Source organism: Ambystoma mexicanum, chromosome 7p (genome assembly GCF_040938575.1).
Source record: "Ambystoma mexicanum isolate Mex_15411 chromosome 7p, UKY_AmexF1_1, whole genome shotgun sequence".
NCBI lineage: Eukaryota > Metazoa > Chordata > Amphibia > Caudata > Ambystomatidae > Ambystoma > Ambystoma mexicanum.
The window spans coordinates 824,071,998-824,144,086 of NC_090939.1; positions in this window are offsets into that span (position 1 = coordinate 824,071,998).

The following is a 72,089-nucleotide window of genomic DNA, read 5'->3' on the forward strand; positions in this document are numbered from 1 at the left end:
ACCTGTGAAAATGAAAGATGCAAACTGTATTAAAATGACAAAACGTTCTTATCACTGTCGATTCAGGTAAAAAATGTCATTCTGCTTTGAAAAAAATTCTATCTAGAAAATGCACAATATGGAACCAATTCACATGCATTCGAATGATATGTAGATGTAATTTTATATGTGGGAGACGACCATGACATAGTAGTGGCATCACTGACATCACAACCAGAGTATACTTACTCGTTACTCGGATTACGCGGACGAACAGTGCCGCGAAGTTCGTGCATAAGCACCATCATCATCCTCAACACGGTCCGTGAGAGGCAGGCTTCCCTGAACTCTGGCAGCTCGGTGATGCATTGCGGACTTGGCTCGCCTTCCGAAATGTAGGCCAAGCACCCGGAATTTTCACGGCAGCAGCAGTTCTCCGCCTCATTTGGCATTAGCTTGCACCGATTGCACGTGCACCAGGTGGAGACGCCGTCCATGCGACATGGTCCAGGCTCTTCATCCGTTGACTGGTCCTCCCAACTGCCGTCCGAATCCCCATCGTTTTCGCGTGCTTGCCTTTCCAGTAGTTCCTCCTCGGTGTACTCGGGCTCGTACATATACGGCATTATTGTAGCCATTGTGTGGTAAAGAAAGTAAAATAATTTACAGAGATGGTACAGGTGTTCACAAGGCCTAGAAGCGGCGAAGGTAGCTGACCAGAGCACAGAAACGTGTCACAGAATACTCAAAGTAACACAGAGAGAGGAATGGAATCGAAAATCTGCTGCTGTGTGTTGTGAAACGGTGTGTTTATACTTATAGAGGAAAGAGGCGTCCTGCCATTTCCATGGCGACACTTCATTAGCTGAGGCGCAGCGATTGTTGACACGAGACGTGCTTTGGCGTTGGGAAATGGGCGGTACGCCTCTGCTGATGACAGGCTCAGAGGCGGGGGATATGATTTAGTGCCGCAAAAGCAGGTGAGCCAGGGCGATGGGGGGAAAGGATAGGATTATCAGAAAATGGCGGCTGATTTCGAGTGCGTTAATGGACGAAAAGTCGGGTAAGGTCCATAGGAAAGTTTTCTACGATCTACCGATTTATGCTTAAAAACACATGGCCGAACCATAGGAACAATAAAAAAAAAAGCCCGGAACTTTCCTTTAACTGCCGCCAATACAGGGCAACTTCACACATTTCTTCAACATACTAGGATCATTGTCCTTCCTCAATATCTCCATCTAATACAAACATGCCAGTCCTCTTTTGATGTTGATACTGAGGCAGACGACACATCTGAGAAACGCACAGTAGGTGTTTGTGCAAGACAGCTTACCATTTTTGGCATCCTCCGACACATGCCGCGGTTTCAGGACACACGTTTCCTGCAAGGTGGTCTGCACTGCAGCCTATACTTTCTACACGGTTTTTCATGGTGGACTAAGAGTCTAGTAAGTATACCCTTGAGATATTTTGTTTACCTCCACATACATATGGCTGGCTACTTATATAATATAAACACACTCATACCTCTCTTTTGTGTGCTTTTTTTAGACACAGAGACATGATTTACAACTTGCTCCTACGATTTATTGACCCATCATTTCTGTCTACAATTACACCAGATCTGATCCACCGAACGGGGTAAGTGCATTGGCACAGTATAGGCAGTGGGTTGTTACATCTCCACAAGCTCACTGACAATATAGCAATCTTCATGGTTTTCCATTTTTCTCTTTATCTTTTGTCTCCAACTGCTTCCATTCCCTGATAATGTTCTTCTCTACTTTTTCCCTCTTGCCCCTTTTTCCTCCCCATAGATTTTTCTCTTCTACACCAGTTATTTGACATGCTACAGAGGGAGACCACTGGTTCATTCAAATGGGGTAGCCATGTGGGGAAGTGTCCTCTATATTTTTTTGTGCACTCCGTCTCCCTAAAACGTGACACAATCGTCCTAGGCCGGAAACGCCCTGTACAATTTTTATTTCAGAACATTTAATTTTTTTAACGATTTACAAGAACGATTCTTCATAGTCAGACTTTTTCTTGACCTTAAGAAAGCTGGTCCAGTTACAAACCAGATAGGCCCATTTTGCTGAAATCCTTAAATACGTTTCAACAGACAGTCTCATTCTTTACCTTTTTGTTTATATCACACTATCTGTTTTCTTGACTCCCTTTGGATGATGTACATCTATTTACAGTAACTGTTGTGCACCGCATGTTACGCTTTTAATGATTTGACACATTTGTACAGATCATATATAAGGATTTGTTGTTTTTACTTGGTCACACTGTACATTTTATATTGTTTTCATATTGCTTTATCCTTTGTGCCAAACTTCGGCTCTGTCAGTTTGTTGTGAATTTTGTCTGTTTCCTCATATTACATTTGCAATTTTTATGATCAATTTTTTCTAAACTTTTGTTGTTGGATAAATTGACAACCCAGTCAAGCCTTTCACTCTAGGGAGTTCCTTTGGAATAGCATTACAAGATGTGTGCATCACAGAAGTAGTACTTCTTGAGAGTTCTCTATTCAATGGCAGTAATACCGACCGTCGGGCCTTGAAAGACAGGGTGTGTTGTCTGTGAGCATCTAATAGGTCTTCCAGTGACTTGATTCTGCGGCCCCCAAAGCTGCTAGGAGGCACTCATCTTGCTTGCTCGCTTTTGCAATTTGTTGAAGTTTGAGGGCTCGACACGATGCAGCTTCAGTGATCATTGTGTTCTTCAGTTCGCTCGGCTTTGGTCACTTCTTTAGCCATTGCATCTCGAGGGGGTACAAATAAAAAACCATCTGGATTGATGGCCCTGGATGGTATTCAAGTGAGAAATGGTAGCTCTGTAGGTGTAGGAGATACTTTTCGATAAGCAGCGTAGGCCTCTGAGATGAGCCTTTTATGTTTGACAGGCAGTGCTTGTGATCAGTGATCACATTGAACGTTTGTCCATATGTGTATTGGTGGAAATGTCTGATGCCTTATAGGACAGCAATGGCCTCCTTTTTCATTTACGAGTATCTCTGCTCTGGTCATAGCGTGACTGGCGTATGTTACAAGTCTTCGTTACTCATTTTTGTCAATTTGTTCTAGCAATGCTCTGAGTTGGCAGGGTCTAGTGTCCATTCTCTGTTGAGTGCTGTAATTAACTGGGACAATGTGTCCTTGGTATCCTGGAATGCTTGCTGATGGACTTCGGTCTAGTACCAGGAAGTATGGCACTTGATGAGGGCGTGTAGAGGTTTCATGATTGTGGCAAGCCTATGGATAAAACTCCTGACGTAGTTGGCCATCTCTGGGCATGGGGCCAATTTTATGTCCTTAAACATTTTGTGATATGGGCGCATTCCTTGCCTGTCAAACATTTACCCAAAAAACTAAAGGGTGGACTTAAAGTAATCACACTTCTTGTGATGCAGTGTTGCACCGGTTTCCTTGATTCTTCAAAGGTGATCCATGGGCTTTTCCCACATTTTGGAGTGTACAAGGATGTTGTTCCTGATGTTAACATACCTCTCACACTTTTAGCAGGTGTCACCCGCCACTTAGGAAGCTCTCTCACCCGCCAAGCTTCCCACATGCCCATAGTAATCAATGGTTTTCACCCGCCAAAAACAAAATCGGGTGTTTTCACCCGCCCAGGGCTAATGAAAGGTTGAGAGCTATGTGTTAAGGATGCTGCATGACCTGACAGCACGGTGCAAATTGCATTTTGAAATACCTCTGCAGCAGAAGATACTCCGAAGCTTAGACTTTTTAACATTGAGGGCCCACGTGTGGAGAAAGTGGTGATTTCTCTCTACTGCTTGTCAAGCTGCAGCTGGTGATATCCAGATTTAAGGTCAAGCTAGGAGAAGTATGAGCACTGCTGAGGTTGACAAACATGTAATTCATGGTGGGCATTATGTTCCTTTCCTTCCTGATTGGTTTGTTTGCCAAGGCATATGCATGTCTACACAGATCCAGAGATGCCCTAGCTCTTTGGCCTTAAATGCAATAACTATTAGCGAAACCCACAGCCGTATACTTTATCGACGATGCCAGCTTTCTGGTGTTTATCCAGCCCTTCCTCTACCTTGGAACTTAGATGGAACGGAACGTGGCAATGCCTCAGGCAGATCGGCTCCACTGCCTGGTTAATGTGCAGCCATACATGCTCTGTTTTAAGGCAGCGTACACCGTCAAACAGCAAGCTGTTTTCTTTTGAGAGATCTTCAGTGTCTAACTAATGGAGCTGGAAAGTGAGCTGTATTAAATCCAGTGCTCTGCGGAGTGTATTTCTTCCCAACTTTGCCACAAATACTCTTTTAATTATGCAGTTGGTCCCATGGGAAACTTCTGGTGTGAACATGGCTTTTGAAAGAATGGGAGTGTGATTGACATATGCAAATATTCTCTTGTGGTTGGACATAAGGGCGTGGCTGAAGAAGTGTGAACTTGGTGGCAGGTAGCACATAGATGGACGCTCCATTCTATATTACTGCAGACACTCCCACATTGTAAAACTTCACTTTCAGAGAGGCAGTTTGGTCCTTGTGTTTCGAGTGCTCGGATGGATTTTATAACCAAAGAAGACTTTGGGGGTCATAACGAGTTTGGAGGTAAGTAACTATCCTTACCTGCATGGAGAAAATACCGTGCCCGTGTAGGTAAGAGCCCGCTAATAGAGGGCTATTACGACTTCGCGGGCACAAGCTTTGCGCCATGCCGGTAAGGACATTACCGGCGTGCCGCTTAAGTCCCGAAAATGGCCCTTAACAGCATCATGTATAGCGCAGATTGCACTACCGTCATGAATCAAGCATTAGCGGTCACCGCTATTAGTGGTGACTGCTGATAACGGTCACCGTAAATAAGCGGAACCGGAAGTAGTGTCATCGCACAGAAACGGGAAAGGGCACAGTGGCCATCTTTAAAAACACAATCCATTGCCATACCCAGCAGCCAGGACCTGTAGTATATCGCTGTGTGCCAAATTCAATCCACAACAACAATACAATGCCCAAGGCTGCGAAAAAGGGTGCCTCAAGGAGCGCTTTAATGAAGATGAGCTAACCATACTTGCCGAGACACTGGCAGAGAATGCCGATGTCGTGTTTGCCCAGAGCCTCAAGAGGGAGGCTGTCATCAGAAAGAAGGAGATCTGGGCACTAGTGGCAGAAAAAGTCAGCGCGGTTGGCAGCACCCCCCGCACAATTAAGGACTGCAGGAAGAGGTGGGATGACTTGCGCCAGCAAGTCCGCAACACGCAACATCCTCTCGGCAAACAGGAGCCAAGCCATGGCAACTGGCGGAGGAGCAAGCTCTCCCATAAAGCTGTCCCGGTGGGAGGATATATGTGCAAGCCTGATCGGCATGGAGGCCATTGAAGGCGTTGGTGATATGGAGTGTGGCCAACATCATCGGTGAAAGGAGGTGAGTGTCCTAAGAAAACACTGTGATGCATAGTCTGATGATAGTCCACCAATGTGTGTGTCTGAAGAGGCAAGCCATGCCCTAATACACACACATTCCAAGCCTACTTGTTGTCCGCAGCACAGATACATGCAGATGCCTGCAGCAAGGCAATGCCATACCTTACACAAAACACACTAAGTTGTTAATGGCATAAGTCACACTGCATGCAGGCCACAACAAATATGCATGTCACATGGCATACGTCTGGCCCAACATGAGTGATCCCGGCGGATGCCTGCATTACCCACCCATATAGCAAGCAACGTGATCATCCAAACTCCACTGCCTATTACCCTCTATTTTGTAGATGAGCAATTATACAAATGTATGCATGATGCTTCTCAAACCATCACTCATGCCGTCCCTCTCTTCGACCCACACAGGCTCAGATCATGACAGTGAGGCCTGGGACTCACCCCCACAGCTGACCACACCCCAGAAGAGGGCCCGGGATGAGGGCAACAGGCCTTCCACCTCAAAAGCCCAACACAAGGCTCGGCATGCACCGCAGAGGAAACCACCTCCGGATGCCACAGCACCGGTGCCGCCAAGGGCCGTCGACACTGAATCAACAACTCCAGTCACACTGGCAAGGACACTGTTGAAGCTGCACTCTGAGCAGCGAACAGTTCTGTCGGGGAGGTGGCAGCTACAGCACCCCTGGCTGAGGACGAGGTGCAGGAACAGGTGTGGGTGCCTGTGGAGGACGACTCCTCTGAACTGCTTGGCACACCAAGTCCGGCACCATCTCCGCAGCTCACATCCATAGACTCCGACCTGCCACCATCCCGGAGCAGTATGGGGAGGGGAGTACACCCAAGGGGCCGTGAGTCCCTTAGGGGACCCAATGAAATTGTGCATGATCCACAAGCACCTTCCACCTCCACAGGTGTACCAGCGGGGGTGCAGCGGCAGGAGGAGCTGACTGCCCTGGTGCGACAATTCGTAATTGACAATGCCCAAGCAAGGCAGGAGTCGCGCGAAAACACTGCCTCTCTGGGCAAGATCATTGCCGATAGCACAACTAGACTGTGCGAGGAGGTATCAGCCCTGCGGCAGATCCTCAGCTGCATCGCTGATGCAATGGAGGCTGAGCGTCCGGCACCCCAAATGGAGCAGGCGGCCACCCCATCGTCCTCGAGCTCCACACAGACTAGCCCACTACGCAGGTCGGAGCACACCCTGCACCGCCCAGAGATGCCACCACCAGGTGCAGGGAGTGGCAGGAAGTAGACTGGCCAGCCTGATGAAGGCAATAGATACTTCTTTGGACATGTGTGGGGGAGTTGTGGAGGGAGGGAGAGGGGGGTGAGGGTGTGTGGGGGAGTTGTGGGGGGAGGGGGAAGGAGGGTGAGGGTGTGTGGGGAAGTTGCGGGGGGAGGGGGAAGGGGGTGAGGGTGTGTGGGGGAGATGTGGGGGTAGGGAGAGGGGTGAGGGTGTGTGGGGGAGTTGTGGGGGGCGGGGGAGGGGGGTGAGGGTGATGGGGGTTTAGTGCACTTTCATCTTCATTGTACATTTCAATGCACCCGTTGTGTGAAAAAAATATCTTGAGTGGACATTCATCATTGCGCATGTGTCATTTATTCATATACAGTGCATAGTGTACATGTACTCCCACTCCAGTGCCCTCTGTCCAACTATCATGTCACCCTCTGCAGCCATGTGTGTCAGAAATATTGTGCAATCACTGACTGACGCACAGCACGTCCCTCCTGTGCATCGGCACCGCGTTCATGTGCAGCCACATCTTCTTCATCCCTTTCATCATCACCAGGTGGTAGCAGTTCAATGTCAGGGGGCAGGGGAAGGGGCACGTTCCGTAGGATACACATATTGTGCAGCATGACACATGCCATGATGATCTTGGCCACCTTCTCATGCTGTAGAGGAGTGCCCCACCCGACTGGCTAAGGCAGCAAAACCGTGCCTTCAACAGGCCAAAGGTCTGCTCAATGACCACACATGTCCGCCTGACTTGTGATTTCCTCTCATTAGCGTGCACGCGCCCATGCCGCTATTAGAGGCACCGTTATTACCGGTGCCTCTAATAGCGGGGTCTTATGTCTTAAGTCGGAATAGCCCGGAGCGGTATGCGATGCCGGTTCCTTTACCGGCATCGTTTTTCCATTACCTCCAACCTTGTAATGACCCCTTCAATGGAGTCGTATGCTTCAACAGGGGGCCGGCTTCTAGTAGTGGTTATAATCTTCTCACTGTTGGCTTTCTGGGGGACTCTGTAGCTGTGGCTGTGGCCATTCTGGAGTGGTATACATTTGCAAACTGGTTACATGGTTTTCATTTTCGGCATTCAAAACCCTTTGCTGGACAATCTTGCAAGTCGTGTGGGTTGCCCCCACAGTGAGAGCTTGTGCCCTCTTTGCTTGTGGATCAGGGTATTTCTTTTCATGAATACTCTTCATTTGGCTGGTGCTTTGTTGGCTGTCTCCTGTGCTGTATGGTTTGCATCTGCTCAATGCTGTGCGCTCTGTTGTGTGTTGGTCAAATGATTTGTCCTTGGCTGTGGCCCTGGAATACACCAGGCCAAGATTCCGCGCCATGTCCAGTATTCTCTGGAAGGAAATGTGTGGTTCCTGTTGGATATTTGTTTTTGTCATTGGCATTCACCAATTCACATGAGCTGACCAGTTGTCGTAGTCTTACATGAAATGCACGTAATGACTGGCCCCCTTCTTGTCGAGCTTTGTTGTATATTAGTGTATGTATTTCATAATCTGCATTTATTTGAGGTTTGAAATATGCCGATAGTGGATCTGTGACAGAGACATTGGGCCTCATCACGAGTTGGGCGGTTTCCCAGCAGTATTACCGCCAGGATACCGCCAAGGCTTATAGAGTTACAGCCACCCGGTGCAGTGCTATTAGCGCCGGATCAAGGGTTGGGCGGTAATGGGTATTCCCTATTGGGTCCATTGGACCCAATGGGGCATTTCCGGTGCAATGGGCATTAAATCGGCAGGTTTACACCCAGCTTGGAGCTGGGGGTGAATGCTTCCAGACTCGTGATTGGGCAGACCCTTAAATGCGGCGGTAATAGCATTTAAGGGCTACCGCTCAACTCTTGATGAGGCCATATAGTCATTGTTGTCCCGGTGTTGGGGAGCGAATTGAATAGTTTGTGAACTTCATCCCCCCTAAGGTGCAGCATGGATCTTTTGACTTTGTCTGTTTCGCGGACAGCTTTAAAGTAATCTCTTAGTCACCCTAACCATAGCATTCACCTCGGGCCTCTGGATGATGGGTCCCTGGCCAGGTCAAAGTGATGAGGTGGGGTAGGCTCAAGCCAGGTGGCCTCACTTAGTTGGCTTGCACCACTGCCACTCTTTCCAGGGTGGACATGTCGATACTGAGTCACATAGATATCACCCAAGTCAGCCTTGTTCTGTGTTCTTAGTCCTCTCTCCCCATTTTTCTTTTTAAATGTAGGTGCTGGTTCTGTCTTGTTCTGGGCAGTGTAACATGCCTCAGCTTGGAATGCTCATGCTCAAGGAGTATTCCTGTTTTCCTAAATGTATGTCTTGTGGGTAAACTGGGCGGACCTTGGGGTGTTTCGAGGCGTTAATAACTCAATGTTTAGGCATTAATAACTCAACGTTTTCATACGTTTTGTGTAAATGCTCATCAGCGCTGTTTTCTTTCTCACACCACAGCCTGTTGCCTGTTTGACAAAGTGAGCGATGCACCGGTATGCCAAGGGTGGATGGTAGCCCCTCCTTGTCTGCTTGTTATGTTCTGCGACAGGCAAATTCTAGCATGGCAATCAGGGAGTTGTTTCCAGTTGGAAATCTGCAGACACAAGCACAGGGGTGCACTCTATTATTTTCGAGCTGTGACGCCTAGCTTCACCTGCTCGTGGTGGAATATGTGCGTGCTTTCGTGCGCCAGCTGATTCACGCAGGAGTCAGGACACCCATACCTCTGCCCGTATACATAGCACTTGAGTGAACGGCGGTTGGTGAGACAAGAAGGCTGGCCATGTCAGGGCGCCTTGAAATAAACCACTTTTGAATCCATCAAATGCATCTGTCCACTTAATTCTTTTTCCAAATCTATTTAATTTCGGATTTGTATTATTACACATAACAAAACATTGTGAGTCGAGATTCTATAATAAAGGCCAGAGGCTTCCTGGTATGCATTAATCTTCTTTATCTACTCGTCCAGCAGCAAAGAAATGTACACTTTAAGAAACATTTGTTTTTAAAAGAAACAGCTTTTTAAGAACATAAAAGACCTCCATAACAAGCTGGGTCCATTACCTTTGCATTAACCAATCACAGCCAACCACACTACATAAAAGGCTGTGGCCCTCATTACGACCCTGGCGGAGATCCATGGTGCAATTTGCACCATGGTCCATGGCGCTAAGCTAGTGGTTGGCGGACTTACCGCCCCATTCCGACCTTGGCGGGGCGGTAAGTCCCCAATCCCCATTTACCCTTCCCCATTCCCATTTTTGCCCCATAGGGTATAATGGGAGTGGGGAAGGCGTTAATTACGCCACCGTAAATTACGGTGGCGTAATTAACAACAAGTCCCGTAGCGCCATGGATTTTTCCGCCTGCAAAAAGCAGGCGTAAAAATCACCATGGCGCTACGGGAACTCGTAGTCAGGCGGAAAGGTACGCCATGCTTTACGCCGGCGTAAACCCCTTTCCGCCAGGGTCGTAATGAGGGCCTGTGTCATTAGTCCCTCTTTCTTCTAAGCTCTTGGAAAAGACCCCTCTCACCCGCCTCAGCAATTTTGCTTCTGAAAGGAATCTTCTCCTCAACAAACAATTTGGATTTCGTAAGGAGCATGCAACGAACCATCAGCTACTGAGAGTGGTGGACCGAATTACCCATGGATTCAACATCCACAAATTTACCGGGATTGCCTTCTTGGGTGTGGCCAAAGCCTTTGATCGAGTAGGGCACAAAGGTCTTCTGCACAAGATGATTCACCTCGGATTCCCAAAGTATTTGGTGAACCTGATTACAAGTTACCTGGATGATCGATCCTTCCACGTGACCATGCGGGCAGAGCTCTCAACAACACGCCCCATCCGAGTAGGCGTGCCACAGGGATCATTCCTTGGACCATTCCTGTTCCCCAACGACATCCCTACGGATCTACAGAAAACAGACCTGGCCTTGTATGCAGATGACGTTGCAGTCATCTCACAGTCTTTCAAGAAAAGGGAAGTGGCGAAAAATCTACAAATATCCATGAGCAAGAAGTCAACATGGTACAGCGGCTGGTAGATTGCACTGAACACTAGCAAGACAACTGCTACGATGTTCACGAAAAAGAACATCAGGGAGCACCCGCGTATTAGCCTCAACAGAGAGAACATCAGGCCTCATTACGAGGTGGGCGGTGAGGGGTTAACAGTGCCGGAAAACACGCCGGAGCTGTTAACCCCGTACTGCCCTATTACGAGGTCCCTTTGCAGGACCCGCTCTGGACGTCTGGTTTTACCAGACGTCCTTAGCGGGTCCCGCGAGGGGGCCAGCATGCTAACAACGGGCCCGTCATTAACAGGCCCATTGTTAGCATGCTCCCCATTCCCATTGAGCCCTATGGGGGCTCAAATGGGAATGGGGATGGTCTGGGTCCAGGTTCCCTGAATGGGGAAATACCGGGCCCTCCAAAGTCGGAATGGCCTGGTATTTCCCAATTCAGGGAACCCGGACCCGAGTTTGGAGGCAGCCATGCCCTTATTAAGGGCATGGCTGCCTCCAAACTCGTAATGAGGCCCATCAAGTGGGAGAGCAGCAGCCGTTACCTGGGAGTGACCCTGGACAGCAAGCTCAACTGGAGCAGCCACATTGAAAACACCCAACAGAAAGCTTCCCGCAAGTTTTCAGCACTGTACCTCTTGAAGTCAAGGTCCATGCCTATCCGGAGCAAAGGCAACATCTACAGGATGATTATTAGACCCACCCAGACTTATGGCTCTCTGGCATGGAGCACCTCAGCAGAAACCCACCAGAGGACTCTTCAAAAGGTGCAGAGCAAAGCCCTGAGGATAGCGGCTGGAGCACCACTTTTTGCAAGACCACTCAACATACACAGGGATGTAGGAATCGAGATGTTGGATGAACATCTGGCGAAGCTAAACAGAATTTTCTGCCAAGGACTGGATCAGATCGCAAACCCTTTGATCAAGAAATTTGCTTCAATTACTACAAATCCTTTTGACTGCTACCCGTCACAGTGCTGACTCTGTGAAACCATCTATACTGTGACAATACCACAGATCAAGAAGCATTTCAAACTGACTACACTCTCAACCAGAGAAATTGGAGTAATGAGGCACAGCCTGAGTATCGAACATCCCCCACTGACAGATCAAAACTGTCAGCAAGATAAAGTTCCCTTGGCCCTCTTTCTTCTTCTTTGCTGCTCATCACAGCAGATAAGTTCATTTTCATGACATCGTGACTGTCGCGCTCTGAAACACTCGTGTATTCCGCACGATATAAATAAAATATATCATATCGCAATATGAGTGTTGATTTACTGGACTGGGTGTAATTTAATAGCAGGACGTTTTTCAAGTTTACCAGCACATGTTTGATTTTCTTTGGCAATGTTGCATGTAAGAATGCTCTCACAGTTCAGCGAACGCTGTTCCTTTCAAGTGTAGAGACTTTAGTTTGCCAGTGAAGCTCCAGTTTTAAGGCAGCTTTGCTGCGAGTCCCACCCACAGCAGCAGCACAGAGCACTTGGATTTTTACAAACGGCGTTAGGAGACTCTCGCTCATGGGGGAAGCTCTACTTCTTTCCGGTGTTATATTATATCCAGGTACAACACCGACTGATGATATCTAAGACCCTTGCTCATGGGGTTCTCTGGTGTTCATGTAGCTTTTTCGTGTATCACACAGGTTCCAACTAGTGACACACCTCTTTCTTTAATCCTTTCACATTAGTAAAATGTTCCCAAGGGGAGGCCCACCTTGTTAATAAATACTTCACTGCCTTTACAGCATTCAGTAGTGTTCCAGTGACCAGTTTTCCGTGATATGGTATGGCTTTTATAAGGCGCCTATACACAAGTGTTTCAAGGCACGACGAGGCAAGGGAGGGGAAACAGAGGGAACAGACAACGATCCTACTAGGCCAGGTGACATTGAGATTGTGCAAGTGCAGGGGAGGGGCGAAGGGGAACAGTGCAAGGGGAAAGTGGAGGGGGCAGTGCAGTACATAGGATAACAGTAGAATAAATAAAGACAATAAAAAAAAAGCGCCAGCTGGTGGCAAGTCCAAGGGTAAGTGCAGACATCAGGTATCAAGTGCTAGTGGCGGCTGTAGTGATACAGAAACAGTCCCCGGGTGCAATGGTTGCCAGGGGGGCAGTGCAGGTGTGCAACTGGCGGGAGGGGACCTGGGCCCGAGATCACAGGGTAGCCAGGTAACCAGTGCAGTTTCAGATTCAGCCAGGAGGTCAGCAAGGGAGAGGTGGAGAGAGAGCAGAAGCAAAGAGGAAGTTCTTGAGGTGCTTCCGGAACCAGAGATGGTTCTCAAGTTTCAGAGAGGCAGGGAGGCTGTTACAGAGGGAGTCCCTAGCAGAAGAAAGATATCTACCACCAACTCGCTGCTTGGAGAAGTGTAACGCTCACCTGGTATCCACGGGGACGTCACTCAGCCTGTTCTGACCTCTTATGACCTCAAACCCTTCCCTGGAGGCTATTCGACTGGAGACTGGACCTGAAACACAGGATGGTAGAGTTTAACTCCCTATTGTCTCTGTGTGCTTGAACCCCTTTGATCCACAGCTCACCTTGTTTTCTTTGATAGTGTGCTCTCCATCCTGCTTTCAGCGCAGGGGCGCGTTGATTGATGCAGGCTTGTTGCTGCCTAGTTACTTCACTGGCAAGAGTCCGACAGGTAAGTATAATGAGTCTTTTGAACAGTTCTCTAACTTAGTTCCTTTCCTTCCTTAGATGATGGCCGGCGTCTGGGGATGGCGGCGTGCTGCTGAGATGAGTAGCGCTGAAGGTGAGTGAGAGCGCGATGCGCGATGCAACGCTTTTGTATTTGCATCGAACGGAGTTCTTTTTCTGTGTATTTTAGGTGCCACGACATTTTCAGCGTGGATGCCGGTTATGAAGAACAAATGCGGTGGGTAAGCGCGGTAAGCGGTGCCTCTAGATGTTTCCACGCTAACCTGGAGTGTCTTTTCCCTCTTGCAGATGGATGAGAAGTTCCGGAGACAGAGTTCCCCCAGAGCGGCTGGGATTCAGGTAAGCGTTTGAAGATCGTACAGTATTTAAAAATGAGCGAAGATTTGCAGAATGCTTACTAATGCCTTTTTTCTGTTCTTTTCCCTTTTCCTTAGGAAGCGGCGTGCCGGGATGGGAATGACACCGCTGAAGATGCCCGCAGAACAGAAGGAGCGATGAATGATGGGCAGAAGCGCCGCAAGGTAAGGCTTTTCCTAACAGTGTTCTTGTTCTTGCAGGAGCTGAGCGCAGAAGAAAGATGCAGGCCTACTGGAGACCGAACCCAACACAGTGTCACGCTGCAGGTGCAGAAAACGCAGAGCATGTTTCTCTGCCTGGGTGTGGCTTAAATAGTCTCTGGATATCCCAGGTGTCTCTGGGCTGAACCACACCCAAAAGACTAGACCACACATGCAGTTCTGCAAACCGAAATATGTGGGGGCATCCATCTCGTCCCCATCAATGCACGACAAGTCCAATCCCCAATGTTATCCTATGGGAGTGAGTGAGTCTGGTGCCACAAGCGCCAAGTCTGACGCCAAGTGGGTCTTTGGAGGGATGGAGAGGCCCATGAGGGCCATGTAGGTGGTCGTGGCCTGGCTCCACCCTGACATCTTGGAGGGCTGGGGGCATGAGGGGCAGGAATCATGACAACAAGTGACTAACTCTGAGCGAGTTGGAGGCGGATGAGCAAAGAGCTCGAGAAGGAAGATATTTAGGAAGAGAGATTTGGAGGTATTGAGGCCCCAGGCCCCAGAAGGCCTTGTGGACAAAGCAGAGGGTTTTGAACTTAATCATCGCCAACACTGGGAGCCAGTGCAGAGATTTCAGTACTGGAGAGATACGATCCCTGGACTTGAGGCCAAGGACAAGTCTTGCAGTCCTGTTTTGGATGAGTTGCAGAGGGCGGAGAGTAGAGGCAGGGAGGTTTAGAAAGAGGCTGTTGCAGTAGTCCAGCCTAGAGAGAACTAGAGCTCTGCAGATAGTGAGCTTCTTGGGGAAGGAGAGGAAAGGAAGAATACCTCTGAGGAGGTGCAGCTGGTAGTGCAACTTCTTAGAGATGCAAGAGATGTGAGGAGAGAAGGAAAGTGTGGAGTTGAAGATGACCCAAGGTATTTGGCCTCACAGGTGGGAGCAGGGAGAGGGCCAAGAGTGGCCAGCCAGAGAGTGACAGGAAAGGAGGGAGAAGGTGTGCCAATGAGGAGAATCTCGGTCTTACTGGCATTAAGGCATAGATCATTGGCGGCACACCACTCCTGGATGGCGGACCGACAGTCAGAGATGAGAGAAGGAGAAGAGGTGGCTGAAGGGAGCTTGAAAATGAGCTGAGTGTCATCTGCATAGCACTGAAAGTTCGGGCAGAGAGCGGCAATGTGGTGGGCAAGAAGTGCCAGGTATTGGTTGAACAGCCAGGGAGAGAGGTTAGACCCACGGGGAACACCACAGGTAGAGATAGAGATAGAGGAGAGGAAGGACCCAAGTTGGACCTCAGAGGGTCGATCGGAGAGGAAGGAGGTCAGCCAAGCCAAGTCCTGATCAGTGATACCCAGGTTATCACGAAGATGGTTGAGCACGATGGCATGGTTGACCATGTCAAAGGCAGAAGAGGGATCAAGTAAGATGAGGACACAGGGGGTGTTGGAATCGAGGTTGGAGAGCAGGTCTTCACAGATGTTCAGGAGAGCGGTTTCCGTACTTCTGGCAGCTCTAAAGCCAGACTGGTGGTCATGGAGACAACCATCAGATTCAGAGTGAAGATTAAGCTGGGAGATGGCCAGCTTTTCCAGGTGTTTGTCCAGCAAAGGAGTGATGGAGATTGGACGGTAGTTAGCCGGGCAGCTAAAGAGTAACTTTCCGGTGTTGTATGGGGTTGCAGGATATCATACAACACCGGCCTCATAAGAAAATGATTGTGTGCACTGTCAGTTCGAGCCTGGGTTCAGCAGGTGATTTAATTAACATAGCATATTTGTTTTATTTATTTTTTAATTGAAGGGAAAATAAAAAAGGGGATGTAGGTTTAGGAGAAAAATAGGGCTAAATTGCCAGTCATCTCCTTGCTGCTTACAAGTGTTACAACAAAGAAGTTGAGCGAATATGCACTCTGCTCGAGTGCATGTCTCTGCATAAATACATGTATTTGTACATGTCATTCTAAGATGCTATTACATCCTTCCTCGCCTAAGTAATCTTCCACTCAAATAATGGACTAAAAACGTTCCACGTGCACTGATCTGCTCAGGAGCCTGACATGCTTTAATAATGGGATAAGGCGACTCCTATTGGTGTGGACTGGTTACACCTTTTGCCTGCTTGCCAATTGCGGGCTATCAATAGAACAGTCAATGTTGTTCAGGTTATTAAACTGCATCTTTGGCAGATTCAATACTTGACGGTACTCCTGAAAAAGGAGTCCGTTGTAATTTTCTGAAATATATGCATGCGCTGCTCGCACTTAATATAAGCTGAAGGCTTCGCAATGTGTAATGTCGTCTGTAAGGAAGTCATGGTATCAATAGTAAGACAGACACAAGTATTACAGTTCAAGGGTGTTTATTGAACTTCAAAAAGGTTTTGAAAAACACCTATCTAATCCTAAATCTATAAATGGGAGCAAGCTATGACCATCGTATAATAATAACGCAGTCCTCGTAATGTCTTGACAAAATAAAAGGGCCTATACTAATCAGCCTATTGCCAATCCCTACGTCTAAATGCAAATAGTGTGGGAAATAATGTTACAAAAAAGAAAGACGTGTTCACAAAATGATATGTCAGGGTGTTCCCTTCCCCACATTTTCAGCAAAAGGCAAGGCAGTACACTCGAGCCTAGCACAGTCTCATGCTTATCTAGGACGAGGATACAGTTCAACCATTAGCATCAGGGCCTGTTACGCTCACCTGATTCCCACGGGGGCGTCGATCTGGACTGGCCCGCTGTTGCTTCCACCAGAGTAACTCGTAGAGCGGAGATGACAGACTGGACAGACCCACTTAGCTTCGTTTGTTGGGCTCGTACGAATATCTTTCTGCAATGGAGAAAGGGAATTAACCTCCCGTAATCTGAGCGTTAACCCGCCTTCCCACTCCCCTTGTCTGCCCACAGAACACTCCTGAAGTCCCCTCTTAATCTCACCTGAAGATTTGGAAAGATGAGTTCTCCATCCTGCGTCGAGCGCAGGGGCGCGTAGACGACCAGTTACTTCACTGGCGTGGAGGAATTGGTGAGTTCCAGTATTGACTCTAAAGTCCAATTGTTCGTAAGAGTTCAAAAGTCTGATCTTCACTCTGCCAGATTCCTTGCAGGTTGCAGATTTAAACCACTAGAAGAGTTCCAAGTGGCAATTGGTAAGATCCTGGTAAGGTTATTGTGGTTCTCCCCTATGGGGACCGGGGTACAGCGATGATGCAGAATTAACTGCGCTGACCCGAAGTGAGGTGAGTACCCCCCTGTGGTAAATCAGGTAAGTCTTTGGGGTTAGGTTGTATTGTCCTTGTTTTCCCCTTAGGGGCCGGGGTGCGGCGGTGATGCAGAATTGACTGCGCCGACCCGAGATGAGGTGAGTACCCCCCTGTGGTAATCAGGTAAGTCTTTGGGGGTAGGTTGTATTGTCCTTGTTTTCCCCTTAGGGACCGGGGTGCGGCGGTGATGCAGAATTGACTGCGCCGACCCGAGATGAGGTGAGTATCCCCCTGTGGTAATCAGGTAAGTTTTTGGGGGTGGTTTGTATTGCCCTTGCTCACCTATTTGTTCTTGTCTCCCCCAGGTGTTGAAGAATGGCCTGGAGATGCTGGGTTTGCGATGGAGTAAAGGAATGCAGCCCCGGATGGTGAGTTCAGCGCGGCGCTGCGAGGTGCGTGGCAACGCACCTGTGAAGGCTTCTCTCTTCCAGATCGATGATGTGCTGGATCAAGGATTCAGGTAAGGGTTTTGTTCTGACCTCTTCTCCTTCTCCTTTTCTTGTTCCAGGTGTTCCAGGGCTAAAGCGGGCGTGGCTGAAGACTGGAGCTGCTGAAGACACGGTGAGCGTTACGCTGCAGCAAGCAGAATAACGCGAAGCACGTGTGGCTGTCCGGGTGTGGCTTCAATAGCCTTGGAAGAAGTCCAAGGTAAGTATTCTTCCACAGCCCCACCCGAGAGGAAAGGAGTCCCTGAGGTAAAATAGTCCCTCTAAGCCTCATTTGGCTTGTGGCTCCGTGCAGCATGGTGTGCATCAGGTAAGTTTTCTGTAATGAGCCTGGCGCCCATGGCGCCAGGACTGACTTTATTCTTATGAGCCTGGCGCAATAGGCGCCAGGACTGTAGCCAAATAGCCCCTAACTGGGGTTTTTGGGCATGCTTCAAGTGGCATGATGTCTGCTTCTGGGGTTGCTGGGCCTGGTCTGGCTTTCCGGGGGCAGGCATCGTGACAGGGCCTTCCATGCCCAAGTCTCTTTTCCTTTCAAAGTCTCTTCATTCAGAGGGCCTGATGCAACAAACAAACAATGTTATTTTCCTTTTTCAGATTGTCACAAGTCCTCAAGTTCTTAGGCGATTCGCTATTCACCTCGGATCCCCATCAGCCGGACTCAGATCCTTTCAGCACAATGTTCGTACATTATTTATGCATCTAATTCCTTTTAGGGTATTCTTTCTCGGGTGACTCACGGGTCACCCCGGATCCCCCTCAGTCAGGCTCAGATCTTGAATTCCCCTTTGTCGGGCTCAGATCTCGGATCCCCCTCAGTCGGGCTCAGATTACTTTTAACACAATGTTCATAACTTTACACAAACTTGCTTTCACCAAAGGCTTTTTGCTGATCTCCCTCTGCTGGGCTCAGACCAACTTTCTATACGATTTCATCAACTATCGAAGACTTTGAAATGTGCACTGGGTATTTGCTTGACACGTTGCAGGACCACTTCGATTTCACAATTCTTTATCGCTCTTCACATTTGCCACCTTTCAGCTGGATACCTAACAGAGACTTTTGAATGAGCACACACGTGGTGCCAGACCACTCTGTTTACGGTATTGTATCTTGGCTTCAAAGTGCAATCACTCATCCACTGATTAATTGTGTTCATGTTGCTTGCCACATACACTTCATACACTGGTCACTTCAGTTTTAAATTTACAATGTTGGCGCTTGCAACCTTGGCTTAAACCAGACCTGCCTGGTTCCAATCTCCTCAATTCACCCATGTGCTGACTTCACTGGTGCTGCTTTGTTGTAGGAGCCAAGGACAGCACCACAACGGCACACAATTCTCTCCACCTTGACTATCAACGCAGTGATCCCCGGGTACCTCTGACACACAATTCAGCGTTCTTCAGCCTTGCCTTGCTCAGAGTGTGCTTTAGTGCTCCGCCTTTTATCCGTGTGGGGAAGAATGATGGAAGTCAGGTGTGTGTAATGGTCAGGGATTGCCTGACCATTGTATTGGGACATGTCGGCTATACGGCTCAGGTGTTAGTCTGTTTTCTCTCACAGGGGTGGAGGTGAGTTTCTAAGTATCCTACCTGGTAGGATGGGGAAGTTTAATGTAAGTCAGGTGTGATTAGTTACCAGTAATTGCCTGACCTTGCCTGACCATAGTAGTGGGACATACCAGGTGCCATTTTCGGGTGTGAGTCTGTTTTCTCCCAGAGCGGGCTGTCTCTGTGAAAGTGTTCATGAAGGGCAAGGGGGACGGGTAAACATCCCAAGTACCCTACTGGGTAGGATGGGCTAAAGGTGTTACTGGGAAGGGGAAACTGCGTCTCGCCATCCAGTGTCCCACTTCCATTCTCTGAGGACCCCTCACCCAAGTGATCCTCCCACACGGGTCCAATAATGTGACTCTCACCTCCTTTAAGTGACCAAAAACAGTTGTCTGGGCGATGCTGTCACATTTCTATTTATTTATATTCATTCAGTAGGGTTTCCCATTTGTGCCAACGCAGCTGGGTTATGGGAGTCAATGTTGCTAGAATTTGTTTACCGGTATGATTATAGTCTAATGTCACAGTGTTTGCAGAGGCATTTGGACTGCAGCTCATGGTTTACCCGCAAACTCATGAAGCAGGACTTTGCGAGATGGCTTTGAACTTGCATAATAAGAAGTCTCCGATCTTGATGGCTTTGAACTTGCATAATAAGAAGTCTCCGATCTTGACATAGAATGGCTAATCCCCCTCACTATAGTGAGTGGGGGTTTAGATTCTATTAAAGATACAGAGGCGAGTATTATCCCCCCCCTCCTTCCTGGGTTGCTAGCATCTTTTTAATTCTGCGGATATGTTGAGATAGAGGTTTGTAGTTGCAATGGTAAGGCTACCTTATAACCTGTCACAGGATATTTCCCTTCCAGGCTTGCATTTTCCCACTGACATGGTCTGTTGGTGTCACAATTGTTGTTTTTCCATTGCTTCAGAAGTTGATATCTCTCTCCCCATTTGCCTATGATTAATTGTACAGGTGTTTTCTCTGTTTCGGCACTCCCAATTGGTCATTCCCAATCCCTTTCATTGCATTAACTGCAATGGGTAGTAGCTTTCTCGGAGTTGTGTTCTCATGTCACTAGGTGGTCCCGTCTCTTGAGACTTTGGTGCAATAAGAGGTGTTAACTTGGTAGGTAAGGATTAACATGACCAGATAAGACCTGGGTGATCTTGAGAGCCACATAGCGGATGAGCAAGTTATTCCCCCTGCTTCCTCTGTCCCCACTTACTGTGACTCGTCTCCTGCTGAGGATCTCAGTGCATGCAGCAACTCCAGCCCCTGCTCGGCACATGCCGTGTAAGGTCTGACGAAGCAGCGTAACACTGTTTCGGATTACTATCATACATATCCACTGGCAAAGATTACATGATTCATCTGTCATGATATACTGTTGGCAGAGATTTAGTTACTGCCTGAGAGAGTGAACAGAGGATCAATCCATGCACAGTTGTTCGTTAATAGTGCGGTTCAGGAAAAATATTTGTTCCTTCTCGACAGGGTTAACTTTAGGATGGTAGGTACCCTTTTTTTTGTATTCATAGGGATATTCATTTTGAAAAGTTTACTCAATTACCTCTTTCTTCCATCCCAGATGATGCTTTGCCTAACGCAGATGATCCTCTGATCATGATCCTCTGATGTGAAATCATGTAATGCTTTGTTTCATTTCCATCCATAATATGGAAGATGTAGAGGGGATATTTAGGGCTTACTACTCTTTGGCGCCCCCCCCTTTCCTGTCCTTTAAAAAAAAAGTTTTTTTTATTGTGTATAGTTTTATTAAAACCTTTACAATATTTAATAAAAAGCATAACAATATCATACAAAGTAAACAGAACAATATTAAAACATATATTCTATACACAAACTACCTTTTTAAATCATAAACAAGTAATTCGATTTGATGTAAGAAAGAATCAAATGAAACAATTATAGATCCTCTCCATACAAAATACATTGGGCCTCATTACGACTTCGGCATGGCTGCTGCCGAAATCGGGTCCGGGTCTGGGTTCCCAGAATGGGGAATTACTGGGCCATTCTGAGTTTGGAGGGCCCGGTAATTCCTCCCTCCAGGAACCCGGGCCCGGACCTTCCCCATTCCCATCTGAGCCCCCATAGGGCTCAATGGGAATGGGAGAGGGTGCAAACAACAGGCCGATTACGAGCAGCCCGTTGTTTGCTCCCTCTTCCCCTCGTGGCACCCGGTAAGGGCGCCTGGTCTGACCAGGCGATACTTACTGGGTCCCGCGAGGGGAGCTTGTAATGAGGCGGCACGGGTTTAACGGGTCCGCCTCCTTTAGCGGAGCCCGTTAACCCGTTCCGCCTCGCTCGTAATGAAGCCCATTGTGTAAATATCTCTGTGCAAAGTACAACGTGCAAAAAATGCGTTCCTTTATACTTAGAGCGAATATCGAGATAGTCATAGTTCGCCATTGGCACAAAAAGCAAAGCGATGAAGGTATACGGTAGAAGGACTTCTTGCAAATAAAAAGATCGAACTAACCTTTTTATACAATTAATAAAAACCTGTGTTCCTCAAATTAACAGCTATAAATCTAAAATAACAATAAGACCTTATAACCTGTCACAGGATATTTCCCTTCCAGGCTTGCATTTTCCCACTGACATGGTCTGTTGGTGTCACAATTGTTGTTTTTCCATTGCTTCAGAAGTTGATATCTCTCTCCCCATTTGCCTATGATTAATTGTACAGGTGTTTTCTCTGTTTCGGCACTCCCAATTGGTCATTCCCAATCCCTTTCATTGCATTAACTGCAATGGGTAGTAGCTTTCTCGGAGTTGTGTTCTCATGTCACTAGGTGGTCCCGTCTCTTGAGACTTTGGTGCAATAAGAGGTGTTAACTTGGTAGGTAAGGATTAACATGACCAGATAAGACCTGGGTGATCTTGAGAGCCACATAGCGGATGAGCAAGTTATTCCCCCTGCTTCCTCTGTCCCCACTTACTGTGACTCGTCTCCTGCTGAGGATCTCAGTGCATGCAGCAACTCCAGCCCCTGCTCGGCACATGCCGTGTAAGGTCTGACGAAGCAGCGTAACACTGTTTCGGATTACTATCATACATATCCACTGGCAAAGATTACATGATTCATCTGTCATGATATACTGTTGGCAGAGATTTAGTTACTGCCTGAGAGAGTGAACAGAGGATCAATCCATGCACAGTTGTTCGTTAATAGTGCGGTTCAGGAAAAATATTTGTTCCTTCTCGACAGGGTTAACTTTAGGATGGTAGGTACCCTTTTTTTTGTATTCATAGGGATATTCATTTTGAAAAGTTTACTCAATTACCTCTTTCTTCCATCCCAGATGATGCTTTGCCTAACGCAGATGATCCTCTGATCATGATCCTCTGATGTGAAATCATGTAATGCTTTGTTTCAGTTCCATCCATAATATGGAAGATGTAGAGGGGATATTTAGGGCTTACTACTCTTTGGCGCCCCCCCCTTTCCTGTCCTTTAAAAAAAAAGTTTTTTTATTGTGTATAGTTTTATTAAAACCTTTACAATATTTAATAAAAAGCATAACAATATCATACAAAGTAAACAGAACAATATTAAAACATATATTCTATACACAAACTACCTTTTTAAATCATAAACAAGTAATTCGATTTGATGTAAGAAAGAATCAAATGAAACAATTATAGATCCTCTCCATACAAAATACATTGGGCCTCATTACGACTTCGGCATGGCTGCTGCCGAAATCGGGTCCGGGTCTGGGTTCCCAGAATGGGGAATTACTGGGCCATTCTGAGTTTGGAGGGCCCGGTAATTCCTCCCTCCAGCAACCCGGGCCCGGACCTTCCCCATTCCCATCTGAGCCCCCATAGGGCTCAATGGGAATGGGAGAGGGTGCAAACAACAGGCCGATTACGAGCAGCCCGTTGTTTGCTCCCTCTTCCCCTCGTGGCACCCGGTAAGGGCGCCTGGTCTGACCAGGCGATACTTACTGGGTCCCGCGAGGGGAGCTTGTAATGAGGCGGCACGGGTTTAACGGGTCCGCCTCCTTTAGCGGAGCCCGTTAACCCGTTCCGCCTCGCTCGTAATGAAGCCCATTGTGTAAATATCTCTGTGCAAAGTACAACGTGCAAAAAATGCGTTCCTTTATACTTAGAGCGAATATCGAGATAGTCATAGTTCGCCATTGGCACAAAAAGCAAAGCGATGAAGGTATACGGTAGAAGGACTTCTTGCAAATAAAAAGATCGAACTAACCTTTTTATACAATTAATAAAAACCTGTGTTCCTCAAATTAACAGCTATAAATCTAAAATAACAATAAGATTCGATAGCATCACTGTATTTCTAATCCGCAATACTCTTCATAGATGTTTTATTCAGTTATAGCAATTTCCTTTCAACATTACTTTGATTTGGAAGTTTAACTCATCTTTCTTGTAAGATGTCCCCCTAGGTCCTAATTTGTTGTAAGGAATTCCATTTAGAAATGGCATCATTTTCAAATGTTTCTTTTACCTTTTCCATTTGGATTGGATGTCTATTAAAGTATACATGTGAATACACATTCTGATCTTTTAATTATGTGGGGATCTAGGTTGTGTCCTAATGGTTGCAATGTCTGCAAATCGTTAGACAAGTACTTTCTGGGAGGCTCTCCTGGTCCCTGTGAAGATATTCTGTTTGGTGCTTTCCATTCCAGATATCTTTCCACTTAGGAGAGTAGCTTTCTATACCTGAGGAAAGAGCAGTTGTACCTCGGCCAGGTATTCTATAAAAGTCCATGAAGGGAATCTGAACACCTCCTGTAATACGTTAATCTCATTTTAACAGGGCATAAAAGTACATTTTAATTTTGCAATACAATGTCCTCTCAACCAGGTTTGGATTACCCTGGTCACTGTGCTGCAGGTCAATTATTTTCCTCATGGGTTAGGATGGTTTTCTGTGTCTTATACCCATGTATAGGCTTTATATCTGTCTAGCATACAGATAACAAGGTAACCCTCTTTGGACTTGTGTGTTCTTTTAAAGGAGTTACCTGAGCCATACAAACTGTATTGATCGCCAAACCTCGGATAAACCAATTGGTATCCTTCCATAAATGTGAATGTAGATTCCCCCTTGCAAGTGTATGATGATAAAATGACTGCCCTCTCACTATCAGGGTCCCCTGCAGTGCTGCAATGTTCGGATAGTTGCTTACTGTAAATTTGGTGCGCGGGATAATGAAGCTTGTGCTCTCTGTACTTGTCACCCACTGGGTTATTTTCTTCTATCTTCACTCAGGTACCGATGGAGAACAGAGGTCCTGAATTTTGAAAAATTCCTCTGCTTTACCTATCAGTGAGTTGAAGAAGGGTCTTTCTACCAATGACTGTCAAGATGGCTAAGGGTCTTGGAGAAGGTTTTCTTGGACTTTGTATGCGATGTTGGCAGAACATTGAGTGACATCATGTGGTCCGGGGTAGGCGGTTACATCTTTGCTGTGTTCCTTGATGTGGATATTGTTTCAAACTAAATGCTTCTGCTCTGAGCGCTAAAGAAGAAGGAAGAGGGACTATTGACACAGCCTTTAATGTAGTGTGGTTGGCTGTGATTGGTTAATACAAAGGTCATGGATCCAGATCGTTATGGAGCTCTTTGATGTTCTTACAAAGCTGTTTCTTTTAAAAACAAATATTTATTAAAGTGTCCATTTCTTTGCTGCTGGACGAGTAGCTAAAGAAAATTAATGCATAACACTTGCCTCCTTGTCTTTAATAGAATCTAAATCCCCACTCACGAATGTGAGGAGGATTAGCCATTGCTAACTTATAGTGAGTGCAAGGAAAAGGAAAGCATTACACTGTTTAACATATCGTAAGTTTCATATTTAACTGTCTCAGTACCAAACCCTATATTTCCGCCTTTATTTCCCATGACCTGCCCCTGGTGTGTTACTAATAGCAGCAAAAGCAAATCCAACTAGTCAATGTCATGTCCCTCAATGGATAGTTTCGAGTGTTTTAGCCTTATCAAACCCACCTACTTCCCACCATACTGACACTAGTTTCGACTCAGTTGACAAATCCCAGCAACCTAAAACATTTAGGGTAGCATAAATACAGTCACTAGCTGCAGATTGCAGGAACACACCCCATGCGGTAACAAACATAGCTTCACACCTCTTAAGTGTTTTTGAGATTTATTTCCATAGCTAGCATTTGCACACCTTTGATAACCACATGGACCCTTCCAGAGCTATCTGGATTGTCTGAAAATACCATTTTGTTGTCAGAAGGAGGTCAGGAAGCAACATTGACAAAACAATCTTGCTCCCTTTGTCAGTTGCACCTAGGACCAGTAGCAGCAGGTCATTTGGAATGCAAATTCCTATAATTTTCCTATTCCTCGATTTTATCTCCAGATACAATAACTGTAGCCTTGAGCATTCCAAACAAACATGAATATAGCTCCCCTTAACATACAACTTCACGCTAGTGTAATGGTAACTTGGTTAATCACCAATTGCACAAGCAGTAACTATGTACATAAAACAGTTTCTTCACTGTCCTTAGTGTTCCTTTGAGTCTCTGAGTGTTCTCAACTGTCTGCAGGTCCGCAGCCTGCAGGGCCTCTTTGCCAGGAAGAGCGCCAGGGTGCTGCTGCTTGCTACAGAGTCCTGCCCTTCACTTGCTTGGTGTGCTCAAACTCCATGCTGAGTCTCGCGAGGATACGGCCAAGACCCCATCTCGCGAGACCATGTCCCCACATACCTCCTTTCATAGAGAAGCCTGATCCAACTCCATTATGAAGTCCTCGTACCTCGACGGCCTCTGTCCCCTGTGCTGTGGCCGTCTATCTCCCCTTGGTGCACCTGACCTGGTGAAGATGTTTCCTCTTCTCCTTTACCTCTCATGGACGTCGATATTTCACATTCACATTGCAAATCTTCTCGTCTCATCAATCACTTCTGGCATATTTTCTTGTCTGGTTGCTTCCTTCTCGTTGACCACACCCTTCCTCTAAGGTGCTCGAACAGCGTGGATGGCTTGTATACTTCATTGAGCCTTTTCTCAAACATCGTTTCCTGTCTTATGTGCATACATGATTTGTGCCTCTTTGCACTATTCTGGCAGGTTTACTCTACTTGGACCATGTGCTTTGGTCCTTTTGTGGCAGATGCATTTTTACAATAACCCCTTCTTCAATCTCAGTTCTGTGGGCTGCCCTATGCTTGTGACTCCAAATCTTTATCTGTTGCTTGCTCCTTTTGATTCTCCACACCACGTCTTCCATGTCTGTGGAGTCATGTTTCCTCACTTTGCAAAACCATGGTGGTGCCAGCGTGGATGCAGCCCTTATCCTGCTTAGCATGTGGAACAGTGAAACATTTGTGTTGCCTTTAGGGGTGAGATGGTGGGCAGCCACTGTTTCCTTTACTGTCCTGTGGGGGACCATGCCTGAAGCAATGGAGAACTGCAGGGAACTTTTGATGAATCTTTGATCCTCTCCACAAGCCCATTTGCTTAGGGATGATAGAGGGATGCCTTTATTTGATTGATATTGTTATCTCGCATGCATTTCACCATTGCTCTCGATATCAACTGTACGCTATTGTCCGTAACTATTTCTTTTGGCAGCCCTTCTCGCTGAAAAACTGCTGTGAGCACATCTGTGACTGTTGGCGTGGTGATGTCTGGCACACATTCAGCCTCCACCCATTTTGATAGGTAGTCTATCATTACCACTCCATACCTGTGCTCAAGCGGCATTGCATCCAATGGTCCAATGAAGTCCAAGCCCAACTTGTGCCACACACCTTCCGGGATCTCTGTGGGGTTTAATGGAGCCTGCCAAACTTTTAATCTCTTGTTGCTGTTGATGCACCCATGGCACCTTTCCATCACTGTTTGTATGTGTCCATACATGGCCATCAGTAGAACTCCCTCATTCTGCGCCTTGTCATGTTGCTCCCTAAGTGTAATGAGTGAGCCCTGCACAGAATTAGTTTTCTCATTCCTATGGGTGGATTGACTCCATCACCTCTGATCAGTAGCCCATCGGTCTAATACATTTCAACAGCTACCTTCCAGGATGGCTCAATTCTTCCAGGAGTGCTCTTTCGCTAGGCAATCCATTCTTGACCCATCCATACACTTTATTTATAGTCTCACCATTGACCACTTTTCTCTCCAATGGCTCTCATTGATCTCAATGAACTCCTTGCTTCTTAAGTCACCTACCGAGGACCCTAGGCATTCATCATCCATGAATGTATTTAGCACTGTCTATTTTGGCCAACCATGACATACAGTCATCTTGGGCATTCTTCCACCCTCTTATATGCATTATCTCGTAGGTATATTCTTGCAGTTTTGCCGCAATGTGCGCCAATCTTGCGATAGATGTTTTTGTTCCTCCCGGGCTCAGCGTGTGCATCGAGAGTTAGTGGTTGATGACCAGATTAAATTGGGTGACCCATACATATGTACTGAAATATTCCATGGCCCAGGCGCACGCCAACATTTCTTTCTCTACAGTGGAGAAGTTTTTCTCAGCCTCTGACAGCGTTTTGGATGCAAATGACACAATATGCTCAGTATCACCTCTTTTCTGGGTCAGCGTTGCCCCGGTCCATATGCTTTTGCATCCATGGTGATGTAAGTTTTCCACATCGGATTGAAGTGTCATAGGCATGGGGCTGCTACTATCCTCGTCTTTGCCTCCTCAAAGGCTCTCTTTTGCTCTAGTCACCACTCATACTTTGCCCCTTCCTTTAATAATTCCCATATGGGTGCTTTCGTTTCAGAGAAACAGGTGTAGAGGAGGTACCAAATAAAGCCTGCACTCCAATCGTCCATTTTGAAGTACCAGGAACATTCACACCGAGATATGTAATGTATGATGAGCAAATAAACCAGCAGAGAGCCGCAGTAGGGCTCTGCCCAGTACCCATTAGAAGAACAGCACCTATTGACGTACCTATACCAAGAACACTATGGGCAGTAAGGTATCCATTAAGAAAACCCTACCAGCAAATGAGACGAAATGAAGATTGCTTAAGTACAGTCCCGGAAGAACCCAAAAAGGCCTTAATGGAAGGCAAATGGTGACGTCACGAGGGCCGGACTGACTTGCAGATAGAAGAAATGACAACCATACAATGATGCAGAGAGACAAAACGTTATGAATAAAGATATCGTGAACATAGAATGAAGGGACGATGTCAGAATGAAAGAAGCCTAGGCTGTAAGCAGGATGAAGATATCCAACCCGCTAACGCCTGTACATATGCTTGAAACGCAAAAAGCGAAGAAATCAGCGCGGCTTGCTTTGCTTAGTAGAAGAATAGAGCGGCAAGCGCCATGTTTACATAATGTACCTCAAAACAAGGCACAGTATTATAAGTACAAGTCTACTTTGCATTAAAAGCAGAATCAACTTAGATTACTAGAGGCCAAGCATGACAAGCTTTATATCCTAGCAAAACGAGGATAAATGGCTGATTCGAAACTCAGCAGATGCAACTCATGCCAAAGGAGCCAAGGTCATACCAATGGAAGAAACGAACAGTAGCTACATATAATTGAAACTTAAGAACAGAATATCCTGCCTCTGAAAGGTCAAGATAAGGGAGCGTAGGCAGGTGGCAAGGTGAATAAGAATTAAATGCACAAATCGAGAGAAACTAGGCAAATTTACAGTGTCTGCATCACGTGACCATCCGAGCGAGGAGAAGCACGAGTTCACACCTACGCGTGGCATCCGCCCAGGAGAAGATAGCAGAACTTTCTCAGTCAGAAGATGCAGTTTCGAGGCCAACCACAGTAACATAATTGACACATTGTTGCTGAAGTGATGATTGATTGTAACCTTGATTGGAGGAAGGCCGGGTAACTGAGGGGGCACCCTGCACCTGGCTGTCCATTCTCCGTGCTGCTAGTGAAGTGGAAATGTATGCATGGGGTTGGTGCCAACCCAATCACAATGGACCAAATCATCCAGGGTCCTATAGGTAGTAGAACCAATGGGACGTCGTACTTTTAGCGACGTCTACAGTAGTCATTCTTGAAGGAAGGGTTTAGAGACCCACCTGACAGTGTTTGCCTTAGAACAAGTAAAGGGAAAAGGTAACGGAGGGAGGCGGAAAGAAAACAAAATATAGTTAGAAGTAGAGAAGACGGCATATATATATATATGGGGATAATGACTCAGGAATAATTAAGTAGTGAAAGATTACTGGGGCAGACACTTGAGAAGTGAAAGATTACCGGGGGAGACACCGGAGAAATGAGAGGATTCGCCTTATTCCTACGCTTTAATATAGCGGCTAGAAGAAACGTTACCCAGAGTCCCACATAATGGGGAACGATTAGACTACCACAACGTTTAAAGACGTTGTGAAAGGGGTATGTTTACACTCCATGAAGGGGTAATGATTAGAGGCAGAGATATCAGTGTCCAGCTGGTGTCTGTTTTGTCTGTCAAGCGTCTGTCGTATGTTTTTTGTTGTGACGTCATATGTCTAAAAAAAAAAAATCTTTGAGAAAACAGATCTAAATTTTTTGCGATTTTCCAGCCGAGATGAAATCGCATGTGAATTAATGTTTTTGAGTAAATTGGAAGATATGACATTTTTGTGAAAATTTGGATTGGAGCTTACAGTGTTTGGTGTTCGCTCATATTGTTAGAAGTTGTTTAAGTCACACAAAAACATGGACAAGTGTTGTATAAAAGGAAAGGAAACAGAGTTAAGCATGAAAGATATAACTACATTGGCACACTTATGCAAGCAGTTGCCAAAACACGCACCCAAGCTAAAGAAATATAGTACCGAGTGGGTTAAAAGTACCGCCCACAAGATGTTTATGCCATGGCCACAAACTGGATCTTTAGCTAAAGCTGTCTTACAACATATGACGACATATTTGCATGCCACATAAACAGGCAAAAAGCTAGAAAAACGCCTTGCTGTTCTCAAGTTGGGGAAAATGTTTGAACAGGGAAAGGAGGATGAGCCGCCAACAGATTGGATACTTAATGTATGCACAGAGGGGTGTGAGATGTCTACCGCACCACCTGCCCCACCCGAAACAAAAACTGAAGAAAGTAAGGACGAGGGATTATACCCACTGAGAGAACTCAAAGCAGCCACAGGGTATAGCAACCCTGCATATGAGTCAACTACATATAGTAGTGACGAAGACCAAGGGAAGGCTAGGGACAAAAATATTACCTCGCAGTCCCACGGGACAAGGAGAGACGTAATGACGCAAGAGGAGATCAGGAACAGACAAGTGCATCTCTCGATAAAGAGAGAGAAGGTAAGCGATGGAAGGGAAATGAAAGTAGAACTGATGAGATAGCATTCGCAAAAGGCAAATGGATGGGAGGACACATTTTATTGAAACTCGATGGCAAAGGCATTGATGACGTGAAACAAAAGGATAAGTTAGGTGATGCACAGAGAAAGGGGAAGAGAAGGAGTTAAGAGACGAGAGGATAAGAAAGAAAGACAGACAAAGGTGAGAACAGCTATATCGCGAAGAGCAAGAAAAACAGCTTGATCGCAACCCAAGAGCAGCCAACGATCAAGACAGACCGAAACAGCAAAGGTTAGAATAAGAGTAACGGATACGTGAGAAAAGAATAAAAAGAAGAAGAGATGAGGAAATCTGAAGGGCAGAGGAATGTAGAAAGGAAAAGAGAAGGGAAGAAGATAGGGTTAGAGAAGAGGCGAGGAAACGCAAGGAGTTCGATGAGGACATAGAACGTAAGCGAAGACAGAGAGCACGCGATCTTGAATATCTGGGGAGAGAGGTTAAAAAACCTGCTCCAGTGGTAGATTGGGAAGACATCGAAGAATTAGTTCCTGAGTGCGACTCAGTGCCAGGCACGTCTAGGGCAAACATTGACTTCGATACCAGAAGCATCGGAGAAACGATTGATAGAATATATGACAAAATGGGGTTAGAACAAATACCTCAAGGGGAGGGGGAAGATGAGCGCCTACAGAACACTTACCTTTATGACACTGAGGATGTTACCCGAAGTAGTGGGAATACGGAATTATACCTAGATAGATTAGAAATCAGTAGGAACCAAGACGATGCAAGAAGCTGCACGAATTGGGGACAGACAATGTCCGACTCCGAAAGGGAGGAGCGTGAGGAAAATGAGGAGGAGAGACGAAGCGAAAGACGACTCCCAAAGGAGAAGGGAAGAAGATGGTCAGACACTAGCATGTCTGCACCGAGGGCATCAGAGTCAGTCATGCAGCCTGACCGATATGAAGAAGTATCTCACGGTCAGAGGGGGGGGGGTCTTCGCCGCCCTATGTCGACAGACTGAGAGCATTGCCAGGTAGACGGCGATGTGGAAATATTATGCCTGCAATAGACAGGTGAACAATGAGAGAAGAGAGAGAGGACTACACATTCCAATTTCCATTGCTCGAGAAGGGGGGGAATAAGACCGCAATATATTCCGTGGCCACGCATGGATTGAGAACATTTGAAAAACAAGCTTCCAATACTGACATCGGGAGCCGGAAAATGGTACACGAGTTAGAAAAAATGACAGGAGGAAATACGTTAGCTATTGGGGATATTAAGGGTCTCCTAATAGCCATACTTGGTGAGAGAGCTGACGATGTGTGGGCACGAGCAGGCTACCCTGGTGTAACCGCAATCAATACCTCACATGACGGAGCTCCATTTAACAATTGTAGAGCCGCAGTATGGAAAGCGCTATGAGTGCTCTACCCAGATATTTCCCATATGGGAGCTATAATGATGCAGAAAATGAAGGAGTCTGCGGATCCATTGATTTATATACAGAATTTTCAAGATGCATGGGTGCTCGAGACTCATGAATCTTGTACAAAATACATACCTGTATTTTACCATATATTGTGCCAAGGACTGCCAGAACCGGTACAGAAACAGCTCAAGAAGCTGGTGGGAGTTGAAGCTAAACCTTGGGCTGAAATACAGTTAACCATCGCACACTATTGTAGGTTGCTGCAGGAAAAGAATTACAAAAAGGAAGCAACTCGAAAAAGTGAGGAAGCGAAATTGGTGCAAAAGAAATTGTCAAAATATGCTCTTGAGGGAGTTATGATAACTAGCGCAGCTGATTTGAGCATGCAGCAGGGGGCTAGTACACAACAAAATAATCAGGGTAATGCAGGATTTTACCCACAGGGAAGAGGATTTAGGGCAAGTGGATGGCAGAGCAATCAGGGAGGTTTCCAAAATAATCAAGGAGGTTTTCAAAATATGGAAAATCGTAACCAAGATATGCCTAATGGGCAAATAATCCATCCACCACCAGTATGTTGGCTGTGTGGAATGACAGGGCACTTGACGCGCACATGCAGAAACCAAGGCATGATACAGAACAGCCAAGGAACAGGAGCAGGTATGGTGAATCCACCTGCAGCCTTACAGCAGGGAATTGCACAAAATCACACAGTGCAACAACAAGCCCCAGGAGTGCAACAAGGTGCACAACCTCAGAGCATGGGAAATTTTCCACAAGGACAATCCCAACAGGCACCAAAGCAGCGGTCACAACAAGTGGGCTCAGGGCAGGCCATGAACCCTGGAATGGGAAATGACACTGCTCATGGAGGAAATCCAGCAGCACCAAATTTGTATATGAACTAGGACAGCTCACTGGGAACCCTGATGTGTTCTATCCTATCACTGACACCAGACCGTCACAGGGAACCAAGGGTGGATGTCATTATAGGGGATAGGGAAAATTCCTTTCTTGTTGACATGGGTGCAACGCGCTCGTGTATTCGTGAGGGCAAGTTTTCCTTGTCCGGCGAGGCCATAAATACTCAGAGTTTCACGGGAGCGACAAGTCGTGTTCCCTTTAAAAATGCACTTCCAGTCTCTATAGGAGAATGTGAAATGAACGTGCCTTTACTATACTCATGTCAGACCCCAGTAAATATTTTGGGAAGAGATTTAATGACAAAGTTAAACATGACAATCTCGTTCACGGAGGAGGGCATAGTATGTTCAACTCCAGGAATGCAGTATTCAAATTTATGCAAAATAGTTAGGGCATACTCAGGACACATATCCATGAGGGCCATACGTTTAGAGCCAGACATTTTCGCATATGGCATGCGCATGCTTATGGCAGGAATACCAGGCCTTGCAGACAGAATCATGAGAACCCCTGATGAGTTCTTATTTAGAACCAGAATACCGATGCACGAGGAGGAGGGACAAGTATTTCCCTTGACGATACACACAGCTGCCATACGAGGGAAAGTAGCCTTGGTTGACGGTAACGATGACGAGGGCAGACAATGGTGCGCGACCCAAAGCCCGACAATATCCCATGTCCAGAGAGGCAAATGAAGGGATTTGTAAGACAATTTCTGCAATGATGGAACAGGGAATCTTAGTGACGTCAGAGTCGTCATGCAATACCGGGGATTATCCGATCAAAAAATCAAAGAGAGGGTCTTGGCGTTTAATCCAGGATTTTCGCCCCCATTAAATGATATTGTTGAGGTCAAGTTCCCTCTAGTCCCTAACCTGGCTACAATGTTATGTAATATACCCTTTGAGGCAAAATATTTCACGGTGATTGACTTGCAAAATGCATTTTTCTCAATCCTTTTACACCGTGACTCACAAGATCTGACGTCATTCACATTCAGACAGATGCGTCTGAAAAGCACAAGGCTGCCACAGGAGTACTGTGAGTCTACTTCCATTTTCAACAGAGTCCTGCAGATGGACTTGAGCAACATTGCATTAGAAAGTGTTGTCCAGCAGTACTTGGATGACATCTTAATTTACAGCACAACAGAAGAGCAATGCAGGCACAATTTTCTTCAGCCACTGACTATACTGGCTGAGAAAGGATATGAGATTTACAAAGGAAAGTTACAATATTGTCAACAAGAAGTGCTGTACATAGGCCAATTGATCTCACATGTGGGAAAGAAAGTGACCCTAGAAAGGGCTGAAGCCATATTGAACACAGCTAAGCCGCACACGATAAAGCAGATGCAAAGCTTTTTAGGTCTATGCAACTATGTCAGTGCATGGGTCTTCGATTACAGCTCTCATACTAAGCCTTTACTCCAGGCCCTAAAGAAGGCCCAAGTGACGAAAGAACAGATCGAATGGTCTGAGACCATGGAGAAAGGGTTTGCTGAAAAGAGCTATCTGCACAGCACCAGTTTTAGGGATCCCTAATTATGCAAGGAATTTTACCTGTTTTCACACACAAATGGCAGCGTCATGACGGCAGTGCTAGCTCAAAAAACCTTGTTGGGGTACAAACCCCTGGTTTATTACAGTGGGAATCTGGACTCAGTAATGATAGGCCACTTCCCATGTGAACAAAGTTTAGCTGCCGTAGTGTTCGCCATAGAGAAAGCTACAACCATCGTAATGGGGTGCTCAATGACGTTGTACGTCGAGCACTCGCTATTTGCCATTCTAGAGAAACCAAAGGGCACATTGACATCTCAGAGAGCTTCTGCTTATGAAGTAATCATATCAAATCCATCGATTAAGATAGTCTGATGTAAGATAGTGAACCCAGCTATGTTCATAGCGAAGCAAGTCACTGAAGGAGAGCAAATAAATGACTGGGCAAATTATTATGAACTGTATGATGAAATTCCCTGGGTAAAAGAAAATGCCTTGGCAGGAGGAGAGATCGTCTTTATTGACGGATCTTCAAGGATCGACCAAAGTGATGGGCAGAGGTACACAGGTGTTGCTGTGATGAATCACACAGCAAATGGAGAGTTTTGAGTACTTCTTATTGCGCGAATACCATCTCACTATTCAGCACAGGCTTCAGAATTATTGGCGTTGATACTCCCCATTGAGAATCACGCAGACCAGGAAGTAACGGTGCACAGGACTCCGCGCTGGAAAAGGAGGGGCTAACTCCGAGCAGACAGCATGCCAGTGCAGCACACAACCTTATTGGACAGGCTGATCAAGGCACTACAGCTCCCAGTGGGCATAGCGGTCGTAAAATGCGTCGCCCACGCGAAAGGGACAGATTTTATCTCACGCAGAAATCATGCAGCAGACACAGAGGCCAAATGAATGGCATTCAAAGATGAGATGTGATGCCCAGTCAACAAGAGAGGTTTTAGGGTCTGAAATGCAAAACTATCTGAACTGTATGACATGTTGCCTTACTGTAATTTCAGACCAGCTGCAGCGACGACGAAAAGGGTGCAGCGCAGCACAGAACACAGAAGGAGACACTACACCAGCCTCAGTTCAAGGTCTACGTGTTCCACCCGTCTTCCCTGGAGACGCTGTCTTGGTTAGAAACCATACAATGAAAAGGTGGGACCAGCCAAGATTCACGCAGACCAGGAAGTAACGGTGTACAGTGTACAGTGACTCCGCCTATGTGACGTTGACAGTGCACGCAGGCTTAGCGCACTGGAAAAGGAGGGGCTACCTCCAAGCAGCCGGCATGCCAGTGCAGCACGCAGCCTTATTGGACAGGCTGATCAAGGCACTACAGCTCCCAGTGGGCATAGCGGTCATAAAATGCGCCGCCCACACGAAAGGGACACATTTTATCTCACGCAGAAATCACGCAGCAGACACGGAGGCCAAACGAATGGCATCCAACGATGAGATGATCATGGAAGTGGAAGTCATCCCTATCAATGAAAGGATGATGGTGGCACGAACTACGCCTGAAAGTTATAGCGATTTGGGACAAACACAACTAATGAAACTCCAAGGGTAGGCACCACAGGAAGAGAAGAACCTGTGGTAACGTCGCGGGTGTTCTTTAAACCCCTCTGACAGCTTGTGGCAACTGAAATGCGAAACTATCTGAACTACATGACATCTTGCCTTACTATAATTTCAGACCAGCTGCAATAACGACGAAAATTGTGCAGCGCAGCACAGAACACAGAAGGAGACATTCAACAGACCAAGTTCAAGGTCTATGTGTTCCACATGTGTTCCCTGGAGATGCCGTCCTCGTGAAAAATCATACAAAGAAAAGGTGGTACGAGCCAAGATTCAACGGTCCCTTTATAGTGGAGGACTGTACTCCATCTGTAGCGAAACTGCAAGACAGGAGAGCATGGATTTTTCTCGGTGATATCAAAATCTACATTGGAGAAGCCCCCTGCCTGCACCCCACCGAGAGGAATCGACGAGCGACGGGGAAGAACCACAGCACGTGCAGATGAGATCCATGACGTAGAAAAAGGATGCTTAATCAGCCAGACAAAGACAAGGAACTTTTTGCAAGTTGTGGCTTAAAATTGGACACATCTTCTAAGCAAAAAAGGGGAAAAGGACATAAAAACGGACACTCTGTGCATCCTAGTTGCAGGGTGAAGAATAAAATTATACGTAAGCCACAACACAGGTCATTAGCCATTGAACTTTGAACGAAGACACAAAAAAGCCCTAATAAAGCAAGGAGAACATGAGAAGTTTTGATCGAGGACATATAAGCTGGAAGAAAAACCAATATCCTGACTCTTTCTGCACAATAACCCTGTTCTGAATCACTTATGTTGTCCCACAGTAGTAACATCACAAAGAACGTAATCTCCTACTTTGACTTAGTTCTAAATTTATACGCGTCATTGGTAGGAAGGCTCACCAGTGTCACTGACTTTTACAAGATCCCAAAAACGAAAAGATAATAAGACAACTGCTCACTGTCATTGCCGAACGATTTGTTCTACTCCCTAAGTACAGTGAGGAAGAACCAAATGATCCCAACACAGGCAGAAATAGATGAGCTCATCAACACACTGTTCTTTCGCATAATCAAAGATTGTCCAACTCTCATTTTGAGAACAACAGACACAGTCACATTTCTTCAAGATCCAGCAAATACAGAACATTTGAGCCATCTCTTAAATAAGATAATCATTCTGGTTGCACTCCATGGGACCAGACAGTACAGACATTGTTTACATCAAGGAAAGAACATATAATCCTGAACCTCAACAAAGACAGGACAGATGTCCCTGTCACCAGAAGACAGCAGGTTGGCACACAACGTCCTTTTTCGCCTAGTCACTGACTTTCCAGAGCTAGTGGGGAGACCAATCGATGTTCACATCTTCACTTTCATCAGAGATCCAACTAATGTTGCACAGATGGGAATGCTCCTGCATGGAATCATGCTTCAAGTGGAACTTTCTAACCATCAGAGGAGCTATCTGAGGAGATGCTAAAGAGTTTTTTGCAGAGGGACAGATCGAGAAAGCAGCGTCAAGAACTTAATTTGTATTGGATATTTTCTGTCCTTACTCTTCGTATCTGACCAGCATACACTGTGTCCTCAGGATTGAAGCAAAATTAGGGGGGTGGATTGGGAACTCACCTATTTTGAACATGTACAGTAAATAGACTTACTGAAGTGTTGGCTAATTTGATTTTTTTCCCATAGTCGTAACAGAGGAGCTGCATCCAGAAATAAGAGACAATCCGTCACCCGCGAGAGGGGGGACACTTGTGGAACATCTAACACTCATGAACACAGTATTCTAAAGACAATATTGGTTAAGGAAATAATAACATTGATGTTTCTGTCGAATAATGGAGATGGGGGCCCAGAACAGCAACAGCAACCTGGTCCTCCCACAAGAAGAGAGGCACCCCCGCTTCTCTGGAAGAAAATGCTGCCGCCTGACTTACAGAGGCATAATGTATCTATGCATCATATTCATCATTATTTTATTGTCATTAACGCTCAGAACTGCATTCTTTATTGGTGCACAAAGTGTTCCAAATTCAGTGCAACCACCTAATGATGTAAGCATAAGACCCACACAAATGCCCAGACCTTATATAGTCATTCCAGTCCCTAGAAAATCTGATGGCAGAATGAATGAACTTGAAATGAATGTGATTAGCAGTGATACACACACTCTTGTGGTAACAAATAGAAAGGAGAGCCGGAGACAGGGTAGGCAAGGAATGAATGAAGTAACATCATTGACAACTACACACACGCAAACACTGAATGCACATGAAACAGGCCTAGTGTCAATGACTACAGAACCACAAACACAAACGGCAGAGAAGAAGAGACTGCCCGCCATAAGAAACTCCACAGTAGACGTTGTGAGAAAACAAGAGTTAAAAGGAAAACCAACAGAAACCATCATACCAGAAACTCTTAAGAAAACAAGAGCCAACTAGGAGAAACTCTCTACATGGACACAACGGATAGTGGACTCATTGTTTCCACACATAGCAAAAGCAAGGAAGCTGCAAGAGGAAATGAAGAACAAAACCATAGAAACTGTATTGCAAAACATATATGTCCCAACGAAAGGAACAGGCACCAGTTACACACTACAGCCATACACCAAACCAATGCCAGTATGGCCAGAGAAAAGGAACTATACAAAGAACAAGAGAAAGCAGCTAGAATTCGATCAACTGAAATGGCGCAGATGAAACGGCCTGCGCCATGGACCAGGATACCTGAGAATCCTCCAGCAGGAAAAAGCCATACAGATGCCTTCAGGGATGTAGTCATAGCCAACTACAGAAAAACACTAAGAATCAAGAGAAGCATGCATGGAGATGACAATGAATTAAATGATTACCTGGACAGCACAGCACATCTGGGAAACAACATTTGGTACCAACACATGAAAGAAGTTGGAAGACGAAGTTCAGAAGGGGAATATTTTGTATGTACACTCCTACCAAACAGGATGGGGAAGTCCAAGATCTTCGTGGCTGTAGAAATTGATGTCCAGAGAGCACACTGTATGTCACACGTAGCAATGTGCAAGACCGGAGGCCAGTTCATGGGTAGTGATGCCTCTCTGAAATGGGCAACTGAAGCAACTGATCCAAATGAAGACGATTATGTCCAGGACATAAAGACAAGAAACAATGGAAAGACTTAACACATTGTGATAAGATATGAGAAACCAGGAGTTTAAGGAACAGGGACTAGAAGAGAAGCAAATCAGAAGCTAAATGTTCAAGGAAAAACTCCGGAAGAAGCTCGGAGATGGAAGAATCGAGGCCAAATGCAAATTTGGGCCACAGTGCTTTCACCAGACAGATGGGAGAAAGGAGTAGTGATATGCCGAGCATGGATGGTCTTTGGTCACTACGAGCTAACCATCAACATAGTACAAAACGGATGCAAGCCATTATGGCCAAAACTTGCAAAACTACTCACATGGGTCAAAGACAGTGGATGACCCTTGCAGATAGAGCCCCTAGAAAGCCCAAAGTTCTGTTTCAGAAATGACGGCACAAGGAAGATGGGAGAGAATCAGAACTGTGGATGAGTTTTTGACGCTCGAGGAAGGGTACATGGAACTGCAGTAATTATGGACCATTATTGGGCGTGTGGATCTAAAGCATACATCAGACTGCCAAGAGATTGGGGAGGCATATACACGATAGTGAACGTCCACGTTCCAGCATTGGTGATCCCGAAAAGTGACCTGAAAATTGACAGTTTCCCGAAAGCAGATGCTCACCTGAGGAAGAAGTGATGTGTGGAAATGACAACTCGAATGAAGAGAGAGAATTACTTCTCTGCCAAATCAGAAGAAGCCTTTCATGCAATCCCATATGAACACAGGCTGTTTAGCCTCACCTCATCAGTGTTCGCAACAATTTTCATGCCAAGATTTCAAGTTGGAGAAAATACTAAATTGTTGCAGATAACCAGTTGGGAGTTACTACAGACCATTAACATGACCATAAAAGGATTGAATGCGATCAAAGAAGAATTAAGAGCCATCCGACTGAACAGATATGTGCTTGACATGATCACAGCTATGGATGGAGGAGTTTGTGCAAAAATAGGAGAATCATGCTGCACATTTATATCCTCTCACAACGAGGAAAATTAAACCTTAACTGAAGCCATAGGTATGCTGACAAAATTACAGAACCAAATGATTGATGAAACTGACAAAGTTGATGATGACAGTTGGTTTGGATAACTGTTCTCATGGGTCCCACAATGGATGGCAGACATATTTAAGTTCCTGAAGCCCTGCTAGTAAAGATATTACTAGGATTTTTTGTTATTAAGATAATAATATCACAATGCCAGAAGACTGCGAAGAAAGCTATAGGGATGAAGATCATGATTTCTGTCGAGCCAGGATGGAAGCCCAAAGACCTGACTGATGAAGAAATAAGAGACTTTGTGAAGGCCAGCAGACACGCGCCAGAAGGTACAAAATGTCTCTATCCCAAGAAGCACAGAAACTATGCGGGAAGATGGATTTACTGCAGCCCGAATGGACAATGTCAACTAATGACCTGGAACAAGGATGAACATGTAAGAAACGCAGGAAGCCTGAAGGGAGTTATAAAGATATGGGGCCTCATTACGACCCAGGCGGAGGACCATGGTGCTATTAGCACCATGGTCCATGCTGGTGTCCGCCATGGCGGAGTGGGGAATTACCACCCCATTTCGAGGTTGGTGGGGCAGTAATTCCCCATGCCGCCATGGCCCTTCCCCATTCCCATTTTTGCCCCATAGGGCTCAATCGGAATGGGGAAGGTGCTAATAACGGTACTGCAAATTGCGGTACCGTTATTAGCACCAAAGTCCCTTTGTGGGTCCCTATTTTAACGGCTTGAAAAACCAGCCGTTAAGGTCGGGTCCCGCAAAGGGACCTCGTAATCAGGCATTAAGGGTTTAACGGCACCGACACCTTTTACGGCGCCGTTAAACCCTTAACGCCAAGGTCGTAATGAGGCCCATGGACTCCAAAGAGACACTTCTTCAGGCCATCATGTGTAGATCCAGAAGATGAAGAAAGAATTAACCAAAGGTAAGACGTGAAAGAGAATACAGAAGAACAGAACAAAATGGATCTAGAGAAGGAAGTGAAAGTGGTCGATAGATCGCCCAGAGGAGGGAGTGTAGAGGAGGTCCCAAATAAAGCCTTCACTCGAATCGTCCATTTTGAAGTACCAGGAACGTTCACACCGAGATATGTGATGTATGATGAGCAAATAAACCAGTAGAGAGCCGCAGTAGGGCTCTGCCCAGTACCCATTAGAAGAACAGCACACCTATTGACATACCTATACAAAGAACACCATGGACAGTAAGGTATCCATTAAAAAAACCCTACCAGCAAATGAGACGAAATGAAGATTGCTTAAGTACAGTCCCGGAAGACCCAAAAAGGCCTTAATGGAAGGCCTTAATAGAAGGCGAATGATGACGTCAAGAGGACCCGGACTGACTTGCAGATAGAAGAAATGACAACCGTAGAATGATGCAGAGAGACGAAACGTTATGAATAAAGATATCGTGAACATAGAATGAAGGGACGATGTCAGAATGAAAGAAGCTTAGGCTGTAAGCAGGATGAAGATATCCAACCTGCTAACGCCTGTACATATGCTTGAAACGCAAGAAGCTAAGAAAACAGTGTGGCTTGCTATGCTTCGTAGAAGAATAGAGCGGCAAGCGCCATGTTTACATAATGTACCTCAAAACAAGGCTCAGTATTATAAGTACAAGTCCACTTTGCATTAAAAGCAGAATCAACTTAGGTTACAAGAGGCCAAACACAACAAGCTTCATATCCTAGCAAAACGAGGATAAACGGCTGAATCGAAATTCAGAAGATGCAACTCATGCCAAAGGAGCCAAGGTCATACCAATAGAAGAAACAAACAGTAGCTACATCTAATTGAAACTTAAGAACAGAATATCCTGCCTCTGGAAGGTCAAGATAAGGGAGCATAAGCAGATGGCAAGCCGAATAAGAATTAAATGCACAAATCGAGAGAAACTAGGCAAATTCACGGTGTCTGCATCACGTGACAATCCGAGCGAGGAGAAGCACAAGTTCACACATACGTGTGGCATCCGCCCAGGAGAAGATAGCAGAACTTTCTCAGTCAGAAGATGCAGTTTTGAGGCCAACCACAGTAACATAATTGACACATTGTTGTTGAAGTGATGATTGATTGTAACCTTAATTGGAGGAAGGCCGGGTAGCTGAGGGGGCACCCTGCACCTGGCTGTCCATTCTGCATTCTGCTAGCGAAGTGGAATTTTATGCATGGGGTTGGTGCCAATCTAGTCACAATGGACCAAATAATCTAGGGTCCTATAGGAAGTAGAACCAATGGGACATCGTACTTTTAGTGACGTCTACAGTAGTCATTTTTGAAGGAAGGGCTTAGACGCCCACCTGACAGTGTTTACGAAATGCCCTCACTCCGTTACCATATACAGATATAGCACCTATATTAAAGTTACCTTTTCCGAACCAATAGAAATGCTTACTAATTTTGAAGTGTTACACGTCAGCTATGACGAGTTTTTAGTATAAATGATGTTGTTTTTATGAAGTTCGTTGGAGTTGAAGCGAGATGGACGATCACATCATTGCTGATTTCCATGACTCCCTGTTTTTTGTACTTGACTACACTCCCTTTGCCAAACCATTGAGTTGTCCTTATTGAGTGGTGTTGGAGTAATACATCTGCACCCCCATCCATCTCAAAGGTGCAGCTATCTTGTTTTAAAGTACTTCGGAGCAGACCCCGACTCTATGGGCCCAGCCGGGAGACTCCCCAGTATAGAGGGTACACATTTTGCATAGTATTCTGCAAGTCCTAGGAAGGATCGTAGTTCTTCCATGTTAGTGGGCGCTGAGGGTTTGACAATCGCTTTTAACAGGTTTTTCTTAAGACTGATACCTTCTCTCGTAATCTTGTATCCCAAGTACTCTATTTCATTCGCCTTTATAAGGCATTTTTCATACCGCAGCTTCACTTCAGCCTCTTGCAGATTTGGGACTATTTTCCTTAGCTAAACTTCCTGGGTCTCTACATCCTCTGCATATATGAGAATGTCTTCCTGGAAAAACAACACGTTTCCAGTATTGTGTAGTCCATCATCCTTTGAAAAGTCAAAGCAGCACAGGACAGACCAAATGCCATAAATTGATACATGCCAAACATAGCGGTGAATGCAGTGAGCATTCTAGACTCTTTGTGCAAATGTATTTGATGGTACGCATTGCTCATGTCCAATTTTGAAAAACACTTGGCCTCCTTCATCATCAGAATCAGTACATTTATACTCGGCAGCGGGTAACTGTCTGTTATCAGTTCCATATTTATACTGCGAAGGTCGATGCAAATTCTAATGTCATTCGTGTGCTGCATTTTAATCAGTACCACTGGGCTTAACCATTCTGATGACTCTAACATTTTGATCATGCCCTCTTTGATCATTTTCATGAGTTGGGTCTGCATCGCACCTCTTGCTGTCGCTGCCACAGATCAGTGTTTGACTGGGACTGCACTTTGCCTCAATCTGATCTTGTGTGCATAGTTCTTGATATTACCCATCTCTTCAGAGAACAATCTTGGAAACTCGTCTCGACACCAACATTCCTCCTGTTCTTATGGAGAGTACTTGGTCCACTGTGCTGGGATCTAACTTGATGTCCAGCTTTGTCTGGTCAACACACATCAACACTGCCGGGCCCTCCTTCGAAAAAAAGTACACACTTGTTTCTGTCTGTCTGCCTTTGAACTTGATTGTCACCTGGATATAGCCCAGTAACCGCTCTAATGCCACTGTGGGTCTGTTTCGTTCTTCTCACCTCAAACTTGTCTTTCCCCACCATGTCTTTGTAGGTACGAAACCGCAATATGGTCAGGACTGACCCAGAGTCAGCCATCATTCTGGTCTCATTGCCATCCATTTTAATTATGCAGTGCGGCTTCTCTCTCCTGGTCGTTGAGCAATTTACCATGATGACGGTGGGTATGTCATCTTAGAAGTATCCGTCGCCTCCCCTGTCGTCCCATTAGCATCTGTGGATGTTATTTTCTTTTCTCGCCATTTGCAAGCAACTGCAATGTGGCCAAATTTTATTTCAGTTCGAGCATTCTTTGCTCCTGGCTGGGCACTCCTTGTCGTTCTCCAGGTGTTGAGTGTTGGTGCACTTATGGCATTTTAGGGGTTCCTTCTTCCACCATCTTTGACCTCATTCCTGGGCTACTCTTGGCTCCCTTTGTACTGAACCACATGCACTTACTGAACCACATGCACTTCTGTAGCCTGTAGGCTTCCCGCCCATTCTTTACGTCTGAGCAACGTTTCTTCATCCACTCTTGCAATCTGAACTGTCTTGTCCAACTGCAATTCCTTTTTTCGGTTTTGAATTTGTCTTGAAATTTCCTGCTGTATGTAAACACTGTCAGCATGTCGCAAATCATGTTTTCTGTGTTGCCCCCAAATTCGCAAAGGACAGCCATCTCCCTCAGTATTGTGACGTAATGGTCCACTGGCTCTGCACTTTCCTGCTTTCTGGTGTAAAACCTTATTCTGTGCAACACTGTATTCTCCTTGTTTGAAAATCTTTTTACTATCCTCCTGATGGCCTCTTTATACACATCATCACTATCGTCCTCAACCAGTTCAGGGTTCAATCCTGTGAAGCTCCTCGGGCCTTCCACCCCATAGTGTTGAGTAGTGTAGCCCTCTTCCTGCCTAGGGTATAATCCTCACCTCCCACTGCATCTAATTATGTGGCAAATAGGGGCTCCCACTGAGGCCATAGGATCACAGGCCTACCTGGTGACTACAGGAATGCTGGGGGTTGCTCTGCTCCTTGCATCGTGATATCAATAAATTCGCTCCTCTGTCCTCGTCGCCAATTATGTTGTGGCTTAACATACAACTTCACACCAGTATGATGGTAACTTCTTTAATCACCAATTACACAAGCAGTAACTATATACATAGGACAGTTTCTTCAATGTCCTCAATGTTCCTTTTAGTCTCTAAGTGTTCTGCAGTCTGCAGGGCCTCTTTGCCAAGAGGAGCATCAGGGTGCTGCTGCTTGCTGCACAGCCTCGTGCTTCACTTGCTTGGCGTGCTCTCTCACTCCTGAGCTCTGTGCCGAGTTGCGCAAGGGTACGTCTGAGACTGCATTTTGCGAGAACCCTGTCCCCGCAGGCAGAATCAAAACAGTCACTAGGTGCAGATTGCAGGAAAATACCCCATGTGGTAAAAAACATAGCTTCACACCTCTTAGTGTTAAGGAGATGTTTGCCATTGCTAGCATTTGTACACCTCTGGAAGGGTCCATGTGGTTCTTTTACCCTTTTGTCTAAAAATACACATTTGCTACGAGCAAGTGAGCATGAATCAACATTGACGGACCAGTCTTGCTCTCTTTGTCAGTTGCAACTAGGACCAATAGCAGAGGGTCATTTGGAATGCAAATTTCTATCATTTTCCCATTCGTGGATCAAATTTCCAGCCACAAATCCTATAGCCTTGGGGATTCCCAAAGAACATGACTATAGATCCCCTTCTCTCTGCCTTCTCTCCAGCAGGTAGCCAGCCTACGTTTTTCAATTGTGTGCAGTCTTACAGGTGTATAATGCCAGTGGATAAGCACTTCATGTGTAGCCACCACAAGCTGACCACTGTTTGTGTGCTTCTGTACCTCCTGCAGACCTCTCCTCCATACTCTCATAAGGATCGCCAAGACCATATCAGTTTCACATTTCTGTTTATACCAGTCTGTTTCCATGGATGCAATTGTCTGCAGATGTTTGTAAGTCTAAGATATCATGCCCTTCCCAATGTCAGAACAAACCACTAATTTTTCAATTTCCAAATTGAGCTGTTTAATACCATTGTCTAATATACATGGACTCAAACCCATTTTTCTCTTGCACCCTGGATTCCCTCTTGCACACCTCAAACGCTGTCACAGTCCCTCCCTGGAACATGTCTCCAAAGTGCAAACATCCTCCTTTCCTTCACAAAACAACTGCCTTTGTTTGGAGCTTTGGGGGTGGGGTCAGTCAATTGCTGGTTGTAGTTTACTAAAACCCTTTGCCCTGTCTATACGAGTATTTGTGCTATTGACTCTTATAACATTGTCTTTTTACCCCTTTTAAAAGTATCTGAAGTGCCGTTTTGCTCCCACTTCAGGGGAGCTGAACTTGTTCAGTAACTTATTGGTTGTGTATTTGTAGTGTATTAGTATATGATATTGAACTGCTCTTGCTAGTGTAATGTTTTCTAACTGACTGTGTAAATAAATGTATATTCTTTTACCAAGAAACCTTGAGTACATGTATATTTGAATCACTGTATTTGTTGGTCCTTTGTGTAACTTGTTCTACTGCTCACTCAACTCTTGAGATAAGTCTCGCTGCTCAGCCACTGCTACCACATAACTGTGTAGTACAGGCTTGTGCCAAAGGTGAAATTGTACTGACACTTGTAGTCTTACTTGCATGTAGTGTTCCCCAAGGGTACTGCATATGATTCTGCCTAGCATGGTAAATGGCCAGATGCTTAATGCACTTGGACGTCCACTTGTATGGATACTTCTACTGCAATGTAGTTATTGCTACTGAGGAAAGGAGATGTTCAAATTCTCAGGTTTTGTTCCATTAATTTGAAACCAGAAACTCTTGAGAGGGCGTTGATCTCTCGTTCTTCCCCTGTCAGTGATTCGGTCAGGTTTTTAGCTTCAATATCACATCATCTGCGAGCATGCAGATTTTGTGAGTATCCCTTGTCCATGGCACTCCACTGATACCACTGCTCCCCCTTATTTTCACAGCAAAAGTTTCCATTGATAATGCAAAAACTATGGGGGATAGTAGCCATCCCTTTTTCGTTCCCCTGGCTATTTCGAAGGAGTCTGTTAGGACACTGTTTGCCGAAACCCTTGCTCAGAGCCACTGGTAATTTGAGAATATCATCCCATAGAAACTTGCCCTGAACTTTCCAGCCGGTCCGATCAAAGTTCTTATTGGCACCTAGTGATAGGAATGTATTTTGGCACTTCGACCAGGTGAATTTGTCTTCAATGTGGAGGAGTCTTTGTATGTTATGGAGGGGAGGCATGGTATCACAAGTATGACAATGACAGAAAAGATACAATTTGTAAAACCTTCATTAACTTTGTGGGGGTCGGAAAAGCTCCTATGTTGCCCTATACATACAATGGGAGTTGTCTCAACCTTCAAATAAAGAAAACAGTCTTAGTTGTGTCTGTCAAATCAAAATGGACTAAACTAATAAGACCTAATGCCTGCACTATCTCTTGTACAAAGAAAGTGTGTAAAGGAGGTATGTATATAAAAGGAAAATCAGTGCTCACGAAGAAAAAATTTGACTGAATCAGCTCTCCTCCCCACGTTTAGACAGCATGGAATAAGGCAGTCTCTATAGGCAGGATGACACACTGTGGCTTGGGCTTTAACAGTGAAACAGTTCGGAACGTGGATAGAGGCCCGCCTGGCCTTCCACGTTAAAGGATCTTGAACCAGCCTAAAGGTATCCTCAGTCCTCTACAGGACTGAGGATACCTTTACGTCCTACCTTGTGCAAAGACAGTAAGGAGTTTGTTGATAAATGGGAGCAGATCCTCAATAAGTGTTCCCTTGATTTAATACTGCTGACAATCAGAGAACTTTCGGGGAACATAGAGCAACGTAAAAAATCACAGATAGCACAGTTGAAATCCACCATTGCCCTTCAACACGTATCCTGATGCAGAGACTAAATGAGAGGCTGAACTCCTTACTGAAACACTACAGAACCTGGCAAATAGGGGTTTCTTCCCCAGAGGGTTTCCCTTGGATCACTGTTCCACCCTGTTATACCTTTTAAGAGAATGGAAGGTGATGGGGTTTGGGGAAGCTTTTCAATGAACCACAGTTCTGTTCCTGATCAGGCTAGTTGCATTCTGTTAATTAACACATGTTATGAGCATATGATTTGGAGATTTGCACAAGGAATCCTAACAGTTAGCGTTGCCCATTACCACAGAGTGCAACTTTGGATCAGATGCAGCAATTAGTGGTGGCAATGCAGTACTTAAACCTGGAGGTAAAAACCCTGAAACAAGAGAAAATTGTTTTAAGTCAACAATTAGTGCATCCTCCAATAAGTCCTGCTATACCTCCTGGGCCCCTATCTGGTTGCAAACATGACAGCAATTTCCATAAATTAAAATAATTCTTGGTTGCTTGTACAGTGCAGTTTGCTTTCAAGACCGCTTATTTTCCATCAGAGAGAGACAGGTTTGGATATATTTCGCATTTGTCGGAGGCAGCTCTTGCGCGGGCCACCCCTTTAGTTACCACAAATGATGCAATACTAGATTCTTACCAAGGCTTCGTACAAAGCCTCAAGGCAATGTTTGGAAGACATGATATCAGTCTCTTCACAAAAGCACCTCCTGGATTTTAAACAAGGATCACAAGATACATTAACGTACATTACCAGGTTTAAACAGATGGCCACAGACACTGCTTGACCAGATGACGTCGTAATAACTTTATTCTGGAGGGGTCTTTCAAGGAACTGAAAGATGAGATCTCATGAGTTCCTTGTTCTGCAAACTTAGCAGAAAGGATCACGCTCACAATGCAACTAGATTACGGTCTACAAAAACGCCATTTAGAAAAGAAACGTGGCAGGCCTATAAAACAATTCACTGATCTACCCTGTGTAAACACTAGAACGGTTGAACCTGAAGAACCCATGCAGCTGGGGGTCACTAGAGGTCCTCTGATGAAAGAAACCGCTGAAGATCTATGGGTTTATGTATGTCTGTGGTTAGTCCAGAATTGCCCTATAGCCCCTCCAGACGACAGGGAAATGCTTCATCTGATCGTAGGGGAAACCACAATCAGGGAAGAAGAGGTTGATTCCCCAGTTCATGACCCAATACCATCCACACTACAGACTGACTTTCTCATGGATTCCTCAATGGTAATTCTCAATGTGAAATTCATACTTCCTTATCTAGAGATACATAATGTACCTGTCTTGGTTGCCTGTGGAGCTGCAGATGTCTTTATTGACGATCAGTGGGCCAACAAAAATGGAATACCTCGAACCTCCAAGGAGAATTCCATCCCGGTGGAAGGAGTCAATGGTAGTCAGTTAGTTTCTGGTCCTATAAAAGAACAAACCACTCCTGTAAGGATGCACATTTCCTCTCACAAGGAACTGGTAACCTTTGATATTATCAAGGCAGCAAACTATCCAGTAATTCTAGGGTTGCCTTGGTTGAGATTGCATAATCCTTAAATAAACTGGACTACTGGTTCCATGTTTTTGGGGTCTGAGTATTCTGTGTTACATTGCCTCTCAGAAGGATCAGTTGGTTTACATATCTCCGTGCCTCCTGCTATGGTCTCCATGATGAATACCATGATTGATAATACCGAAGTCTTACCTGAACCTTATAGGAAATACCAGGATGTGCTTACCACTCAGAAATATTCTGAGTTACCCCCTCATCGTAGAGATGATTGTGTTATCAATCTTTTAACTGATCACCTGATACCATTTGGTAGAATGTATATTCTTTCGGAAAAAGAGAAAGGTGTATTGAAGGAATAATTGCACAACAACCTTCAGAATATGTTTATCACCAAATCAACCTCCCCTGCAGGAGCCTCATTGTTTTTGGTTTCCAAGAAAAACACTGATGAAATACATCCACGTATTGACTTTTGTGGACTAAACAAAATAACTGTACCTGATCAACCTCATGCCATTAATCCCAGATATTCTGGAGGTGGTTAAAGGTGCATCCATTTAGACCAAATTAGCTCTCAGGGGTGCTTACCATTTCATCCATATCAAAACAGTAGGTGAGTGGAAAACGGCTTTCTGCACTGCCTTTGGACATTTTGAATACAAGGTGATGCCCTTTGGCTTATCCAATGCCCCGGCCATTTTCCAACAGTTTATGGATCATGTATTTTCTGATCTGTTACTACATTTGGTTATTGTTTATCTCAAGGATTGTAATTTTGCATAACCCTTCTGAGCATATTCTACATGTTCAGACAGTACTGTAACATCCTGGTTGCGGTGACACTCTATTTGGTATAGATGGAAAAGAATCCAGGTCGTTGGCCTTCCTTCTCCCAAGATGGTGCCTGCTTTGCCATGTGCAGGTCTAGTTTCCTCTGGATATGACTTCCTGGTTTCTTCTCATTCCAGCATTGGACCAAGTCAAATGCAGCCTTCTCCAGCTACCCCGTGCATCGCTACCCTTTCCCCTGGACACTCTATAAGTTCGCCATTCTTTAAACCCTTGATCCTGTATTTCCACTACACCTCTGCTGATCTTCCTATCCACTGTTCTTTTTCCCCTTTTGTTAGCAGAACGTGATCAGAGCTTTATAAACTACCTTCCCTCTCGTGCATGACGCAGAACTTAGAGAACGTTCTGTACGCTTCAATATCTAGAAACAGTACCGTAGCCCATCTTTCTACATCCTCTGTCCCTCAATTTAATGCTTTTCTATTCTAATAGCACGATTCGGCTAGGCTCCTGCACTGGAACACACGCGCTGCATGAAGCATAGGAAACACAGACAAAAAGACGAATACTTCATCCTTTCTGCTTGAAACCACATTCTGCGGCACCACAAGAGGCTGAACCAATCCTGATGCTCTGCAATTCCAGATCCCAGGGTTTTCTTCCCCAGAGGGTTTACCTACGGCTGCTGTTTCTGCCACTTCATTCTTATTCAGAGAAGGGGAGTGCAGGGGCTTTAGGGGAATATTTACTATTCACAGTTCTGCACCTGATCAGGTTAGTTTCCTGCTCTATATTTCTGCACATATCTGACTAAAGTGTCTATTAGTGGATTATATGCACAGAGAGCATAACAGTTAGCGACGCCTAAAATTGAAATACAGTCTGCAACTATGGATCAGATGCAGCAGCTGGTGACTGCGGTGCAGTCCTTCACTGTGGAGGTACAGACCCTAAAACAAGAGAATGTCATGCTCCACCAGCAGTTAGTCCGTCCTCCACCTATCACTGAAATACATCCTGGACTATTACCGGGGGGATAAATATGACGGGAATTTCCATAAACTAAAGGAGTTTTTGGATACCTCTACAGTGCAATTCACCTTTAAGGCTGCCAAGTTCCCAGCAGAAAGGGATAGGGTACGATATATGATTTCACATCTCACAGGGGCTGCCCTCGCCTGGTCTGCTCCTTTAGTCACCACAAATAACTCGATCCTAGACTCCTATCAAGCCTTTTCGGACAGCCAAAAGGTGATGTTCGGGAGTCATGAGATCACAGTGTCTTCTCAGGAGCATCTTATAGACTTCAAACACGGATCTCAAGACATATTGACGCACATTACAGATTCAAGCAGATGGCCGCCGACACAGCATGGCTGGAGGATGCATTAATCACCTTGTTTCGTAGTAAATTGTCTGAAGATCTAAAAGACAGGATTTCACGAGTCCCTCGCTCTGCTAATTTAGCAGAGATAATCACAATCACCATGCAGCTTGATTACTGTTTGATGGGAATGCCACGCGGAGAGAAAGCGGGGCAGACTGATGAAATCCTATATCGTTCCACCTTGTGCAACCACTAGAGCAGTTGCACCCGATGAACCTATGCAACTGAGAGTTACCCGAGCTCTCGTATCTTCTGAAGAACAGAATCGTAGGACATCCATGGGTCTGTGTATGTATTGTGGGCCAAAGGACCATTTAGTCCGGGACTACCCGATAGCACCTCCTAGACGACAGGGAAACACTTCTTCCCGATCATAGGGGGAACCACGATCAGGGAAAAGGAGATTGGTTCCCCAATTCAATGTTCAGTGCATTTCTCTTTACCACAGAAGACCTATCATATAGATTCCTCCATGGTATTACTAAACGTGAGGGTCTTTCTTCCCGATTTTGAGATACATAACATTCCTGCCTTAATTGACTATGGGGCAGCAGGCAACTTTATCGATGACCAGTGGGCCACTGTTCCCATGTTGACGTTAATTGCCTCTCACAAAGAACAGTTAACTTTCGATATAATTAAGGCTGCTTACTATCCGGTTACCCTGGTTGAGATTACATAACCCTTACACCAATTGGACAGCTGGATCCCTATTCTTGGGCTCCGAACACTGCATCAGGCATGGTCTTAATGAAGGCTCGATAGGGTTTCATTCCTCCTTGTTTCCTACGACTGTTCCTACTACAAACACTAAAATTGATAACATCCTTCTTCTACCAGAACCATACAGAGAATTCCAGGATATTTTCACAGCAGCAAAATACTCTGAACTGCCTCCTCATCGCAAATATGATTGTGCTATACAACACCTACCTCAACATCAAACACCCTTTGGAAGAATGTATATTCTTTCCGAAAAGGAAAAGTCTGTATTGAAGGAATATTTGTGCAACAATCTCCATAACGGCTTGATTACCGAATCGGCCTCACCAGCAGGAGCCTCATTATTCTTCGTCTCCATGAAAGACACAGATGAACTGCATCCCTATATCGACTACCGTGGACTAAACAAGATCACTGTACCAGACCGTTATCCCATACCATTAATATTGGATATATTAGAAGCTGTTAAAGGTCGTTCTATTTATATGAAATGAGATCTTAGGGGGCTTACCATCTCATCTGTGTCAAGACTGGAGACGAATGGAAGACAGCCTTTCATACCCCATTTATACATTTTGAGTGTAGGATAATGCCCTTTGGTTGATCAAATGCTCCTACCGTCTTCCAACGATTTATGGACCACTTCTTTGCCGACCTACTACTACATTCTGTCATAGGGCCTGATTCATAGAATCTGGCGCAGAAAAGGCGCAAGGGCTGCGCGCCGAGAAGAAGTAATCTTTGAGCGGCACGCGTATTCATAGATTCCCAGAGGCATCAGTAGCTATGGTATAATTAACAGCAAGCTCTGCGTGTAACTCTTGTGTAGCAGTCTCTTCTTAAATTTGAAGCTGTCTTTTTAGCCTCAGCTGACTTGTTAGCCCCCATTAAACTCTGTAAACCTAAAACCCGCACCCCTGAACCCTGGTTCACTGATGATCTTTCAGCACTAAAACTTCACTGTCGTCAGGCGGAGAGAAAATGGCGCTTAGACTACTCCTCTTCTGCTAAGAATCTATTTTGCCACTCTCTCTCTACCTATCATAAGGCATTGACTTCTGCTAAAAAGTTATATTATAGTCAGAAAGTTCAATCTGCTCTCAATAAACCTAAAGCTCTCTTTAATCTTGTCAAATCTCTCTCCTCACCTGAGAATGGTAAGGCCTCGGTTCCTCCTCCACCAGGTCTGTGTGACTCTCTTTCGGATTTCTTTCTCGAAAAAATCTCTACTATCCGTGACCACATAAAGGATGGTCTGCCGTCACTTTCAGCTCCTACAAAGGCTATTCCTTCCCCTTCTCCTACTGCCTCTTGGTCTTCATTCCCACAGTTCTCTAATTCTGATGTACTGTCAGCCATTTCTAGATTAATAAGAGGTATGGCATCTCCTAATGATGCCATACCTCTTATTCTTTTAAAGGAGATATCTGCTAACATCATTGAGCATATCACCACTGCTGTTAATATCTGCTTCTCCACAGGGTTCATTCCTCCCTCCCTTAAACATGCCCTGGTTGTCCCTCTTCTTAAGAAGCCGTCCCTTGATCCTGATGTACTGTCCAACTATCGTCCTATTTCACTGCTCCCTTTTCTTATGAAATCGATGGAGGCTTTGGTGTCTCCTCTTCTTTCTCACTTTCTTGAGTCTTCTAATTTCTTCGACCCCTTTCAGTCTGGTTTTCGCCCAGGGAGGGGTACGGAATCTGTCTTGAACTCGGTACTTGATGACCTGGTATGTCTGGTGGACCAGGGGGGTGTCGGAGCAGTCCTACTTTTGGATCTGACGGCTGCTTTCGACACCGTCGACCACTCCATCTTACTTTCTCGTCTTTCCAACGCCGGTCTCTCTGGCCAGGTCCTTGATTGGTACACTTTGTTCTTGTCTGATCGCTCTCAGTCTATTCCTCTTCCCCCTTTTCGTTCTAAGCTGGCTACACTTGTCTGTGGTGTCCTTCAGGGCTCAGCACTCTCTCCTATCCTTTTTAATGTCTTCTGCTTCTTATTCACTCACATGGTTTCCGCTATTATTCTTACCCGGACAACACACAGATCCTCGTTCGTCTTGATCTTACTCAAGCTGAGACCGCCGCCCGTGTCAGGAACTGTTTGGAGGATCTAGGTCATTGGATGATGACTAATTGGCTAAAGTCTTCCCCCCTTCTTGTTTGGACCTCGCAATTCTGGCCATTGAGCCTGGGCCCTCTCCTGCTTCCGGTTCAATCGGTCCGCAATCTAGGTGTTAAAATCTCTGCCTCTCTGTCTCTTGACAATCAGGTCGCTTCTGTATGTAGTGCTGGTCATTTCAAACTTCGCATCTTGTGGAAAGTTTTGCCCTTTATCCCTGCTGAATGCCAGGCTCTGGTAGTGGCGGCCCTGGTTCTCAGCACCCTTGATTATTGTAACTCTCTCTATCTGGCCCAGCTGCGCTACCTGACCCAAAGGCTTCAATTGCTACAAAATGCTGCTGCCTGCTCTGTACTTCGCCCACCCTTTGCATCCCACATCTCCCCGTTGCTCAAGAAACTACACTGGCTTCCTGTAGCCAGTCGGATTTTGTTTAAATCGATGTGCCTGGTGCATCGTGCCTTCGATGGCTGGGCCGCTGAGTATCTCCAAGCAAAGTTTACTCACTACACACCTGCTTGTCTGCTGCGCTCCCAATCTGTGTGCCTTCTCAGTGCCCCCCAATATCATTTGTCTGGAATGGGCGGCCGTGACTTCTCGGTGGCGGCTGCTAGAGCCTGGAATGAGCTGCCTATGGCCCTCCGTGCTACTGAAGACCACTTCACTTTTCGCAGGCTGCTTAAAACGACCCTGTTTTAGCCGCTTCTCTCCTTGGTGTTATTACCGTACTGTTTTTGATTCCCCTGCAGTAGCCAGCGCCAAGATGCCTTTGGGAGTACGTGCGCTTTCCCAAGTTTATCTAACATAACATAACATAACGCCTCCAACATGCCCCCACACACAGTAAAAAGCAAGTGAAATGCCTAACACGGCGCAAGCCTCCGGGCCATCCCTGGGCAAGCATACAGCCCCCCCAGCGAAATCACGCAGAAACATCCCGCTATTCCCAGGCGCACCCCATAGAAAATGCATGCCCTCCCACGCAAGACCTGCCCCTCCACCAGCCAAATCACGTGCCAACACCTCGCAATCCCCAGCCGCACCCCAATGTAATCGTGCGAAAACACCCCACGATCCGTGGCCGCACCCCAGCGTAATTGCACAAAAACACCTCACAATCCCCAGCCGCACCCCAGCGTAATTGCACGAAAACACCTCACAATCCCTGCCCACACCCCAGCGTAATCGTGCAAAAGCACCTTGCAATCCGTGCCCGCACCCCAGCATAATTACGCAAAAACACCCTGCGATCCCCAGCTGCACCCCAGCCAAATTACCCAAAAACACCCTGCGATCCCTGGCCGCACCCCAGCGTAATCGTGCAAAAAACTTGCAATTCCTGGCTGCACCCCAGTGTAATCGTACGAAAAGACCTTGCGATCCCCGGCCGTACCCCAGTGTAGTCACGCAAAAACACCCTGCGATCCCCGGGTGCATTCCATAGAAAACACATACCCTCCCATGCAAGGCCAGCCACTACTCCTGCCAAATGGCGCCCCTACACCTCGCAATCCCCTGCCGCACCCCAGCCAAATTGTGCGTCTGCACCTCGCAATCCGCGGCATGCAGCCCCTTCCAGACGGGACACCCAAACTCCAACCCCATCACCTGTGACCCGACCCTGCAGATAGCCCCCTCCACATGGGATACCCCAGCCCCCATCACCCACGACCCCACCCTGCAGGCAGTCCCCTCCACATGGGACACCCCCACCCCATACCCCATCACCCGTGACCTCACCCTGCAGGCAGCCCCCTCGACATGGGACACCCCCAGCTGAGCACCCATCACCCGTGACCCCACCCTGCAGGCAGCCCCCTCCACATGGGACACCCACACCCCAGCCCCCATCACCCGTGACCCCACCCTGCAGGCAGCCCCATCCGCATGGGATACTCCCACCCCATCACCCATGATCCCACCCTGCAGGCAGCCCCCTCCACATGGGAAACCCCAGCCCCCATCACCTGTGACCCCACCCTGCAGCCAGCCTCCTCCACATGGGACACCCCTACCCTAGCCCCCATCACCCATGACCCCACCCTGCAGGCAGCCCCCTCCACATGGGATACCCCAGCCCACATCACCCATGACCCCACCCTGCAGGCAGTCCCCTCCACATGGGACACTCCCACTCCAGCCCCCATCACCCGTGATCCCACCCTGCATGTGGATCAGCTGCAAGGCGTGGGAGGCCTGCCAGATTACGAGGAAAACGTCCGGTGAGTGATGAAGCGTGTGCATCCAGAATTTGTGTTTGTAGAGAAAAATAAATGTGTATGATTGTGTAGCATTTCTACCTGCATTTGTATGACTGCCATGGGTGCACCATGTCATGGTGTACTGACCTGTGCTTAGTGTACTTGAGAGTGCATACAACCCATGTGCTGCACACCGGTTGAACATGGCTTTGGGACAGTAGTCATCAACAACCGTCAGATACTAAAAGACATTTCCGACATGCCAATGCAATGTGGCATCTGGGTATTTAAATCAGTGATATTAGTGACTCATCTATGCCAGTCAAGTGCTTGTGTCTGAAGCACGTTAATGTTAATGTTAAAGGACATTTGTACCGCACACTATCACCACTGGGCGGCTCTGAAAGAGGAGGGGAGGTTGAGTTAGTGGGAGGAAGCAGGAAAAGTGCAAGAGAGGAGTGATGTGCTGTTGCGGCTAGGGTGTTTGTGGCTGTAGTCGTCTTGTACTGTTGTGCAAGACTATGTGTGTTTTTGTTTTGTTGTTGCAATGTAGTGAAGTTTGTGCGGTTTATTGTGCTGTAGGTTTTGGTTGTGTTTGGTTTGGAGTTTGAGAGGTGTATGCAGAAAGGGAGATTGTTAGTAGGGTTGGTTAGTTTGCATCTCTATCCTGAATTGAGGCGCTCGGCTTGCGTAGTCTCCCCTGATGCGGCTCTGTCCTGATCTGGGTCTGACTGGTAGACAGGGTTCCTTACTCCTCTGTCCCCCACCTCTAACATGCTCTCTCATAGCTCCCCTTATCCTCCTACACATTATGCACTGCATGTAGTAGAAAGTCCATCAACACATGTCCATACGTGGGTTCATGCTACCCATACCTTCCATGAACACTAGCAGCGGGCGGGACATTGTGCCATGAGTGACATAGCATTTTATTACACTGTGCAAATCCCAGCTGCAGCTATGGCACTGAACCCCTTGTAAAATATTTGTCTGGAGTCATCCATGTTGACCTGCCCCACTCAACGCATCCCCCATGGATGCATGGCCCTATCCCTCTTGTGTGTCACTGTCCCCTCTTCCTATCTCCCAGCACATGTCATCACTCTCTCGACTTCAGACACCTGGGACACGACACTCGGGGCATTTCCACATTGTGTGCACTCCCTTTGCCCATGGTACACTGGTGTTAGATGTAATTGTAGTGGACTTGGATGTGATTATGTGTGGACATGTTCTCATGTACCCTAATGGCATGTTGCATGTCCACTTTTTTAGTCTGAATTAGCATATTTCAGTCTACTGGTTACTTTGCCAAGGGACAGGTTTTGCATGCACAGATACATGTGTGTTGGCAATGTGTGCAGTGCTTACATGGTCAGGGACATGGGATGTAGTGGCAAGTCTGCATACGGCATGATCTGTGAGCTTTTTGTACATAGTGTATGTATGCAAATAATGGCATGGTAACATGCATGGCAATGTGTTGCAGGTCAACATTGTGACACCTATGTATGTAGGCGATGCAATTTACATGAATCTTCATGTCTTTATATGTCCATGTGCAGGTGATGTGCCACTAGATGCTGGGGAGGAGGCTGAGGAGGAATGGGATCCTGAGCCACCACAGAGCACCAGTGGAGGACGTCTTGTGGCGGCCCATGAAAATTCACTGGTGCTACAGGCCATCCGGGGCATGACTCAGCATGAGTCTGACTCCAATGAAACCAGTAGCTCTGGTGGTGAACTGGATGACAATTCCTCTATGCTGCCGGAGGTGAGTGCATCAAGTGCTGGAGCTGTTGTAGCCGTACGTCTGCAGGGGGTCACGTCTCCTTACAGGGCCAGTCAGTGTTGTCACGTCCGTCTGTGGTGGTTACGGCTGCAGGGTCATGTTCCACAGTATTGGTTTCTGGTCCTGGGACAGATGACCAAGGGAGGTAAGCAGTCCTGCAGCCACAGACAGTGGCATCACATCAAGGGCCATGCTCCCTTGTGTCAGGCAGGCGTAGGGCCCGCACACGTGGTGGATGTGTGGTGGCTGGGGAGAAAGTGTGGGAGCAGTCCATGTATAGTATTGCACAACAACAGGGTGCTTTCTTTGAGATGTTGGCTCAGGGCATGGATAGGGTGGCCAATTCCATGATCCCCCCACAGGTAGAGCACCAGCTGCAGGCATTGTGGGCCACATGCCACTCACACAGGCTGCAAGTGGAGGCCATCAAAAGGAGCGGATGGGCCGAATTGAGGTCTCTGCAGGCATTCCTGCTTGCAGAGGGACCGGCAGCCCACAGGGAAGCCCTTAGGCAAGAGTTCCTGGCCCTCAGAGCTTCAATGGAAGTGCTAGAGGCAGCCCGCAGTACACAGTACCAACAGCAGATGCAACTGTTGAGTCATGCCATCTCAGAGGATCTCCGTGCATCCTGTGAGGTGTTGCATGCAGACCTCCGAGGCTTCATGTTGCAGATGCATTCATCTGAGTAGCTGTCATGATGCATACCCCCGGGCATCCAGACCACGTCCATCAGCCCCGGGAGCACGCAATATCTCACCTTGAGAAAACCCAGCAACCCCTGCTAGGGGCTGTCTGGGTTCAGTCCTGGCGCCTATGGCGCCAGGCTCAATTGGGACATCAGTCCTGGCGCCATAGGCGCCAGGCTCATAGGTGCACACTTACCTGATGCAGACCATGCTGCAAGAAGATCCAAGCCCATGTGAGGCCTGGAAGGGACTACTTTACCTTAGGGACTATTTTGTTACTCGGGTGTGGTCGGGGAGGAATACCTACCTGGGACTACTTTGGAGGTTATTTAAACCATGCCCGAAGAGCAGCACACGATTCGCTTTATTCTGCATCCAGCAGCGTAACGCTCACCGTGCCAGCAGCAGCATCCAGCCTTCTGCCATGCCCGCCTCGAACCTGGAGCACCTAGAAAGAAGGAAAGAAGCAAGGGTTAGAACAAGAGTATTACCTGATTTCTTACCTGATTCCGGATTCATTGCATCTTCAAACCAGAGGAAAGACTTTGTTTTAAACGCGTTGCATCGCCAGCAGCAGCGCCGCCCCAAACTCACCGTTCCACGCAGCATCTCTTCGATCCGGCGCTGTCTCCATCTTTACATTGCCGAATCCTGGCACCTAAGGGGGACAAGAAACAACAAGGTGAGCAGAGAGAACAGACAGAGACAATCCCTTTAGCTGCCATATGCTTACCTGATTTTACCGCCGGAGGTATGATTCATCATTACGCCACATCTTCTTATGCCGCACCTGTAAGATAAGGAGAAAGCAGCAAGTTTAACCCTTGACATTATTTACCGGACAGTGTTAGGTAACACAGACTTTTACCGGAGCGCTTTCAGCTGTCAATCTTCTTATTGGGTCAAAGCTGCAAGATAAAAGAGGAATTGGACAGGAGTGAATTCCAGACATTTTGAACTCTTACGAACTATATACTTACGGCTCTTCGCCAGGATCTTTTGGAGTCAGGATTCGTCTACAACTCTTCCAATACCTTCAAGCCAGTGAAGTAACTGGTCATCAATGCGCCCCTGCGTGCTTCGCAGGATGGAGGGCTCATCCTTCAAGAATATAAGGTGAGATTGCTGAGAGGGCGCTTCAGAGGTGATTAGTGGGGAGGACAGTGGGGGTGCTATCACTTGAATCCTCAAGTGGCTAAATCCATCTCTCCACTTGTAGGAGAATATTTCTACGGGCCAAGCAGACAAGATTAGGAGGGCAGATCCAGTCAGTCATCGCTGCACTACGCATCACATGGGTGGAGGCCGCAGCAGTCCGGGTCCGACAGACGCCCCTGTGGGAGCCAGGTGAGCATAACAGAACGCGAAGCCTATCTACAAATCCCCACCCGGGCGTTATGGAAACCTCAGAAACCGACCAACTGGCCCAACTATTGGCGGAATTTAGGGCGGAAGTGCACTCCGCTCGCCAAGAGACTAATGCCCTCAGAAGAGAACTAATTGTATCGAAGGAGCGCACACATGACCTCGCTAGACAACTGCTCCAAACTCAAGCTGGACAAGCACCCCTACCTGGTTCCGGGGAAACCCAGCTCCTGTGTTATCGAGTAACCCTGTGCACCTGTGCAAATAAACCTACCAGGAAATATTCCATTAGCTCCACCCGAACGCTTTGCCGGAGATCCCAAAAGGTTTGCCGTGTTTATGAACCAATGCCGCTTGCACTTTTTATGCAGACCAGGAGCCTTCCCAAACGATCAAGCTAAGGTAGCCTTTGTATTTTCATATCTTAGCGGCAGTGCAGCTGATTGGTCAATTCCACTAGTTACTCAGGATGACCCAATTCTTTGGGATTTTCAGGGCTTTCAAACGAGCATGGAAAGACTATTTGGACAGGCCCCGGATAACAAACTTTTGTCCCTACGACAGGGTAACCAGGATCTGCTAACCTATATTGCAACATTCAATAGATTGATAGTGGAAACCGGATGGCCTGAGGAAAAACAAATTACATTGTTTCATCGTGGACTTCGGGGAGAATTTAAAGACGTCTTGGCTCAAGTTGTGAACCCACCTCAGGATTGCGCCGAGTTTATAGACTTAGTGGTCCAGCTGGGTCATCGATTCCAGATTAGAAAGGCTGATCGAGCTAAGTTCGAAAATCGGGTATTGGTTAAATCCAACGTTGCCCCCAAAGGAACAGATGCATCAGAACCTATGCAAATCGGGGATGGGGGGGGTCAAAGGACCCTTAACTCAAAAGGAAAGGGAAAGAAGAAGACAGATGCAACAGATGCAATTGTGTCTGTACTGTGGAACCTCAGGACATTTTCTACGGGATTGCCCTATAAAACCACCCAAGAAGGTGGTAGGAGTTGCTGATAAAAGTCCAAAAGAGCCTGATTCGGAAAACGACCATGCCCGACAAGCGTAGAGGTCCGCTTGCCGAGCTTAAAGAAGGACACTCAGACCTCGCATCTGATCATACCAATGGTCCTAATTGATCCTAGACAACCCTCACATATGCACGCAGTAAGGGCATACATTGATAGCGGGGCTGTAGGGAACTATATGGACCACGAATTGGCTTCCAGGATGAATCTACCTCTCTGCCGAAAAACCACCTCAGATGTCATCACCACAGTCGATGGAACTGAAATAGCCTCTGGGCCTGTAACTCATTCCACCGCAGAGATGACACTATTGGGTCAGGATGGGCATCGAGAGACTATTGTGTTTGATCTAATCAAAGCCCCACAGTTCCAAATAATACTGGGGATACCTTGGTTGGAAACACATAATCCTTGTATTGATTGGCGAGAGAAGAGGATAACCTTCCCGGATTGTGCACAAACCTGTTACCCAAAGAGAAATCAGAACGCAGGCGTGGCCACAGAAACCACAGCAGTCATGCAACTACCTCCAGAATACCAAGAATTCCAGGATGTCTTCCAAAAGGAACAGGCAAACACCTTACCTCCTCACAGATCGTACGATTGTCAAATCGATCTCATACCCGGTGCACAACCCCCTTGTAGCAGGATCTATGCCCTTACGAAACCTGAGAACCTTCACCTACGACAATACTTACACCAGTACCTTGCCAATGGCTTTATTCGCCCTTCCAAGTCTCCTGTATCCTCAGCTTTGGTCTTCATGCCAAAAAAGGAAGGTGACCTTAGAACGTGCATAGACTAGCGCGCACTAAATCAGATTACGGTAAAAAAACAGTACCCATTGCCTCTGATCCCCGAATTACTAGACCAAGTAAAGGATGCTTGTATCTACACTAAGTTAGATCTCCGAGGGGCATATCATCTGGTACGTGTAAAGAAAGGCGACGAATGGAAGACGGCCTTTCTAACCAAGTACGGTTTATTCGAGTATCAGGTTATGCCCTTCGGGTTGTGCAATGCACCAGCAGCCTTCCAGTATTTTGTAAACGATGTCCTTCGTGAACTCATTGACGTCTGTGTTGTCGTATACATAGACGATATCCTTGTGTACTCCTCCTCAGAATCAGACCATGTTAAGCACGTACGTGCAGTCCTTGAGAAACTATGCCAGCACAAGTTATATGCAAAATTGGAAAAATGTGTTTTTCATGTTACGGAAGTTGAATTCCTTGGATTTATCTTGACTCCAAAAGGAGTCCGAATGGACTCACGAAAGGTGGACGCAATTCTCAAGTGGCCATCACCTATTTCAGTTAAAGGGGTGCGAAGCATGCTCGGATTTGACAACTTCTACCGCAGATTCATTCCGGACTTCTCACATGTTGTACATCCCATCAAAGCAGTTTTGCGAAAGAACAAATGTTTCTTGTGGACCGAAGAGGCTGAAAAGGCCTTCCAAGAGCTGAAAGTAAAATTCACGTCTGCGCCTGTCTTAAAGCACCCACGCCCAGAGCTTCCATACATAGGGCCTCATTACGACCCAGGCGGTAAGTTACCGCCTGGGTTGTACCTTTACCACCATGGCGTAAACTACATTTACGCCATGGTGGTTGGCGGACTTACCGCCCCATTCCGAGGTTGGCGGGGCGGTAAGTCCCCAATCCCCATTTACCCTTCCCCATTCCCATTTTTGCCCCATAGGGCATAATGGGAGTGGGGAAGGCGTTAATTACGCCACCGTAAATTACGGTGGCGTAATTAACAACATGGTCCCTTAGCGCCATGGATTTTAACACCTGCTAAAAGCAGGTGTTAAATCCTCCATGGCGCTAAGGGACCTCGGAATCAGGCGGTAAGGGTGGGCGCTGTTTACGCCGCCATAAACCCCTTACCGCCTGGGTCCTAATGAGGCCCATAGTGGAAACTGATGCATCCAGTTTAGCCATGGGAGCTGTCCTGTCCCAGAAGGATCCTGAAACTGGTCAACTTCACCCAGTGGCATTTTGGTCCAGAAAGTTCTCGCCACCCGAGTTAAATTATGCGGTTACCGATAAAGAGTTATTAGCCATCAAATCCGCCTTTAAGGCTTGGCGACACTATCTACTCGGTGCCAGGCCTACCATTACTGTAATCACCGATCACCGGAACTTGCAGTATCTAAAAACAGCCAAAGCCCAATCATCGCGCCAACTTCGATGGGCATTGTTCTTTGCCGAATTCGATTTTGTGATCACTTATCGACCAGGCTGTAAAAATGGCAAGGCAGATGCCTTATCCTGAATAGGAATGGAAGAAGCATTTGCGAACCCGGAGCCGGTGCCTATAATTTCTGAACAAAGAATTCTTGGCATAACTACTTTACAGACACTAGAAGAAATTCATTTAAAAATCCAACAACTCTTCAATCCAGCAGCCCTGCAGGACCGGGTAAAGAAAGGGCCGGATTACTCAGTCATCAATGACCTACCCTACTATCAAGGATGACTATTTCTACCACACATGGAATTACAGGAACTTGTCATCTCCAATTATCATGATAACCTAATCGAAGGTCACCCAGGTATCGCAAAAACCGAAGCCAAAATTAAGAGACAATTCTGGTGTCCCACCTAGCGAAAAGATATAAAGTCATTTGTGATGTCTTGCGGCATTTGTGCCCAAAACAAGAGTCAGAAGAAAATACCAGCTGGCCTTTTACAACCTTTGGATATTCCACCGACACCATGGCACACCTTATCTTTAGACTTTATTACTGATCTACCTCCATGTAATGGATTTAACACCATTCTAGTTATCATGGATCTTTTTTCCAAGATGGCCCACTTTATTCCTTTGAAGGGATTACCTTCTGCTTCAGTCCTGGCCAAGGAGTTCCTCGAAAACATCGTTCGAATACACGGGTTTCCTTCTGTATTGGTCGCTGACCGAGGTAGTCAATTCATTTCACATTTTTGGAAGAAATGTTGCCAATTGGCGCAAATCGACGTAAGGTTATCAACCAGTCACCATCCCCAGACCGATGGTCAGACGGAGAGGACCAACCAGACCCTTGAACAGTCCCTTTGTTGCATGCTTCACCAGACCGAAAGTAATTGGAAAGATATGAATATGCATACAATAACTCTGTACATTCAGGAACTGGAAAAAGCCCCTTTTATACCATATATGGACACCACCCTCGAACCTCAGAACTTGATTCGCCTCAGCACTTAGACATGCCTGCAGTTAGTCATTTACATTCTACTATTACACAAGCCTTCAAGGAAGCGACTGAATATTTGAAGCAAGCTAAAGAGAAATACAAGAAAAATGCTGATCTACATAGAAGTGAAACTCCACAGTACCAAATTGGGGATCAGGTTTGGCTAGCTACAAAACGCATACCTCTGAAAGGAACTCAGACTTTTAATCCTAGATATTTGGGACCTTACACCATTAAGGCCATTATCAACCCGGTGGCCGTCAAACTGGAATTACCCTCCAATATGCAAATTCATCCTTTCTTTCATGTTTCACTTTTAAAACCAGTTCAACCAGGAACAAGATTAACCAAACCACCAGATCCTATCTTGATAGATGGAGAACCTGAATTCGAGGTGAAAAACATCCTGGACTCCAAGGCGGTTAAATCAAAACTTTTTTACTTAATCGATTGGAAAGGTTACTGGCCACAGGAAACGTTCATGCACCACGATTAGTGAAGAGATTCCATCGCGACTTCCCAGACAAACCAGGACCAAGGGGAGGAACGACTTTAGGAGGGGCCTTGAGGGGGAGTGCTGCCATGATGCATACCCCTGGGCATCCAGACCACGTCCATCAGCCCCGGGAGCAGGCATCATCTCACCTTGAGAAAACCCAGCAACCCCTGCTAGGGGCTGTCTGGGTTCAGTCCTGGCGCCTATGGCGCCAGGCTCATATGGGACATCAGTCCTGGCGCCATAGGCGCCAGGCTCATAGGTGCACACTTACCTGATGCAGACCATGCTGCAAGAAGATCCAAGCCCATGTGAGGCCTGGAAGGGACTACTTTACCTTAGGGACTATTTTGTTACTCGGGTGTGGTCGGGGAGGAATACCTGAAATTGGAGAAACAAGGCAAATCTGCCTTATTATAACTGGCGCATCTCAGTTGGCCCTACTATGGGGCTGCAAATTTTCAAAAGATATTTTTCAAAAAAATTCACGAAAATCTTCAAATTCAAAAATCTTCTTCTAAATCTTATTTCAATCAATTTTTACAAAAGTTTTTAACCAAGAATGTTTATTAACATTCTTCTTTATTGTTTCACTTAGTGCTATGTTGGGCGATCAGATTTTGCCTTCAATATACATTTTGCCAATGCATTTCGGTATAAACCTTCGTCAGGGCTATATAGAGGCACTTGATTGCATCATCAAGCTCGTAATAATTTTATCTTCATTAATTTCAATACATTTTATGGTTTCAATACAGAATTTTAACATATTAACATAATCACACATACCGTTTGGAATGTCCCACGTATAAGCAATAGTTCCGCCAAATGAAAAATAAACAACAAGAGAAAGCCATTTAGTTTCAGCGTTACCAGTTCTGTTTACATTGATTTCTTGCCAAAAACAAGTCCTACCTGATCGCTCTGTATGCGTTTTTCTCTCGCAGCCGTGTGTGTTTGATGCGTTACGAGTCATATATTTCCATCGTCTCTCTGTTGAAGAGATAGGCGGTTAGGGCGGCCATTCTCATCTTGTTATATCTAAAGCGCGGCGAGTGTTCACCGGTGCTTACCTCAAGTACTAACGTTATCCTGTTGTCTGTAGAGAGATGTGCGCGCGCAGGCGTCTATGTGTGTCATTTATACGTAGTCATGGAGACGGAGGCGAGGCGCCGTGGTCCAACCATGTTGCCGGAGCACGTACGCCACGCGCCCCACTCCCGGGTGGTAACCCAGGGGCGGGGAAGTCTCCATGGCAACCTATGTTCCGCTAAGTGCGGTAAATCGAGCTAGCAATGTCTAACACATATACTCTACTTTAAATTCCGATGGCTAGATATACTAATAGTTAAATGTTATATGTGTGATTTTACGTGAGTTCCTACAGTACCTTACGTATATTATGTGTGTGCTGTGTTATCATTCATCTACGAGTTCAAGCAGCAGACATTTCCCCAAATCGACTTTTAAACAATTAAAGCATGCAATGATTATTCAGCATAACTTGAATATTAATATACATCTCAAAGTAAACCCGTTACATGTTCCGATGCCTGAAGTGCATCTTTAGTTGTCCAGCATCTGTGAATATGCATATACAATCGACAATACTAGGTTACAAGAAACACATATAGTTAATCTCTTCGTTCATTCCTTTAGGCATCAGAGAGCTCAATCGGTCAATCCAAAAGGTTTCTCGTTGGTCCATAGTTTTCTGGAAATTTTCATGTGGATCTCTCTTCTCCACTAACTCCAGAATTGCAAAACGTATTTGTGCCAAGTTGTGTCTCTTCTCTTGCCAGTGTCTTGCCACAGCCGAGGTTATGTTTTTATTGCGTATGCAAGATCTGTGTTCGTTCCATCTTGTTTTGGCTGTTCTCATGGTTTGTCCAACATAATGTAATCCACAGGGACATTTAATTGTGTATATCACATTTACAGAGTCGCATGTCCCGAAACTCCTTAATTTAATGGTTTCTCCTGTGTACGGATGTTTCAAAGTATCCCCTTTCATTATGTAGCCGCAGTTGTTACAATTCAGACAGGGAAAGGTGCCACATCTTTTCGTAGTTTTCTTTTTTTGTGCTGGTCTGGTTTTTACCAGTTTATCCTTAAGATTATGGCTTCGTTGGTATGCGAATACCGGGACTTCTTTGAAGAGGTGTTCAACTCGGTGGTCGCAGGTCATTGTGTTCCAATGTTTTTTGATGATTGTCTTGATTCGGTTACTCTGTCTTGAATATTTTGTCACAAAGACTAAGGGAGATTCATCTTTCTTTTTAGTTTTTATTTTCAATAAGTCTCCCCTTACCTGTGTTGCTATGCGTGTTTCTGCTGCCAACACTTCTTCTTGCTTGTAACCGCGGTCAAAGAATTTCTTTCCCATTTCTTTAACCTCCCTTTCGTACTCTATTGGATCGCTCACTAATCTTTTCACACGGAGCATCTGACTGTATGGTAAATTTTTAATGAGGCTTGGTTGGTGAAAGCTTAATCGATGTAGTAAATTATTTCGATCCGTGGATTTACGAAAAATGGTTGTTTGATATCCTGTATTTGTTATTCTGATTTGTACATCCAAGAAATGTATGCTTTCGCGAGAGTGCTCATGTGTAAACTGTATTCGCGTGTCTATACTGTTGAGATAATCAAAGAATTCAAGTAGTTCCAATTCACTGCCTTTCCATATTCCGAATATATCGTCAATGTATCTTATCCAGATCCCTAGCTGTTGTTGCCACCGTTGGTTTAGTAGGATATTTTCAGTTTCGAATTTGTGCATGAATGAGTTAGCGTAGGACGGTGCCATGGTTGCTCCCATGGCTGTGCCAGCTACCTGTAGGTAATAATGTTCTTCGTATCTGAAGTACGAGTTGTTGCTAATGAACTCGAGGAGTGCCATTATGAATTCTTTTTGTGCTCCTATTTCATCCGCTTTAAGGAGTATCCACTCTACTGCTTCATTTCCTAGATCGTGTGGGATTGACGTGTATAAGCTTTTAACATCGATTGTGAAGCAAATGTTTCCAGGGTCGAATGGTGTTGAATTCAGATGTTGCAAGAAATGGGTGGAATCTCTGATGTATGTACTTGTTTTTTGTATAAGGGGTTGTAAGAAGTAGTCCACATATTTACCTAGGGGTTCTAGGATGCTGTTTATTCCTGCAACAATAGGTCTGCCTGGTGGTTTCACTGGATCCTTGTGTACCTTTGGGAGAGTGTAGAAATGTGGTATCCGAGGATATGAGTTTATTAAGAATTTCTTTGTGTGATGATTGATCCATGCGAGTTCCTCTGCTTTATTCAAAAGGGTCTCCAAGTTCTGTCTGATCTCTGCTGTCGGATCATTCACTAGTCTTGCGTAGGTGTTACTGTCTCTGAGTTGTCTTTCACATTCCTCATTGTAGTCGGTCGTATTCAACAGTACTAGACCACCTCCTTTGTCTGCTGCTCTTATTGTAATATTGGCATCACCATATAGATCTTGTATTAGTTTTAGTTCATGTGGTTTCATATTTCGTCTACTTTTAGACTTGAAATGTATCTTTTCAAAATCTCTCGTTACTTGTTTTTGGAAAATATCTATTGATGGGACACTAATTGGAGGGATAAAGGTACTTTTACTTCTGAACTCTTTAAGGTCTTCTTCTTTTTCCCTTATGCTTTCAGTCTCCAATTCTTCGAAAAATACTTTCAACTTCATCTTTCTGATTAGTTTATATAGTTCAATTTTGGATTCAAATAAAGTACTATCATATGTTGGTACAAAACTTAAGCCTTTTTGTAGTGTCTGTAGTTCTTGGGTCGTCAATATCCTTGTTGATAGGTTTATCACAATATTTTCTTTTGTTGTAACCTTGTGCTCGGTTTCCCTCTTTGTCTTTCTCTTCCCCCTTCTTGTTCGCCTCTGCCTTTTTCTAAAAAAGCTGTTCTTCCTCTTGTTGAGACTTCTGAGGGTCTTGTATTCTCTGAGGTTGTTGGCAGATGTTCTTCTTCCACATTAGTTGACTCTCTTTCTGTATCTGTGCCTGAACTGGACGTTTCACTCGTATTCGTGGGTTTAGGTTTTCTGATAGGAGGACCATATCTGTCCATCCAGGTGTAAACTTCGTCCTTTAAATAATCGTATGTATCTCTTTTGAATTTTCGAATCTTTTTTGTTTCCAGCTCTGCCTTGTATTCGGCTAGTTTGTTATTTATTTCTTCCAAAATTATATCAACTTCTTCTCTATTTAATGTTGCCACCAGTTCTTTTTCTATCTCTTGAATTTCATTGTTGAGGTCTGCTAGATTATTTGCTAACTCTTGGATAGTCAATAGTATGAGGTCCAGTGAGCATTTATTCAATATGGCTTCCCATTTCTTAACAAAACTTTTGCTCTCTTTGCACAATGTCGGTCGTAGTTGTATTCGTAGTCCTCTTGGGATCCTTTGGCTCTTGTGATATCGTCCTAGTGTGATTGCATGCAATTTGCGATTTATTTCTTTCCGTATCAGATATTCCAATTGTTTAATCTGTTGTTTAGGATCTTGTGTCTTCTTGCTACTTGCTCCAAATCCGCTGTCTTTGATTAACCCGAGAATTGTTTCTGCTTCTTCTGTTGTGAAGCCCAACGTATCCGCTCTGTTACTTGTCAGAGCCTCAATCTCTATATATGACATTCTTGCTTAGGGTCTTCTTTTTGTACAATTTTTCAGATCGGTGTGCCTCCGCCTCAATTGTGCTGAGAAAGAGAAATTATACAAATATCGGAGAGGTGGGCACCACTAGTTTCTCTTTTATTTTCTTTGCTTAAATTAAATCTATAAGTTTCACCTTCGGTGTCAGGTAAGAGTCATTTTTTGACCTGGAGCTGGCAGTTTAAATTTGATCCTATAGCACAAGGATCATAATGAACTGAAATTGGAGAAACAAGGCAAATCTGCCTTATTATAACTGGCGCATCTCAGTTGGCCCTACTATGGGGCTGCAAATTTTCAAAAGATATTTTTCAAAAAAATTCACGAAAAAATTCAAATTCAAAAATCTTCTTCTAAATCTTATTTCAATCAATTTTTACAAAAGTTTTTAACCAAGAATGTTTATTAACATTCTTCTTTATTGTTTCACTTAGTGCTATGTTGGGCGATCAGATTTTGCCTTCAATATACATTTTGCCAATGCATTTCGGTATAAACCTTCGTCAGGGCTATATAGAGGCACTTGATTGCATCATCAAGCTCGTAATAATTTTATCTTCATTAATTTCAATACATTTTATGGTTTCAATACAGAATTTTAACATATTAACATAATCACACATACCGTTTGGAATGTCCCACGTATAAGCAATAGTTCCGCCAAATGAAAAATAAACAACCAGAGAAAGCCATTTAGTTTCAGCGTTACCAGTTCTGTTTACATTGATTTCTTGCCAAAAACAAGTCCTACCTGATCGCTCTGTATGCGTTTTTCTCTCGCAGCCGTGTGTGTTTGATGCGTTACGAGTCATATATTTCCATCGTCTCTCTGTTGAAGAGATAGGCGGTTAGGGCGGCCATTCTCATCTTGTTATATCTAAAGCGCGGCGAGTGTTCACCGGTGCTTACCTCAAGTACTAACGTTATCCTGTTGTCTGTAGAGAGATGTGCGCGCGCAGGCGTCTATGTGTGTCATTTATACGTAGTCATGGAGACGGAGGCGAGGCGCCGTGGTCCAACCATGTTGCCGGAGCACGTACGTCTCGCGCCCCACTCCCGGGTGGTAACCCAGGGGCGGGGAAGTCTCCATGGCAACCTATGTTCCGCTAAGTGCGGTAAATCGAGCTAGCAATGTCTAACACATATACTCTACTTTAAATTCCGATGGCTAGATATACTAATAGTTAAATGTTATATGTGTGATTTTACGTGAGTTCCTACAGTACCTTACGTATATTATGTGAGGAATACCTACCTGGGACTACTTTGGAGGCTATTTAAACCACGCCCGAAGAGCAGCACACGCTTCGTGTTATTCTGCATCCAGCAGCGTAACGCTCACCGTGCCAGCAGCAGCATCCAGTCTTCTGCCATGCCCGCCTCGAACCTGGAGCACCTAGAAAGAAGGAAAGAAGCAAGGGTTAGAACAAGAGTATTACCTGATTTCTTACCTGATTCCGGATTCATCGCATGTTCAAACCAGAGGAAAGACTTTGTTTTAAACGTGTCGCATCGCCAGCAGCCGCGCCAAACTCACCGTTTCACGTAGCATCTCTTCGATCCGGCGCTGTCTCCATCTTTACATCGCCGAATCCCAGCACCTAAGGGGGACAAGAAACAACAAGGTGAGCAGAGAGAACAGACAGAGACAATCTCTTTAGCCACCATATGCTTACCTGATTTTACCGCCGAAGGTATAATTCATCAGCACTCCACATCTTCTTATGCCGCACCTGTAAGATAAGGAGAAAGCAGCAAGTTTAACCCTTGACATTATTTACCGGACAGTGTTCGGTAACACAGACTTTTACCGGAGCGCTTTCAGCTGTCAATCTTCTTATTGGGTCAAAGGTGCAAGATAAAAGAGGAATTGGACAGGAGTGAATTCCAGACATTTTGAACTCTTACGAACTATATACTTACGGCTCTTCGCCAGGATCTTTTGGAGTCAGGATTCGTCTACAACTCTTCCAATATCTTCAAGCCAGTGAAGTAACTGGTCATCAACGCGCCCCTGCGTGCTTCGAAGGATGGAGGGCTCATCCTTCAAGAATATAAGGTGAGATTGCTCAGAGGGCGCTTCAGAGGTGATTAGTGGGGAGGACAGTGGGGGTGCTATCACTTGAATCCACAAGTGGCTAAATCCATCTCTCCACTTGTAGGAGAATATTTCTACGGGCCAAGCAGACAAGATTAGGAGGGCAGATCCAGTCAGTCATCGCTGCACTACGCATCATGTGGGTGGAGGCCGCAGCAGTCCAGGTCCGACCGACGCCCCTGTGGGAGCCAGGTGAGCGTAACAGTCCCGCCTGGCCGCTGCCATGGAGGACCAGGTCAGGGCTCTACGTGGTCAACCTCCCTTACCACTACCACCTTCGGATTCTACACAGGAAGGTGGCCACAACAGCGACAGCCCTCCCAATCCAAAATAGCCATGCGGTC